The following is a 69,084-nucleotide window of genomic DNA, read 5'->3' as shown; positions in this document are numbered from 1 at the left end:
GTCCAGTTCGATTTGGCCGGTTCGATTCAGGATACAAAATTTTAAATTTTTACTTTACCTTGGGACAAAAAACGAGGCCCAAAAATTCTGAAAAAAAATTCTAGAAAACTCAGAAAAATTCGTAGAGTCCAAATATATTTTTTGTTTTACCACGTGGTCTTTAAATTAATTTTTAAAAATCATCAAATTTTTATATTTTTGAAAAATCGAACTCGATTTCTAAAACCCAAAAAATCTCAAATAATTTTCCAAAATTTAAATAAAATAAAATATTAATATTTACCCATAAAATAATAAATTTAAAAATTAGGGGTGTTACATTCTTCCCCCCTTACAGAAAATTCGTTCTCGAATTTTATACAAGGCAGAATAAAGTACAGAATTACACATTGAATAGATAAGGGTACTCGCTACGCATGTCCCGCTCTGACTCCCAGGTGCACTCTTCCACTGACTGGCTCCTCCACAAAACCTTAACCATAGGGATCTGTTTTGATCTTAACTGTCTCACTTGGTAGTCCACAATGGCTACAGGTTGCTCCTTAAACGTCAGGTTTTCTTTCAGCTCTACTACATCCGACTGTAGCACATGAGAAGGATTAGGTATGTATTTTCTGAGCATGGAGATGTGAAATACAGGATGAACATAAGAAAGGTTGAGTGGTAACTCCAACCGGTAGGCAACTACTCTAACTCTATCAGTAACCTCAAAAGGTCCAATATACCGAGGTGCCAACTTGCCATTCTTTCCAAATCTCATAACTCCCTTCATCGAAGAAACCTTCAGGAATACATAGTCACCTACTACAAACTCTACATCCCTCCGTCTAGGATCTGCATAACTCTTCTGCCTACTGAAAGTTGTTTTCAATCGTTCCTTGATTAAAGGAACTATCTCTGAAGTGTACTACACTAGGTCTACATCATGCACCTTCGCTTCTGCCATTTCCGTCCAACACAGAGGGGACCTACACTTTCTACCATATAGTACCTCATAGGGTGCCATCCCTATGCTAGAGTGATAACTGTTGTTGTAGGCAAACTCCACCAAAGGTAGCTGATCATCCCATTGACCTCCAAAATCCAAAACACTCATGTGAAGCATGTCTTCCAGTGTTTGGATTGTCCTTTCAGACTGTCCGTCTGTCTGAGGGTGGAAAGCGATACTAAAGTTCAACTGCGTGCCAAGTGCCTTTTGCAACTTTCTCCAAAACCAAGAAGTGAACTGGGGCCCTCTATCAGATATTATGGAGGTAGGAACCCCATGCAATCTGATTATTTCTCGAATGTAGAGCTGGGCGTACTGTGCAATAGAATATGTGGTCTTCACAGGCAAGAAATGAGCTGATTTGGTTAGGCAGTCTACAATTACCCATATCGAATCATATCCCCGCATGGTACGAGGTAACCCAGTCACAAAATCTATAGTAATCATTTCCCACTTCCATTCTGGGATAGGGAGCTCTTGCAGCTTCCCTGACGGCCTTTGATGTTCAAATTTCACCTTCTGACAAGTCAAACACTTGGACACAAAGTCTGCTATGTCTCTCTTCATGCCATTCTACCAATAACTATCTTTTATATCATGGTACATCTTAGTGGAGCCTGGGTAGATATTGTACAGTATATGGTGTGCCTCTCGCATGATTTTATTTCTGAAATTGTCCACGTCGGGCACACATATCCTAGAAACCTTGCATAAGAGCGCCATCATTGGAAAATCCAAACTCACCACCTTCACCCTGCTGTACTCCTTCTATGATCTTCATCAATTGCTGGTCTCTGTGCTGGGAAACTCTAACTCTGTCTCGCAGGTTTGGTCTCACTGAAAAATGAGCCAACAATACTCTCTCATCTGAAAGATCTAAGATCAGACCTTGATCCATCAACTCATGTGCTTCCTGAATCAACGGTCTCTTCTCAGCTGATATGTGCGCCAAGCTGCCAGAAGATTTTCTGCTCAAAGCATCTGCTACAACATTGGCCTTCCCAGGGTGGTACTGGATGGTACAATCATAGTCCTTCAGAAGCTCCATCCATCTCCTCTGTCTTAAGTTTAAATCCCTCTGTTGGAAGATATACTTCAAACTCTTGTGGTCGGTGTATATCTGGCACACTTCACCATACAGGTAGTGTCTCTAGATTTTTAGTGCAAAGACTACAGCCGCCATTTCCAAATCATGGGTGGGGTAGTTTTGCTCATGCCTCTTTAGCTGTCTTGAAGCATGAGCCACTACTTTTCTATTCTGCATCAAAACACACTCTAAACCAACTCTGGAGGCATCACAGTACATGGTATATCCTTCGCTGCTCATCGGTAGTGTCAACACAGGGGCGGTGGTTAGACACTCCTTAAGCTTCTGGAAACTCTCCTCACAATCATCTGTCCAAATGAATGGAACATTCTTCCAAGTCAACTTAGTTAGGGGAGCTGCTATCCTGGAAAAATCCTGCACAAAATGCCTATAGTACCCAGTTAGGCCCAGAAAACTTCGTACCTCAGTGACTGTTGTAGGCCTAAGCCAATCAGTTATAGCCTTAATTTTCTTGGGATCCACTTGAATGCCTTCACTGAAAACCATGTGTCCCAAGAATGAGATGCTTTCTAGGCAAAATTCACATTTTGAAAATTTGGCATATAGCTGGTGCTCCCTCAAAGTCTGCAACACTATCCTCAAATGCCACACGTGTTCTTCCTCGGTCCGAGAGTATACCAAAATGTCATCTATGAATACGATGACAAAATAGTCCAGGAATGGCCTGAACACCGTGTTCATCAAGTCCATGAAGGCTGCTGGTGCATTAGTGAGTCCAAAAGACATCACCAAGAACTCATAATGATCATATCTTGTCCTGAATGCTGTTTTGGACACATCCTCATTCCTGATTCTCAACTGATGGTAGCTTGCTCGTAGGTCTATCTTGGAAAAGAATCTAACTCCTTGGAGCTGATCAAACAGATCATCGATCCGAGGAAGTGGATACTTGTTCTTCATAGTCACTCTGTTCAGCTGTCTATAGTCAATGCACAACCTCAATGACCCATCTTTCTTTCTCACAAATAGAACAGGAGCGCCCCAGGGTGAAGTGCTCGGACGTATGAAACCCTTGTTCAAAAGCTCCTGTAGTTGCTCCTTTAGCTCTTTCAATTCTACTAGTGCCATCCTGTAAGGCGGCATTGATATGGGGTTTGTACCCGGCACAACATAAATGCAAAACTCTATTTCCCTTCCTAGTGGCAACCCTAAAAACTCCTCAGGGAAGACATCCATGAATTCTCTGACAACAGAAACATTTTCCATGTTAACACCTTTTACAGATGTATCTCTCACCAATGCTAAATACCCTTGACATCTACGCCTCAACATATTTCTAGCATTAATTGCTGACATCAAATTATATGGAGCCACACTCCTGTTACCATCAAAGCTAAACTCTTCCACACTAGGTATGTGGAAATACACCTTTTTGTTCCTGCAGTCTAAAGTGGCATAATGAGTTGCCAACCAATCCATTCCCAAGATTACATCTAAATCCATTACTGGTAGAGGAATCAAGTCTGCTGGGAGGATCTTTCCATCCACTACTACTAGGCTACCCAGAAAAACTATATCTACATATATGTTGTTACTAAGCGGGGTAGCATTCTAAAGTTGTAGGGTTCCTACCCAATCTCATGGCAAACACTGGGGAGACAAAGGAGTGCGTAGCACCCGGATCTATCAAAACACGAGCCTCATAGGAACATACTAGAAGAATACCTGCCACAACTGTATTGGAAGCCTGAGCATTCTGGTGGGTCAGGGTGAAAAACCGAGCTTGACCCCTACCCTGCGTTGCAGAACCCTGATATTGACTTCTACCTCCTGATCTGCCTCCTAATCCACGTTCTCCTTGTCTTCGGCCCTGTTGGCCACTGAACTGACTGCCTACCATGTTGGAAGCACCAGGATACAACTGACGAGGAACATTTGCAATAGAACCCTGTGACCCCATCTGTGGCTCGCTGAACATGGGGCATTCCCTAGCAAAGTGACCTTGTTGGCCACACCTGAAACATACTCTTGAACCCATCAGACAAGGTCCTGAATGTCCTCTTCCACACTGTGTGCAAGGTGCCAAGGAGGATCCTGAACCAGACCCAGAACTGCTGTATCCCGAACTGTGACTACTGCTGGATCCATACCCTTGTCTGAATCCTCGAGATTTGTGTCTAAAACCACTCCTCTTGTTCTTACTTTTTCCTCTGTAATTACTTTGGCCACCGCTATCCGGAGCACCCATGTGGGGAACACCTGAAGAACCCTCTGCTCTATTTTTCTTTTCTCTTCCACTGTCATCTCCGGTGTAGCTAATTTTAATCTATCGGGCTCGATCAACTACCACATCAAAAGACTGATCAGACATCATGGCCAGGTTTGCATACCTCTTGTCCAGCTCCTTTAGGAACCTTTTTACTTTCATACTTTCTGTAGCCACTGCTGTAGGGGCATATCCGCTCAGTTCCAAAAATTCTATAGCATATTCATCTACAGACCTGCCATTCTGCCTTAAGGCCTTAAAGGCCCACTGCTTTTGATCTATGAAACTTTCCGGTACAAACTGGTTAATAAACAGTTCCACAAACTAGGTCTATGACAAACCTTCCATTCGAGGTAATATGTAGTCATTTATCCATTGTCTAGGCATAGGCCCCATGACATGCTGCACACACTCAATAAGCCTCCTATCAGTCAACTGCAACTCCATCCCTGCCTGTTTGCAGGAATCCAAAAACCGATAAGCATCATCTGACACATCATAAGTATCCAACACCAATTTCTTAAAATCAATTATCTGTTTGTAAGGTTCCCCACCTGGTGCGGTGGACTGCTGCTGTTGGGGATGGTGGACCATATACTGTGCCATTATATTGATGGTTCTCTGCAAACCAGCTAGAGTAGCTGCCATTGGTTCCATGGGACCCGGGGCCACAAAAGACTGTTCCTGAATTGGTGGTGGCTGCTCCTCTACTTGAGCAGCTCTAGGCCTCCTACCCCGCCTCCTCAGGTCAGGCGTGTAACACCCCGTTTGCATAGCCTGGTAGATTTCACTGTTCTGGTGACCGGTGTTGGTCCGGAGGATTAGAACCGCACATAAGACAATTAGAGAAGCCATAAACACAAATAATTAGTAATGTTCAATTAGTTAAGTATAAACAAGAAAAACAAAACATAAGAAGTTAAACGAGCCGAGAGTCACAGCGATGGGCTTCGGGAACGACTGCGAAGTCATTTTAAACTCAAATTTTGAACCAAAAAAAGTGACGCTGCGGTCCTTAGGACCCTTATGGACACAGTGGAAAAGAGAAAATCACGAAAAAGAACTGTTAAGTCAGTCAAATAATTAGGTCAGGGAACCAAAAGAAATAGGGAATTATTTGCAAACCGGGATGAACCGGCGAGGGGCAATTTGGTCAATTGACCCCGAGTGACTCGACCTAATCACAAATAAAATCGGAGAAAAGAAAACTTCGGGATCAAGAATTAAATTAAAGAACTAATAGAAAAAAAAAGAGAAAATAGAAAAGTTAAAAAAGTGTAGGAAGATGACATCATGCATGATATCATGCATGATGCCATAAGTCATATAATTAATAAATTAATTAAATGAATTTTTAAGTCTTCCATAAGGATAAAAACAAAAGAAAAGAAAAGAAAAAAAAAGAGTAAAAAGCCTCATCTTCCTCCCATTTACGTTTCTCTCTCCCTCACCATTGTAAACCTCCATTAAAGCTTGCTTCAAGCTTTGAAACCACCATTAAACCCCAAATCCTCCCATACTTGCTTCATAAAAACTTGATTTAATCACTTGAGAGGAAGATTGGTCATCAAAGAATTGAAAAAAATTGAGAGAAAGTGAAAGTTCAAAGACACCTAACAAGGTAAGTAATGCAAACTTCAAGTTTTTAGTTTAATTAGTGTATGTATAGCATCAAGAGCACAGAAATAAACTTAAAATAAAAAAAAATATGTGTGAGGGACTAAAGTGAAATTCGGCCAGCATGTGTATAGGGGTATATTTGCATGGTTTGATAGATTTAAATACATATGTGAGCTTGTTTGAGATGAAGAAACATGTATGTATGCATGGAATTAATCAAATGCAATAATTTAGTGTGGTTAGGGTTTGGAGGCCTAGGGTTTTGAGGCAAATTTTGGAGAAATGCATAAATGATGACTTTGACCTAATGTTAGATGAAAAATGATCAAAAATGACCAAAAGAGATGTGTGGAAATTGTGAGAATGGAAGTTAAATTCGTAGGGCAAATGGTCATGCTGCTGGCAGCATGACCAAGCCAACTTTGAAGGACCAAAACGGAAATTTTACAAGTCCAATTGATATGCCACCAATTGAGGATGAAAATAGACATAAAATAGCACAGTTTTCATTAAGGAACCATGGCCAAAAACTGACCAAAACTTAGTGAACCAATTGACCAAAGTGAAATGAGAGCAGTCACATCGACAAACTGACCAAATGAACAGTAATTGTTCATTTGGTCATAACTCGAGCTAGGAAGGTCAAAATGACCTGAAATTTTACCAGTAATTAGATAAGATATAGATCTAAAACTTTCATGAAGAAAACCAACCCAAATTATGCCATTAACCTAATCAAATGATTGAGCAAAGCTGAGTTACTGAACCTGCAAAACTGCAAATTTCCATTTGAGCAGTAAAGTTCCAATGGCTATAACTCTCTCTAGAAAACTCCGATTTAGGCGACTCTTGAATCGATGGAAACCTAAGACGTAGTAGAACATTTTGTATGAAGGAAATTAGACCAAATTATGGACTTAACTTGATCAAATTATTGAACGAAGTTGGATCAAAAATCTGTCAGAACCTAAATTGCAGCATGAACAGTGCACGTGAACAGTAATTGTATTTTGGCTATAACTTGAACTACAAAACTCCAATTGGGGTGATCCAAAAATGAGAATACACTTAAGACAATAAGGAACATTTTCTATGAAGGAAGTTTTGCCAAATTCCAACAGTAAAAGGGCCAATGAAACAGTGCAACTTAGGACTCCAAAATCGAAAATTGGCAATTTTGCCTAAAAGACCTAAGTTTTGAGAAAATGACCAAAACCAACAAGTTTAGTGACCAAAATGTGGTATGTGGGTGAATTTGGAATTCCCATACCTATTAAGCCTTAGAAAGTCAACAATTTGACTTGAATAGTGCAGTGAATAGTAACTCGAAACACAAAAATTTCGAGAACGTCGAATTTAACACGTTAGAACTAGGTGAATGTGAAGCTAAATTTATTTTAGATTTGTGTTAAGTTCTAGTACTAAAACATTTTAAAATTGTGTGTTTCAGTTGAAAAGAATATCGGGAAGGAACCCGAGGAACCGAGTCGAGGCTAAGGGACGACTCACTTGAGGTTTGTGCACAACATCTCCATGCTTTAAAATTCATTGATAAAGTGAACGAAATATGTATTTTACTTGTGCTTTGGAATTGTTGAAAGTTTAATTGTGACATTATTTATGATGTTTTGATTTAAACTGTGAAAGTTATTGTGTATATTTGAAATGACAATGTTTAGCAAATTGTTAAGATAAGTTTTGAAACCACAGTGTCATGACCATATATTTGAACACCTCACTAGCACGACTAGTGGGGGTAATTAGTTTCGAATTTTGATTCCTTCTCTGGAGAAGTGTTGAGGTGTGCCAGTAGAAGAGGATGTGAATGGATATCCATATATTTGAGCTAGCTAGCCTTGTGATGTGATTTCTCTTTAGCCTCTGGCTATTGAGATTCTATTTGTTTCGAATGGCATGATTTAACTGTGGGTTTTATGAAATGTGTTTTGATACTTCGAAATGAACGTGGTTTGCATTAAAATCTCATAATTCATGTTTTGTGTTTAATGCTCATGTTTAGTCAAATTTTTGAATAAATGTGATTTTATTTTTGCATAAAGATTATTTTAGTATGTTGTGCACCACTGAGTCATAGTACTCAGCGATAGCTTTTATTGCTGTCGCAGATACAGAGACTAGAGGAGCAGCAGACTGAGCTGCTAAAGATTGAGGATCATTCAGCCTAAAGTCTTCGGGTATAATTTATACCCTAATTGTAAATATTTCTTTTGATGTATATATTGCACATAAATGTATGGACATGTAAAAATGGGTCTTGAGCAGTTGTATAAAATTTGTATAAAGTTGTAATATATATTGTAAATTGAAATTCTCTTAATGTAAATTTTGTAATTATCTATTTAAATTGTTTTGTTTCTAATGAAATATGAATGGAACTATTTTATTTAATTTGAATGAAATGGATTGTTAGTATTTTGATGATCATTGGATACTGGATTTGAAATTGAAAGTTGATAAATGTGTTGAGAAATTGTTTGAGATTGAGTTTGAAATTGAAGCAGTTGTTGAGAAAATTTTTAGAAGTGCTTTTTACAGGTATTTGAAGAACTGTTTTCTCAAAATACAGAGGGAACTCTGTCAAAATTTTTATAAAATTTGCAGAAAAATAAAATGGGCTAAAATTTCCGATTAGCTTTCAACTTAATTACATGTTTAAAATACTTACTAGAAATGCTCACCACTTATTAAAAATAAGAAAATTATTTTAAAATCACTTGTAGGGTACTTAATGAGTTATCGGTAGGTGAAGTTCGGTAGTTCATTAGGTATTCTACGGGATCATGTGATGCCTTACAGAGGGGTAAGGTGTGACAAGGCGCCTCATCCTGTGCCAACACCTCGTCAAGCACATCTGGTTCTGGTGCAGTGGCAGCTCTCCTGCTTCTTCGCATTTTCCTGAAATTCAGCAGCATTAGCCCACAAAATTTCAAAACTGCATATTACACAGCTCTATAGACTCATATTTACGCATAATATATGAAGCAGAAACTAGAAGCAAAGATAACAATGCAAGACGAATGTGGACCCTATTTTCTGCATGTGACTCATATTAGACTCTTCCCAACACTTTAGACAAATATTCCCTATGAATCTGGAGCCTAAGCTTTGATACCACATTTGTCACGACCCAACCTATGGGCCGGACCGACACTAGGACCTAGGCCAGCCTAAAGCCCCCGAGGCCCGTAGTAAGCCTAACTATTCCTCAACCCAACTCTAAGGCCCATTTGGGCCCAATTTCAAGAATTCAACCGGATAGAGTCCGGCCATAAAATGGACCTTTTAAAGGGCAAATTTTGACTTTCCTGACCTGTAAACACAATATATAATCAATTGGGGAGCTCAACTCACCCTCCACGTACTCATAATAACATAAAGTCAAATGGGAGTTCGGCTCCCTCATTCAGTCCAACATACATGCATAAAATAAGTTTACAGGTCCAACATGGTAAATTATATTACAGACCCAAATCAAATAAATATTTCTAACACATGCGGAAATTCTAGGAGTTAACAGAATTATACAAACATTAATAAACGACTTGCGAAGAAGAAAAGCAGGTTAACCACGACAATAATCCTCCTGTAGTCTGGAAAAATAATGAACAGGAGTGAGCGTTCGACTCAGAGAGTAAAATATCAATTTTAACCATAATCTCTATAGCTATCTAAAGCTAATGCACCCTGTAGAGTGAAATGCAACATCATCAATATTTTCACATCATAACAGCAAAAAGGTAATCTGGAGCACTCACACACCCGATAAGGTCAAACAATACATATATGGGAGCTGATCCCCTATACAGCCCTCTTAATCCAACTTGTGCCAGCGAAGAACTCAAGCTGGACTTTCGCTTAATAAACCAAATCGGGGTCCCAGCGAAGAACTCAAGCCGTGTCTACCCGTCCTGTCCAGTCTACCCATCCTGTCCATAGCCAACACCATACCACACGCACGCCAACTCACGCACACTGCTCCAAATTACCACAACAACATCCATGGCACTTTAATAATTATGAATGCAACATAAAACGTGCCTAGTGTTTAACTACATAAATACATATTTATAAGTAATGCATGGACATGCTTGAACATATAATAATATCGAAATTACAATTAAAATTAATATTTTACTCACAGACTTAACCGCAGTTACTGTGGCGACTGGGCGGAGGAGGAAGGCTGTCCCGGTTCACCTGATAATTTTATTACAATTATTTAATAAATTTGACTCAATACAAACTAAGAAAAAGACCAAAGATGTCCTCAGTCGTGTCGAAAATCCGGCAGAGTCTCTCCTATACCTAGGACCTACCTAACCTGCAAAAAGGCTTAAAACACACTTCCATATCTACAAACCATATATTCACAACTCAATCACATCACACAGCCCCTCCTGGGCCCATCCAAACAGTCATCAATCACAACATATAAAATTACAGTTTAGTCCTCATAATTTAACCCTCTTGCAAAAACTACCCAAATGAGTTCTAAAAATTCTAAAACTTTGCCCCACGGTCCTTACCATCATTAATAAGCTAATGCAAAAGGAATTATAATTTTCTGAGCTATCACAAATATTTTATGAATTTTTAATCCCATTCAAGCACTAGAAAATTATGAAAAAGTAAGGTTCGGGTTTATCTATGTCTATTCGGACTCCGGGGACGCGCTCGGGACGTCTGACAACGGTGGGGTAGCCAAAATCTCGACCCAATTTCAAGACTTTTTCGGTAGCCTATCTGTCTTGCCAGAAATTCACAGACTTGGGCAACCGTCTAATTTTCGTGAATTGAAGGTACCTACACGAAGCCTACAACACGGGGTTTAGTATATAATTTTTACGAAATTTTCTAAGCTCATTTAATGCTCGGAAAAATACTACGAAGTTTTGTAAGACACACCGAAAAACAGTGTTAGAAAATTTTGAAATTTATATTTCCACGAATCTCTTGACGAGTGGAGTGCTCTGGTACTCTCGATTTTCTTGTGGGGTTCATGGTTTGCGAGAAATCTAGCCCAAAAGTCGAAATGGGCTAAAACTTCCCGATAAAAATTAGGAAAATCACTTAATGGATTTTGGTGTTCTTGGTGTCTATGGAAAGCTCTCGAGGTGTAGATGGTGTTTGACACAAGACCCCGCCCAATTGGTGGCTGGATCAGTTGGATTCTGGCCGGGAAGCTGAAACGGTGCGCTGTGCGTCAGGGGTCTTCGCGCGCGCTTTCCTGGCGTTCCAGGAGGCGGCCGGTGAGGAGGGAAGGGCGAGGCGGCGCGCCGGCAAGGTAGGGAGGCTGGGGTGGTGGCTGGTCGGCGTGGGGAGGAGGGAGGAGAGAGAAAACGGGAGAGAGAGGAGAGAGAAAACGGGAGAGAGAGGAAGAAGGGTCAGGACGCGCAGGGAAGAGAAGAAAAGAAGGAGGGAGGCCGGTCCGGTTCGATTCAGCCAGTGTGATTCAGAAAACAAAATTTTGAATTTTTACTCTGCCTTGTGACCTAAAATGAGGCCTAAAAATTTCAAAAAAAATTCTAGAAAACTCAGAAAAATTCGTAGAGTCTAAATATATTTTTTCGTTTTACCACGTGGTCTTTAAATTAATTTTTAAAAATCATCAAAGTTTTATATTTTCAAAAAATCGAATCCGATTTCTAAAATCCGAAAAATCTCAAATAATTTCTTAAAATTTAAATAAAATAAAATATTAATATTTACCCATTAAATAATAAATTTAAAAATTATGGATGTTACATAAATAATCTTAATTTAGCATTTTTTAGGTGGGGAATCAGAGGAGTAGGTATTTAAACTTGGCATGCCTTTAGCTACTAGACCGGCAGGCTTAATTTGGCCAAATTTAAATGCAAGGATTCAATAGCTTTTTTGAAAGAAAAGAAAAATGGGGATCTTTTTTAGTGTTCTATTTGACTGAAATACAGCAGCTTCAGAATATGTTCTGCCTTTTTTTTTAAAATATGTTATAAGGCAATCTTAAGATTATAAAATTGCTTGGAAAAAAAAAAAAGATTATAAATAGAAAGTCAATAATGGATCCTTTTTGTTTTGGAATTTGGAATTTAAATGTTGTAAAGGCAGCACAAATTGCAATACAAACAAGATTAGCAGACTCCTCTCGGAAATGATGATTAACTTTCTTACGTTTGTTGAAAAATAAAATAAAAAAAAGGTGGTCCTTAAAGACTAAATGCAATATATATATATATGTAAAACCCAAGGAGATAGATGGTCCTTAAAATCTGCACAGAAAAAATCAAGTAGATAGATATTAAGTTTTTTTATTGGATCGATGGTCCATATCAGAGCAATTAATAAATGGATGCGCTCAGGTCATTTATGCCATGTTTTTCAGCGCAACAAATATTTGTAAATGCCCACTTGCAACTTTTTCAGATGCTCTAATCCAACATCCCGCTTGTCTTGAGGTGAGGTCCCCATTTCGTGCTTACAATTCACGTGCTTGGTAATGGTGGCTGCCAAACTCCATTCAATGTCTGATTTCAACCATCAAATATCTTTATTAAATTATTTCTTAAAATATTTGAAAAAAAAAATCCAATGCATTATTTATTTATTTTTTTATTTTAATCTATTGCATTTAAAACGGTGTCGAACTGAAATTGGATCAGAACTGCAACAAACCACTTCGAATCAAAACCGTTTCCGGCTATTGAGAACCAGAATCAATCAAAACTATAAGGCTGACTGAACTGGCGGTTGTAGACCGAAAGCGAGCGGATTCTAAAATGGCCATTGGGGTTGGTAGGGGATTTTTGTCAAACACCTAGAGGCTACTGGAAGTGGAAAAGATTGGGGCATTTGCCAAGCTGGAACAAAAAAGCAAAGCCGTTCAAACTTGTGGGCCCCTACACTCCTCCCTCTTATAATTTCTAGTTTCCTCTTTCTTCTTGGCCCAATTGGCCCGTTTACCTTTCTCTCTTCCTCTGAATCTGTTTTCCCCACCACCCCCACCTCCTCCTCCTCTTCTTCCCCCGCCAGAATCACAAGCTAAGGAGGAGAGACGAATCTCTCTCTTTCTCTCTTCTAATTATGGCGGTAGGCTCTCCTTCTCGTATATTCATATTATCCTTATATGTTTGTGTTTGATTTAAGATTGGACTAATATGAATGATTGCTTTTTTTTTTTGTTAGGTTAAAATTTGTGTTGGTTTGGTTCTCAGAGGCATGATTTATTATGATTAACTGTATAGATTTTGGTATAAAGCTTTTTCTCTTATCCCTCCCCTTTGCTATTAAATGTTAAATTTTGTTATGATTTGGGGGATTTTTTCTTGCTTTCTTTGCTATTGGTTTCCCTTTTGGGTAGATTCTTTTTAGCTCTTATATATAATTATTCATTGCTTTGATGTTTATTGCCATAATTCAATCTGTTTCCTTCAAGTCGTATCTGGTTCTTCACCATTTTTTTTTGGCAGTGTAATGTGTAGAGTTGCAAATTAGATATTTTCGTCTTTCCCCTCTTCTTGAATTTGATATTAAGAAGGCTTTTTTTCATTTTTAATTCTTTGTTGTGTTTCCATATTCTCGAAATTTGTTGAAGGAATGATGCTTTATTGGACATTTTTACCCTTCACGTAGTCATTTATTGATGAATTTAGGCCATCAAAGTTGCAATGTAATCAGATTACATTTCATATTATTTCATATTTGATTACCTTATTTGGTAACGCAATTACATAACCTAATCAATTATAGTTAAGTAAGACAACGGTCATTACTTGTTTTGATTTTTTTTTTTTATTTAGTGTCAATATTAAGACCGCTATTACTATTTGGCCACAACTGTTATTACCACTGTTACTCTTATTATGTCACCACAACCACTACTACCATTACCATTGCCATCAACATCACCATCCTTTTGTCAGCTGTCCCCATCACTTGACCACTGTTATCCCCACTTAGTTATTGTCATCTTTATCACCACCTGGCCACTACCATTACTATCACTACTTAACTATTGTCACATTTATCACCATCTGGCCACTACCATCACTACTACTTCAGTTTGCCATCACTACCACCATTTAATCATCTAACTACCGCTGTTGCCGTTACCATCGCCATTACCATCACTATCACTTGATTATTAATTACTGCAACTATTACTACTTATTATTAACATTATAAATAAATTAAATATTAAAATAAAAATTATCATTACATTATACCATTTATATTTTTATTTTGCGATCAAATAGATGACCATTACATTACATTACAATTTTGATTGCATTACATAATTGATCACATTACATTATATTAGGCTCTACCAAATGTAACCTAAATGCTTCTTGTTCTCTCTCTTTCCTTGCCTCCAGCTTTGCATTTGGGAATGCCACTTGGTTTGCTATTCACAAAATTTGGTATATATTTGCGTCCCAATCCACTTTAAATATTTTATTTTCAGGGTCATTTGGTTATCGGAATTAAATATATCCAGTCAAAATCACTTTCTTGTGAAATTAGATTTCCAAGAAAGTGATATTAGAAATCTAACATTATCATTTTTGGTTTTAATTTCAATTTTCTTTGGAATGTACAATTTTTATATTTGATTAGATTATGAGAAAGTAAAATAAAGGGTTATAGATTACCATAATACCTTTAGATGTATTTTAGGAATATATAAAAGCATATATTATACAATGAAATTTATCATAAAAGCCATGCTAACATAAAAGATAATTATTATTAAAAAAAAAGTAAAAAAAAAAATCATATTTGTTTAGAATATATGATTAAAAACTAAATTAAAATAAAAAAAAATTAGATGATGAAATCAACTATTAAAAAACAGCTAAGAGACTAGACTCTTTTGTAGCCTACTCATCATCTGTAATCTCTTGTTGGTAGGGATTTTAGAGAAGATTAATATAATTGTTTTTTTTTTCTAAATATTATTATAAATAATGGTATTAATGTCCATATGTATTATTCTATTTGCCACATCTATGAGAAAGTAACTTCCCACCCTTTGAGATGAGACATGGGATGGGAAAGTAGAGGTGGGACCCAATGATTTAGGAATTGAACTTCCCCAAGGATGCAACACTCTTGTGCAACACTGGAATTTAACATTCCTAAAAACTTTCCTGGCAGATTCCGGCTACCCTCTCAATGTGTTGATGCTCATCGGTGCAGTCCATTTCTTTTCTTCCACTAGGAGAGTTGATAACTTGTTTTTCTAATGCTTTTGACATTCTGCAGTAATATCAAACTAGAATGAATTGGAATGTTTAATCTGTTCAATTTGAAGTGAACCACTTAGATGTAGCTTTATCCCCTTGTTTTTCCTTGTTATAACTACATGACGTGTTGATAGAAAATGTTCTGTTTGTCAAATTTCCAAGTAATAGTGCAATAAGAAACCACTAAGTAGTAGTACCGTGCTTTAATCAACTCACTCTTTCTTTGCCACCAAATAATTTATTTACTTGGGTCAATTAACATGTAAAAAATCTTCTTCTATGAATCATGGTTTTGAAGATGCATGTTATAGTTGTAAACTTGTAATTGCTTTGTGAATAACTGAATACTTTGTCATCAAGCGATAAGTGTAGGTAGACAAGATTTTATTGGTGCTGAAGATCTGAGTGACTATACTCTATCTGCACACAATAGTTAATGATAAGGTTCTGAACATAAAATCTTCTATTGAAATCCCTCCAAAGAGGATTTTTTTTTACTACTTTTTCTCTTTTTTTGGAGAAAAGGGGAAGAAGGGGGTGCGCTTTTAGCCCTGATTATAGTAAACTTTATGTTCAGTATCATGGCCATGGTGATTTAGGTATTCTTTTGCAGGCCTATGATATCAATATGTACTAGTTACAATTTGATACCAGCTTGAATTCCTGTATCTAAAAAGCTAGAATTTATAAGTAAATTGATCAAATTTCATTTAATTATATGTGTGTGTGTGTGTGGCTTTAGGCATACAAAAATCCTTGGAACACTATCTGTAGCTTGTTTGGAATGCATGTTAAATTGTTTTCCATGCCAACTGCCATGTATCATTTTTTGTCTGTCTTCTTCTGAGATTACTTTATTCTCAAGTGAATTTTTATTCTTTCCAGGAAAAGGGTCAACCATTGCCAAAGTTTGGTGAATGGGATGTCAATGATCCAGCATCAGCTGAGGGATTCACAGCCATCTTCAACAAAGCTAGAAATGAGAAAAAAACTGGTGGAAAGCCTGACTCGCCGGCAACGGATAGCTCTGGTTTGAAGCCTGGCCCTGCTACACTTGGGAAGCCTCAGTCTGTAAGTTGAAAGCTTGCCCAAGCCTTGCTTTAGTTGCCTTTTACATACCTTGCCAGCATTGTGTTGCATGTATTTCTGTTTCAGACTGTCTGTCCCACTTCTTTGTGTGACGAGGTAAATAGGTTTCTTTTGCCAAACTTACTTTTTATCCTGATTTCATGTCTATTCTTTGTTTAAAAAAAAAGTACAACGCTTTTAATGTATGCCTCCTGATTTCTCTATTATTCTAATGATTAATGATTTCTAAAATTCAAAATTTGCTCTTTGCTGATCTGTTGACCCTTTTTGTATGATGATAAATTGGAATTGCTTTGATCATTTTTTGGTGATGACCTCATTTTCTGTCATTAAAGCTTTATCCCATTTGCTTGGCATATGCTACTTCAGTCCTTTTTATTCTAAGCAATATCTTGTTTTTTATAACATAAATTTTTTTGCAATAATGTATTTCCTCTGACGCTCTCAGCTTGCTGTCGTGGTCTTAGATCACTTTTTTTTTTACATATAAATAAATAAATTATGCAAATTAAAATAATTTTCCAACTTAAAAATATGGATTTTGGTAATTTTGACAAAATGCAGTGTTTCATCTATATTATCATGTATTTTAATTTTTTTAAATTTTTTATTTTATAATTTCGCCAAACCTTTTAAAATAGTAAAATTTATATACAATATAAAGTAGTAAAAATGTATGAAATTCCAAACATTTTTTTTAATATTTACATTTTTTGGAAAAATATTATTTGTGGAAAAATGAAAAGACTCCATTGTTCAAATATATGTAACCTTTCTCTACCTACCATCACTTCTCCAAACAAAGGCTTAAGGTATCTCCACAGACTGGAAAGAAGGGGAAGAAGGAAAACCATTGATCCTGTCCGCATTTGCTGCACTGAATTTTTGCCGCGACAAAAATGCCTTTGGGTGAACTCCCATGGACGCCATTTTTTATCACTTGATGCTTTGTGTATTTGCCTTTCTACAAATTCATGAGTGCAAAAACATTCTTGTTGGCTAGCATCATATGATGAAGTTGGCCATCCTTGGGCTGCTGTTTTAGCTTATAGAAAATGTGATGCCACTTTCTGTGGATTTTTTTTATTAGTCTTGTATCATATTCTTAATTGCTGGAATCAAGGAGCCTCTAGACTAGAAAGCACATGAATGAGCAACACCGAGAAGTTGATAGGCTTGTGTCTGACTATTTGAAAATGTGTTATTGGTTTGCAGAAAAAATGGTTTTGCTGTATGCAACCTGCTCAAGTAGAATAAAGAGGTGGCTCTTGTCTTGTAAGAGTAGTCATTGGAGAGTATAATTTATCTACACCTGGCCCTAGCATATAAATCCAGAAGGCGGGAGCTGTATTCAGAAGCTATGATGGGTCGTGGTGGAATATGTTTGTTGTGACTTAAGATTTGTGATGATGTGGGGTTGGGGAAGTATGTGACGATCGAACAATGTGGTTTTCTGTTTATGTAGATTACGAGGAGTTGTGGAAATTTTTTTTCGTTTTTTGGGTTCCTGTTTAGAGTGCTGTGATTTTCATTTGTATCCATTTGCCTTTATGTAATGAAGCTCTCCTTTTCTTATATGAGTTATTATGTCGCAGCTAGTTTGCCTTATAGCATGCCAATTTCCTTACACAAGGGATGCATAAGATAATACTTTTCTAACTAGTTTGCCTTATATTTACTCGATTTATTCCGAAATTTGGTTTGGTTCAGTTTTTATTTTTTTGAAATTCGATTTAATTAGTTCAGTTTGATTTTTAAAGGAGAAAAATTGGTAAAACCAAATGAATCAAATGTTCAGCCCTAATTTTCAAAGCTATAAGATTTTGAATTTGAATTTCAATGGAAGTTAATTATATGTAAAAAATCTATTAGTCGTAAATCAATCATCTCAACTAGGTAGTTGATTTTTAACATTAAAAACTTAGAGAAAACAACTTACAAAATTAAAACTTAAAAGCTCTCTTCATCATTGAAAGCTATCAAACACGAAATATATGATGCTTCTGCCTTGTAATTCAGGTGATCATTGCTCCTTTGAAGGCTAGACTCTAGATATGCGAAACTTTTGATTAAACAAACGTCGCAGAAGATAGACCTGAAGGACACTGGCCCCAATTAAGGCAGCTGATTCAAACATTGCCTTGTGCAATGCCCTCCTGCTCATTTTATCATTCACTGCAAATTCATTCACATGATAAGAAGGTTAATATACTTGCAAGGTCTTTTCTATATATCTTATAGGTTTGAAAAATAGTACCCAGTGCCTGGCGGTCAGTCTGAGCCTCCAGCCAGTGTTGTTCAAATTGAATATTATAAAGAGCTTCCTCCAACTTTGATATCTGCTCCATCAAAGGGGCTAAATGCTCTGCATAAACCACCAAAAGAATTATACCATCAGCCGGGAAAATTAGAGAAAATGAGGTAAAAAAGCAAAAACCACCAAACCGGAAAATGGGATCTCACCATCTTTTGCATGTTGATCATAAAACGTGAAGTGTCCAAGATGCACATCAAAATCGATTGTTATAAGATAAGGAGACTTGTTTGTGAAACAGAAGTGGTAAAGCCCTTTCTTGTACACCACAAACTCATACTTTTCACTGGTTTTATCATGAAATTTATGAAGTAGATCGCCTGAAGGCCCCTTTATCTGATAACTCAATTGGCCAATAGTGCAAGTAAAATCAATCAGAAGAAATAAAGAGTACAAGACATGGCCAAAAAATTATTATCTATGATCGTTACATATCTCTTCCCCATTAGATAGATGAAACATGCACAAATTTCAAGCTCTTGAATCTCCTGGTGATTACTATTGTCTTTTCAGAGGACGCAGACGCATGAATCCATACCCATTATCAAATAGATGTACCCATGAAATAGTTTTCCAGAAATATATATATATATAAGAAGGTAAAAATGGATACAGATTATGCATACATACCAGGAGATCAACACCTTGATCGGAATCAGTGAAATGCCAAGAGGAATCAGCCTCAATGACGACGAAAGAGATATGAAGAGTGTCACCTTCCGTTGCTACCTTGTGAGAGACGCATTCTTCTTTGTCTATCACGAATCTAATCCCACATGTCCTTTCCATCCTCCATAGTATCGCCGTTATTACCACTGCTAGGTATCTCAACACCCACTTCTCCATCTCCTACAAGACCAAATCTTTTTAATTTGTTGATATCTCTGATGGGTATTTACTGTATAGAAATTTTCATTTCAGATCCACAGCAAGTGATGAGAAAATACCATTTTAAGTTCTTTGAGAAATCTGAGGGGGTTTTCTTTTTTTAATAAAAAAAAAAAAAAAACTATTTTTCATTTTGAAAGTTCGTTTAAGTTCAGCATCCTGACCGGTCGGACAGATCTTACCTCTAAACGACGTCGCTTATGCGTGTCTAAGCTTATCCACCTTCAACAGGAACTTGTATCAACTGGATATATAATAGATTCCCATGTTTTCATTTTTATTTTTATTGATTGTGATTTTTAAATTATCAATGGAAAGGAAAAACATTGGTTTTATAATTTTTTTTTATTTTTTAAATGAATTATAATTTTATTTTTATTATTTAAATTAATTTTAATATTTATATAAATTTAAAATTTTTAATTTTAAAATTTATATATATTTAAAATTCTTAATCATACTTATATTTAATTTTAATTAAATATAAAATTTTATAAAAATAATAAATTAAAATAAAAATTTTAAAAATAAAAAATACAATTAATTTATAACCTTTATATATATAATATATATAAATATATAAAAATTATATAAAAATAAATTAAATTATTTGTACGAATATAAATAATGTATACACGTTAAAAAAATTAATTTTTATAAAAAGTTAAATAGTCATTTCCCATGAAAATAATATTTATTTAAAAAATATAATTTAAAATTAATAAAAGTGTACGTACACTCCTTGTTTTATAACGTTTAAAATCTGCTATATAATATTAAATTATATTTCGGAAGATCAAATAATATAGAAGTATTAAATATATGAATAAAACAATACAATAGGTTATTTAACAATCAAAATTATTAAAAAAAATCTATATTTATATATTTATATTTAATTAATTTAATTTTTACGTATTTGTTTTAGTTTTAATTACTTATAAGTATAATATTATAAATCAAAAGTAATTTATAGCTATTTTTTTATTTTTTTTTAAGTCCAACATACTTTTGTTACTTTGGTTTGAAAAAATAAATTTGTTAAACATTCAATAGAAAATTTTGCCAAAAAATTTGGCTAATTTTTAGTTAAAAAGCTGATAAACTTTTAATTCAATAGAAATTACAACTATATAGGAAATTTTATCCTCTAAATCAATTAATAATTAAATAATATATATTTTATCAAAACAAGATTAAATATTATGTACTTAAAATTACATTATTAGAATTACAATCTTATTTTAATTAGTAATCCTTTGCTATTTTCTTATTCTAAGTCAATTATTAATACGTTAAAACTCTATTTATTTTGTGAAAGATAATTTATATATAAGAAAATATTTTTTTTATAAAAATATTTTTTATTATTTGATTGTAATATTAAATTAATGATATATATTTATATTATTTAATTATAAATATTTTCATATTTTAACAAAATTATCAAAGTTTAAAAAATAAAAAAATAATTTTTTTAAAAGAGAGAGTTATTTTCCTAAAAAATGATTTAATTTTTCTTTTAACAATTCATTGACCTATTTTTCTAAGTACCCAAATACTATAAATCATAAAAAATATTTTTCATAAAATATTTTTTTATGAAACAAACATAATCTTACAATATTTAAATTACAATTCTGTTATAGTTAGCTTTTTTATATTAAAATCGCACTCATAAATTAATTTCTAATATATTGACAGTGAAAACTAAATCTTTAATATTCCTAATTTTATGAGAAATCTATTAACATTGTATAAGAAATAGTATTTAATTTTTTAATCTACAAATTTTTGACACTTGTTTATTATTTAATTATATATATTTTAATTATTTATAATTGCAGATATTACAATCTCCTAATTAATCAATCAATAGATTAATTTAAATATTTATTATGCTTTAAAAATAAATTTTAATATATGAATTCAAAAAAAAAATATATACATATATAATATATTATTTTAATATAAGATATATTTAGATATATAAAATAAAGAAAATTTATAAAATTACAAATCATATAATTTATGTCTAAAAAATTATGTGCATCCATTAATTATGTCAAACAACACCCTTAAATAATATAAATTAATACGACTGAGCTGCCTGTTTGAATTTTTTTTTTCCAGACAAATATACAAATTCCTATATCCAGAACTGCATACAGAGTATATTAAATGTGAAGAGATAGGGCACATACTGTACATAGGAGCAGCATATGCACAAGCTTTAACATCTCTCTCTTGCAACTACAATGTAAGGGAACGCTGCAAGATCTTCTGCTCCTCCAAAGCTAGCCTCTTGTGTAATCGTTGCTGATGCTCAGAAAACTCCATGAACAAATCTCTCAACTGCTTTGCAATCCTGTATTCTTCAGATCCGTAATAGACAACTTTTAAATCATTGGAAATCCCACGCTTTTCATGCTGGAAATTGTTCTACGAAAATTCAATGCAAAAGAATCAACATAGCAAGCAAAAAGAAAAGTCTAATTTTAGTACGAGCTAGAGAGAAATTACACAAATTGAACTGCTGGCACTTAGAAGCTCATGTCCTTTAATAAAGAATCAAGAGACATTTTTAAAAACTTGCCTGATATTTAGGTATCATGATTCCTGGAGGCATCACATTTGTATCCTGCCCAGACAACTTTCCAGCCACCACCCATGGCCTGCAGAGTGCAGACAGTGAATAAACTCGTTAACATTAGTTTTCCTGATAAACAAAGCTTAACCGAAAAGAAATATTATATATATTATAGTTAATTATTATAAATTTATAACTACAAATATTATAACCATATGAAAATAATTATCTATTAAAGAGTTATTGTTATCTTTGCATCTTGCAATATAATCGAGATTCGAATCAAGAATCAAAATCTTTATTTTGTGAATTGAGAATCGAATCGAATCATAAAATTTGATAAAAACTTTTAAAATTTATTAAAAATAATATATATTTTATAAATAAGTAAAAATATATATCACAATGATATATTTTGATAAATGTAAAATTATCATTTTGCTAAGGAGAAGGATGCTTTATAATAGAATAATATATTCTTATTATGTTATGTGTTTTGATGTTACAAATTATGAACTCTTGAATTGTAGACAATATTGACAATATTCATTATGCATATGCTGAAACTCCTATTTACATTTGAACAAATAATTAAATAATAAAAAAATATAAAATGTTAAAATAAAAGGTCAGAAAATATTAATATAAAATGTCATAATTTGACAACTTTAATTAGAGAAGTATATATATAACACACGTTGATAATGACTCTCAAATGAATGTGAAGAAGGAAGCATGTGTCCCAAATGCATTGCATAATCTCTCATATCATAGAGCAAATTTTAAGGCTACAAAGAGTATATGTCAAATTATGTACCTCCCTCTCTGTGACGTGATAATGTGATCGGCGCTATCCAAAAATTCACATAAGTTCTGAAGATCCTTCTCAAAGTCCAACACGACAGCTCCATTTGTGTATGTCTCTGATGATAAACTTGGAAAAACAAAAGCTCGAACTGATATTGAAGTTTGCCGGTGTATAAATTCCATAATTGTTGAAGGGGATAGGTCCTTCTCCAGATTGTCAATCAACACAACATAATGATTGTCAATCCCTCCAATATCAGTTTCTTCTGTAATTCTTTGAGTACGATTACAAATCCTTTCTATCTCTATAAACAAAGGATGATGATAGAGTGGTGGACGTTAGTCCATGTACTAGAGTGACATATAGAACAAGAAATAAATGTGTTAGCAAGCTAAAAGGTGTGTAGGAAAAAATGGAGACAAGGAATTCAAGAACTCAAGAAGCATAGAATTATGGTTCAGTTTTGATAAAGGGTTTCTTGGAAATTATAGTTTACTTACTAGTCATTTTCGGATTTCATTTATGTCAAAAAAAAAAAAAAAAAGGCTGCTCGCTGCTAGTCACTTTAAGTCTCAAGGTGATTTTGTAATTTTCCAGCTTTGCTGGAACATCTGTCCAAATGTTTCTCGAAGTCTATTTTCATTTTAGAGACTTAATTTGAAGACTACTTTTATTTTAGAGACTTGAAATTATAAATATTAATGAGTTGAAAAGCTAATTTATTTTCTTTAAGTATTCAAATAATATTAATGAAAGATTAAAAGTTACAAAGATAATAATTACGCCTTATTAATCTCGTACTAAATGCGTCCCTTGGATTGAGACTAGTTATGTGATCCAATGTGTTACAGGTTTAGGGTTAGTTTGAGTCTTCAAAAACCTACATTTGCAATGTTTATAATTTAGCTTTTAGTAAGTAGAGTCCCAGCCTTTGAAAAAAAATTCTAGCTTTAACAAGTAGCATACAAGCTTTTTTACAATGGTTAAGTTTGATAGAGTATAATGTAATATAATATAATTAATTATATAATGAAATTAAAGTTGTGATGTAATGAAATGTAACTATTATTACATTACTATATTCAATTGCAAAATAAAAATATAAATAATATAATGTAATGATAATTTTTGTTTTAATATTGAATTTATTTAGAATGTTAATAATAAGTAGTAATGGTTGAAGTAATTGCATATTGAGTGTTAGTGGTAGTTAAGTGATGGTGTTGGTGGCAATAGTGATGATCAAGTGGTGATAGCAAAGTGATGGTGGTAATGGCTAGGTGATTGTAATGGTAATGGTGGTGGTGATAGGGGCGACATGGTGGAGGTAGTAGTGGTAACTAGATACTAGTAGTGATAGTAGTATTAATAATAGATAAATAAAATTAATACAAGTATTCACAATTACATCCATTTTTATATGTAATAATCATTACTCACTTAAGTATAATTAATTATATTATGTATTATCATTCAACTACGCCAAATTTTTTTTATGTTACTAAATAACATAATCAAATATATAATGTAATTACGATTACATTACAATTTTAATTACGTCGTACCATACATTACCTAGACATAATCAAAGTTGTAATATAATAATAATTACATTGTATATTAATTACGGTATTTGCTAATACGAAAAAAAAATTTGACGTAATTAAATGACAATTATATAATATAATCAATTATACTTAAAAGTAATGTAATGATCATTACATATAAAAATGAATATAATAATAATTACTTATTTTAATTTTTTTTATTTATTATCAATATTACCAATACCACCACTATCACTACTCAGTTATCATTGTTATTACCACTACTACTTCTACCCAGTTACCACTACCACCACCACCATCACCGCTTGGCTACCGCTATCATCACTTTATTATTGTCACCTCTACTACTACCTGGCCACCATAACCACCACCACCTCATATTGCCACTACTACCACCATCATCTAAGTAATGTTATCCTAACTGCCACTATTACTATCACTCAATTATTAATCACTGCAATTATTATCGCTTATTATTAACACTATAAATAAACTAAATAATAAAATAAAAATTATTATTATATTACACTACTTATAATTTTATTTTACAATCAAATATAGAAAAATAATAATAATTATATTATATTATATTATAATTTTAATTACATTACGTTATATTATGCTCTATCAAACATAACCTCCATGGCCGGATTCAACCCATAAAGAAAGCAGAAGTGCAAAACTATTTTCTTTGAGGTGTGAAGACACCGAAGGTCAGTGAAGAGGTGACCCAAAGAAGTAATATATAAAATGACTGCCTATTTAAACACAGATATCTTCATTATTTGAATGGAAAAGACCAGGAAAAGCCTAATTATTTGAATTTAGCATTATGTTAAAAACAGAGTTTATAACATAGCAGTAAATAGCTACAGCAATACCTTTAGATGCCCATCTATTACTCGTAGATTGGCTGGCACAATTTGTTTCCTATAAACAACAGGTAAATAAAACATCAAAGAAGTCGCTAGTAAAAGTTGTTTTGGGCTTCCACAAATAAATTCCGGAACATCTTATACAAGAAACACTTGCCTGGGAAAAGCGATGTGAAAAAGTTGAATCAAGCTTCACAGGCAAGCTGGCAATATCTTCATGAGGTGTGCCACAACTAGAAGGTAAATTAGGTTCATATGCAGCACTTTCAAGTCTGTCCATAACTATCTTCGAAAACTTGGCTACCTTAGGATCAAGCTGTGTGTTAGACTGAATAACGCATATATTCTCTACTTTCTTGTTAGCCAAACATCCAAAAATTGGACCATGTTCCCAGATAACCACAAAGGTGCACATGCATCGCTCTTCTCCATTGACAAAAGAATGATCCTTGTATATCACCTGCTACAACAGCCCATTTACACAATTCACAAAAGGGAATGTCCCCACCCCTTCTCCAGGGGAAACAATGATAAATTTGCAATCCATTGCATGGGAGATTTAACCCAAACTAAAATTTTATAAAAATTCAATTTAATTAATTTTTTTACTAAATAAAAATTAAAATTTTTTAAAAATTAATTAAATTAATTTTTTTCATCAATTTTTATGTTTGTAAATTAAAATTTTTCAAAATTTAATTTAATTAATTTTATTTATTAAATCTCATATTTAAAATTAAAAAATCATTTTTTTAAAAAAATTAATAAATTTATTTAATTTTTTTTCTCATAAAAGATTTATTTCAAAAGAAGGTGAAGGAAGATAATAGAATGGAATGGAAAAGAATAAAGGGAAATTAAATTGGCATATGAGATTGACAAACTCAGAAATTTTAAATCGATATATTCTTTAGAAAGCGTTTTACGTGTAGTGTACTTACACCATCGACAACGGCGTCGTAGAAGCGGACGTCGAAGTCAGAGAAGAAGTGAGAAACGCAAACCACCGTACCCTCAGCCACTTTTCTGCACTCGCTGTCCTGCAATTGAACAGAAAGAGACCTGAACCGTTTCTTGAACTCCTCAATCTCCTCTACAGTCTTGAAGTCTTGCGGCTCGAAAACGTCGTCGTAGACATCGCAGAAGTTGTAGTACTTTACCGTCAGTTTCTCTCCGCTGAGTAGTGTACGGACGCTATACCACGCGTCGTCGGTCTTGGAACGGTACTCGACGTCGTACTCGGACGACGAATGAGGAGCGCCGGAGTCGAGGTTGGATAGTGACATCGAGAGTGGTAGGGTACTCGACGTCGCTTTCGTTTCAGTTTCCGGTCATGCAACTTCCCTCCCAATTTTGTAGAATACACCTTCTTTTCCTATTTGAAGAAAAAAATAATATTTTAGACAGCATTTAATATAAGTTTAATTTATTGTGAAAAATGAAAATTTAATAATGAAAATTTTATTAATGAAAAATTTTAATTATTTTAATTATTTTAAAAAAATGAAAATTAACAATAATTGTGTAATAATTAATTTAATTTTTTTGATAAATAATTTATTTTAAATAATATTATTAAAATTTATATAGAATTAATTAAAATATGTATTATGAATGTATAAATTTAAATATAAATATTTAATTTAATAATTAATAAATTTATTTTGAAATTTATAATAATGGCACCATTTTCTTAATAACTATAAAAAGCATTAATTTTGAGTGCTTTAAGTATATTTGTTGTTCTCCATGTGTTTTGTGTGTGAAGAAAAGAAACGATGGAGTGTTTTGTGTATGCAGAAAAGAAATGGAGCGCTTTGTGCGTGAAGGAAGTGAAGTGTGCATTATTCCGTTATGATAGAATAATTAAATTAAATCAATAAATTTTGTTTATTTTTAATAAAAATAACTTTAATTGATAATAATAAAATTTTTTATTTTTATTATTTTTTATTTCATAATTAAGGTAGTTGAATTTTTATTAATTAATGTATTAATTATAATTTTATTAATAAATTATTATTTTTATGATTTTATAATAATATTTAATTTGTAATTATTATCTTATTAATAGAAATCATATTTATTATTTTTTTAAATAAAATTTTTTTACATATATTTCATTAATATTTAGTTAAATAATTAAAAATATAAAATATATATATATATTTTTTTTCGATTAATTCAATTATAACAGATAATCGATCAAATATTTTTTATCACTTAATTTTAATTTTTCCTCAATTCGATCAATAATTTTAGAGTTAGTTAACAATTTGATTAGTTAAAAATTTAATTTGATTAAATTTTAAATCGAATTGTATCAAATTAATTAAAGAATCAAAACTTAAAATAATGAGAATCGAATGAAAACAAACAAATTAAAAAAGGCCAGTCTCAGTATGGAGGATTGCGTCTATGCTTGCAAGAGGAAATGTATTAGCAATGGTAGATGATGTTACGGATGGGTAGAGCAATGGTAGTTTAGGGTTTGATTTGGCTTATACACAGGCCTTATCATATAAACCAGACATTAAAACTTCTATGGACTTTGAGATTTTCACGTATCATCCATGATCCCTTCTTGAATCACATAAAACTCTGTTGGTTAGCAGCAGCAACAATCTTGCTCGATCTACTTTACACTTAATCACTCTATCAATTCAATTCTTGCACTGAATATCACAATTCATTGTGGTCTCGTCCAAGGTATACTAAATTATTTCACTTCAATTCAGAGGATACTTTCATGAAGTTCAATATCAATATATACATATAAGTTTAGACAAAAGAACAAAGCTTGCTAATACATTTATAGGAATCAAACGTTAAATAGAACATGAAGGGAGTAAGGCTGCTGTATAATCTTGCTATTTTCTACTCACAAAGAAATGTCTTTACCAAAAAGTCCAGTTATTCCCTTGCCAGGGTCACTTTGTTTCACAATTGACTCCCCAACTAAAACCTGCAATGCAACAAAACAGGTTAAACGTTTATGTAAACACAAGACATGCACCCATTACAAATGTTGAAACATAGATTTCTGTTACATGCTATAGAAGAAAGTATAATAGTAATAGGAAGGGGAATATTGGCAGGAAAGGAGCTAGAGTGTATAACTGATTCTGTAACAGAATTGGTAACTGCTATGTTTGACTTTAGAGAAAGTAGTTACTGAGTTGAGATATAAATTCTCAACAAGCTAATCTGTAGATCCATTCAAGAATTACCACAGAAATAATAATTCTCAATTCTCTCTCTCTCTCTCTCTCTCTCTCTCTTCTCTCTCTCTCTCTTCTCTAATTTTCTCTACTTCTTTTATAATTCAACAATTTCATATTCATTATTATGTTCATTTGTGATCACAAAGTTATAATGTTGCAAATTTGTAGTGGAATTTCTGCATGTGAGGTTTGGCAATGATTTCATTGGTTCAAATTCATATGTTGTCTATGAAACACATGAATGGGCAATGACATGCATTTTTTTTTTTGAATTTCAAATGATGGATCCATTGCTTCTACTAGCAAAAATGAGCAGAGTTAAAAGGAAAAAAAAAGCAATGAAGTTTGGTATTTATGGAGCTTACGGCTTTCACACCAGCTTCTTGTACATAAGCAATATCATCAGGAGTAAATAGCCCAGATTCCCCAACAACCTGAAAGTCCAACCAGAAAAACCCCAAATTTTATTAGCAAATGAAGGTATGCTTTTGCCCTAACCACAAGATGGTGAAATGCACAGGAATAGCACATCCACTTTAGTGAATACGAATCCAACCTCAGAAAGCCACTTACAATTATTTCTTTTTGTTGGATAATTTGACCTCGCTCTCCTTCAAGAAGCTTCCTCGTGTTACTGATATCAACCTCAAATGTTTCTGCATGCAAGCAGAAGTAAAAGAAGTAGCTGGTAAATTTTATAGTTTGTGTAGTAGCTATACATGCGTGTGGCATCCAATTCATAAACTTTGAAAAAGTTTGCAAGGGTGAGCACAGCTTCCATAACAAATGCCAATGAAGATGCAGAAAAAGTTTACCAAGATTTCGATTGTTGATACCAATTAGCTCAATCCCCTCTATTCCAAGAACACGATCCATTTCCCTCTCATCGTGCACCTATGGATAAACAGCAGAAGCAACAGTAGCAGTCACACTCCAGACAATAAGTACTTCTTTTTTTTTAAATCTTATTTCAGAGGATTTAAAAAACTTGTCATGGAGTAAGGGACAAAAGATGACAGAAGCCACAAGCTCTCCTCTTCATGACATTAGTAAAACTAAAACTCAGTATCAAAATAAACTAGCACGGTCTTTTGGATTCATTAAGGAACTTTTTTTAGTTCAATGGCAAGTGACTTTTGCAGTTATAGCTATCTTCTTTGTCCAAGTGGGCCACATGCATGCACTTACTAGGATTTACAATGCAAAAGACCAACTTGATGTGGGGTTTTGATTTGCAATGTGCAATGAAAATCACCACGAGGGGACGATTAGCCACATGCAAAGTTACCCTTGCATATGACAATTTTAGTTGAAAATTTCTCAAGCCACCTCCAATCCCACAACTAGAGCCAGCATATGCCCATGAGATCCAGAATAAGTGTAGTTTTTGCATTAAATTGGTACACAATTATAATTTTCCCAAGATGGTAATAAAAACCCAGAACTAAAATAAAGTTTATAATTATACAGAAATTGAAAAATAGCTAATAAAGTTTTTCATAAAAGCGAAGCCAGTTGTTGTAGTCAAAAGCATCCAATTTTAAAAGCATGTGTGTACCCTTAGTTGAAAGTATATATATATATATATATATATATATATATATATATATATATATATATAAAGAAAACAACAACAACAAAAACATGTCTTGTAAAAATTGATAGAGGAAAACTTAATGACAACCAAAGAAGCATCAGTCAAACCTCGACAAGTGCTGCCAAACCAAGCATTTTGCAGATCTTGACCATGTATCTGATGTCTAGATCAGGCAAAACAGCAGCAATTAAAAGAATGGCATCTGCACCTTTAATTCGGGCATAGTAGATCTGCCAGCTATCCATAACAAATTCTTTGCACAGTAGAGGGCACTGCATCATTTGATAGCATTAGAATTATGCTTTACAGCTGCCTTCAATTTAGCAAGCATGTGGAACAATTTATACATATATCATGACAAGAAAATTCAGACCTTTACTCCTGCCTTCCTTATTGCCTCCAGATTTTCAAAGCTCCCCTTAATTTATAAATACAAAAGCAAGTCAGTAGAAGTTACCAAATTGAATTTGCTATGTTATCCGCATATTCCAAAAATAAAATAAAACAAAAAGAAAAGAAAAATCAAATGCATGTACGAGAAAAGAATATCCAGATGATGGCATGTTTACCTTAAAAAACTTTTCATCAGTCAAAACACTGAGACATGCAGCGCCACCTCTCTCGTAAGCTTGGGCAATTTCAACCTATTATAAGAAACAATCAGATTCATGACGGAATAACATTTCAATCAAAAGGAAAAGAAAAGAATGATCATGACCAACACCTAGCCACACCAAATGCAAATTAAACGGCTCAGCCTCTCGTATGAAGTACCAGAATCAGATGGCTTCGTTAGGAAAGAGGCAGCATTGCAATAAAACAAATATATATATATATATATATATATATATATATATATATATATATATATATATATAGGTTGGTGGTTTGGGGGGGGGTTGGGTGGGTGGGGTTGGGGTTGGGTGTGGGGGGTGTGGGGTGAGGTGGTGGTGTGGTGGTGAGGAGCAATAATTCAAATTTAAATTTTTCCTTGTAGCCAGAAAGTTTGCGTGATGAGATGAAGGACTTGTATGTACGAGATGAAGAAATCACAAGCCATTGACTAAAGCCAGATAACATGGCAAGAATAGCACAAGCCAATCAACCAAGGAAGCAGATTAAAGAAACAGCCAAAGATGTTTCTACAAAAACGAATTTATAGGACATGTGAATAATAGGAGCACGTGAGATAAAAACTTATGCCAATTGCTGTAAGGACTACAAATTGGTTTGAGATCAAGTTCATGCAAAACTCCTAAGATGATCATACACAGCCTAACAATATGATAGAAAATGCAATTGTAGGAGAAAAAAAAAAAGACATATTTACAGGATCGAAGTCCTCTCTTAGGATTCCTCTGCTTGGAGAAGCCTTCTTCACCTCAGCAATCAACCCAGGAAGTCCAGTTTTAAGATTAGCTTCCCTGAGAGCTGCAATAAAATCTCTGGAAGGAGGAGCATTCTCAAGAGATTTCTTCAGCACAGAGAAAGGTATCCTCTTTTTCAACTGCAAGAAAATAAACAAAGAAAAATCCAACATGAGCACTAAAGGCAGCTCTCCGTTAAAGATAACTATTAAAAAAATAATAATAACAAGAAAGAACAAAATTTTCAGAAGGATTACCTGGGAGACTTCCATGTCCTTATGCCATATGATTTCCTCCAGGATGTTCCTGGGGTTACCGCCCTCGTTTTGTACATGAAACTCAAAGGGTCCGACGTAGTGCAAAGGCGGCCCCGTCGGCGGCCTCCTCCTAATTCTAATCCCCTGGCTAGCAGCCAATTCGTTTTGGAGCATACCTACTTCCCACTCCTTCACTTGGAGGGCATTTGCCTCCTCCTCCCTCACGGCCAACACCGTAGCCGAACCTACCTTGTTGTCTGGCTACAAAATACAATAAAAAAAAATTTTCAATATTTAACACAGAAATTGAGCAAAGCAATGAAACAAATGTCCGTAAGTTAACCTGTTGAACTCGAACAGAGAAACGATTGAGCATATGGAGGTTCATCGGGCGTCTGATTGAGAAGCTTGGCCTGTGGAAAAGAGGAGTAGTCCTGGGGGACACTCTAGGTGAAACTAATCGTTCCATCCTACGATAGGAATTTCGCAGCAAAAGCCCAAACGCAATGCAGGTGTTTTTGAAGGTGGAAGCAGGCAGAGGATGGCCGGTGTGGCTCTGTTAATGCACAACGGCTTATCGTTGCAGCTGGAAGCCACAATTGTCAGTGTCACGAACTGGTACACATGGTTCACATGGATTATAGGGTTAATCGAAACATTTTTGGAAATTTATTACCTGTATTTTAATAAAATTAATTATTTAATATTTATATTTTAAAAAATATATTACTTAATTTTAATTTTTTTATTAATTAATTTAACATTAATTAAATTATTATTTAATCTCATTATTTTAATAAAATTAATTAACAAGCCACTATATTTTAAAAAATACATAATTAATTTATATAATTTAATTTATTAATTTTTTAATAACTCTTAATTTTTTATATTAAATTCATTCAAATTCTCTCCTATTTATTTTCCTTTTACTCGCTCTCATTTTCCTCTTTTCTTTTTTTTTTCTTTATATCAACACTTTTCTCTTTTATTTTTTGTTATATTTTTCTTTTTTTTAATGAAAAATGATCCAAATTGTAAACACAAAAAGATTAATTAATTTTTCTAAATTTTCAAAAAATTCAAATTGAAAAATTGAACCGAACTGAGTTAATTTGATTCAATCGATTCGATTTTATTTTACATTATAAAAATTTTGATTATTTCGGTTCGGTTTGATTTTGAAGAAAAAAAAATTAGTTAAATCGAACCAAACTGAATAGTAATTTGTATATTCAAATCGAACCAAATCAAATCGAATCGATTTTTAAATTGATTTATTTTTATGAAAAATTTATGAATTATATTTAATTTTATATATATTAATTGTTTAATTTCATTGATTAATGGTTATTATGTTTAAACCAAAGTCAAAATTAGATCAAATAACTTGAAAATCAAGTATAAATTAAAAAATCAATCAAAAATCAAAACCGATTGGTTTAAATTGAACATAACTGAAATAGAGCGGTTAGGTTCGATTCGATTTTTCATCCATTTCAATTATGTTCGGTTTCTAAAATTTAAAATTCGATTTTTATAATTTAATTCGGTTCAGTTCGGTTCGAACCGAATGCTCACCCCTATCGTGAATGGTTGGCTGTATAAATTTTATGTTCACTGACCTTGAATTGATAAGAAATTTAACATATGATATTTAAATTTTATAAAATTATAAAATTTTTTTATTAACTAAAATTATAAATTTATATTAAACTCATTTTTAATTTATTTTAAAATTTAAGGTGTGTTTTTTTCATTACAATTTAAGGCTTGATATTTGTGTCCTTAATATTTAAGTAATAAAATGCCTAACCAATAGATATGGCTTGAAATTATGTACAATATAATGACATTTTAATTAAGTTTTTTAAAAAATAATTTAAGTAATTAATTTTAATAAAATATAATGATATAATAATATTTCATCTTTTTAATAATATAACATTATTTTGAGTTAGACCCAAGCTGCCTATAATACACTTTTATAATCAGAGATACGTATGCTCTATATTTGCCTCAATAGAGGATCCTGTGTATCAGAAATATCTTTGTTATGATATTAGGTGCGACAGTCCCGTTATTATATGTGTAATGTACAAAAGGACACAGCCAGAGAGTACCTATGGAGAGGGAAGAGGCATAGCATGAGTATATTATACATATGGTAAGGGCTCCCGGCTTATTTTGGTATCAGAGCCTTATTATGTCTGTATAATACATACTTCAACGGTGAGTAAGGAGAAACTTCCAACCCCTAATTGTATCAAACTATTTCTCTATTTTCTACCATCTTTTTCATTAACTGGTATATCGACTAGAAACTAGTAACCGCTTAACTCCTTCATAGAAGGTAGAGCAACTTCTATACACAACGCTACGTACCAAACATGGCTTGCCAAACACCTACCCCTGCTACTGAGACTGCTCTACAGTCCCCTTCTCCCTCTGAGATAGTAAACCTCACCTCATTTTTGTCATTCTCTTCACGTCTGAGAAGAACATTGTCTTCCCGGATTGATAATCTCATTGAGATAGCCACTCTACCAGAATACGCACAAATTGGAGAACCACTCCTACCCCTTCTCAGTCCCTACAATATTTATAGATGATCTGGATCTTTAACCAAATCTATCAGATCACTCATCTCTTCTAGAAGATCCTTATCTAAGGAGTATGTTTAAGCTTCTCAAATGGATCAGTGCTCTCTCCAGAGTTCATCAGCTAAACAACACGTGACCTTAGAAATCCCACCTCAATTAATTCCAAGATGGAGACAGGAAGGATTTTCTGATATTCACTTTGGAGCCGTTAGACTTATCCTCAGTCTACATGGGAGGCGTGGACTTCCAGTCACAGCTAGAGTGTCACTTCTTGACACTAGATTCTTATAATATGAACATGCAGTAATTGGAACATGTCTTACCATCTTGCATGCTGGGAGCGTGGTATTGACGTTCTTTCCAAATTATAATCTTTCGCTAAGAGATCCACATCTTAGCACTGCTTTAAAGGTCTAAATTCAACTTACAGGCACAGCACAAGTAACATCATCCATTATGACTACTTTACACCACTAGATCATCTATAAGCTGCAGGATTATGCAGTAGATCTATCACATCCATCCGTCTCCAATGATGCTTTGCTCCTTCTGGCTAATACTGAGACTACCCCGACTATAGTCCAGATACCTAGGCAACTACCTAGAAGTGAGATTGAGTAGCTCATTCCGAAGGAATGGCTAACTAATTATGAAAAGCTTCATTCGACCTCTCAGCCAATCCAGATTACAGAATCTTCCTTTAGAAGAAATGCTGATGGCACGGTGCAGACTACTTTCCAATTGCCTCGGCACTCCACAGAATCCTTACTTGTGTTTTAGTCCATGATGATCCAACCATTAGAAAAGAAGCAAGAAGATTTTCCCATCGGAGCAGTAACCCCGGACAACCATTATATCTATCCCCAGAAGATAGATGGTCACTGTCCCTGGGATCTCCCAGGATCTGGAATGTGTGATGAAGATTGTGATTGTTGCGACAACTACTGGGAAAATGAATACGATCATCCCTTGTCTGATAAAAATTGGAAGAAGCTTACCAAGAAGACCAAGAAGGCCTCTTGCAAACCATAACAAGTTCCTAGAAGAGATTATCCGGATAACAGTCCATGGATTGGCATCCATGAAGAAACCAAGCAGAAGAAACCTCTTCCCATTTATAAACTTGCTCTAGAGATCATCAGAAGAGAAGAAAGGAGACAATCTCTTCCTCCTCCTCCTGAACCAACATTTTTTCCTCCCCCTGCACTACCCTTGGTGCAACCTTGTATGATGCTCTCTCCTGCCTCTTATGAAGCAAATTTTCCTCCATTGGCTCAATAGATGGACCAGCAAACCAAAATCTCTACCATACCTTTCATTCATTCAACTAAGGTTGATACTGAAGGTCAGATAATCCTGATCACTCAAGCTGAAGAAGTCCTGAATTGGCAGACAAAGAATGCAGCTGTCCAGAATAAGAAGTTGCAATGACTTGACTCCAAGATTGATCGGGTCCTTACGAGGACTCAACATATTGATCAAAAGGTTGATTCTTTCACTGCATTCCCTCATAACATGTATAAAGATTTACAAGGGAAGATTACATAGCTTGATAAGGGCTTAAAATCTTTGATCCAACAACGGAGATTTGGGATGGAGTTCAACCAGAAGGAAGCTGAAATTAGAAGGCTAAAGAACCAGTTAGCCTAGGTTGAAGCAGACCTACGCAAACCAACAGAAGCCCCTATTTCTTATAGCCCATTTTCCACACAAATGTCTCATAACCCTTTCCTCCCTATTCCTAAACCTACTTACTCCCCTTTCGGCCCTTTCAACTATTAATATGAATGAACTCCAGCCACATACAACCCATCTCCCTTATTTAGACCAACTCTAATGCCTACCAGATATAAACCAAGAAGCCCATCTTCTTCGGAAGAATCTCATCCTCCAAAAAGAAAGAATGATAAAGGTAAGGATAAAATGTATCCTGATCAATGCTACATTTGTGACAATCGGGGCCACTATGCAAAGAACTGCCCCAAGAATCCTAACAAGGCTGTTAAACTCCTACAGCACATCCAGCAAGCTTCTCATGTTTCCTTAGAAAATGATGATATCAAATCTTTGTTCTCTGAACAAGATGAACCAGATGAAGAAACTGTTTTCGCTCTTGGAACAGATACTGATTTTCACCAAGATTACTCTCTGTCTTTGGAAGATTCAGAATCTGATACTGAGGTCCATTATCCTTCTTACTTGGCCCAACATATCCAATCCTCTTATCCAGCTCACAACCCAAACACTATCCCAATCCCACTAGTACCACTTCACATCCTTCCTACTAAGTATGATCGGCCCATCAGTGTTATTGGCTTTCTCGATACTGGAGCTCATAAAAGCATGATGAACCCAGCCATTTTACCTCCATAATACTGGGTCCCTCATATAGAATATTTTAAGGCAGCAGATGGAAATGTCTTCAAGACCAGTCTCATTACTAAACAACCCATTGGGATACAATTCTTGCCCACCTGTGTTCTTTGGACTAAGGTCATCGGGTCAGACCTTCCTGATAAAGACTTGCTAATCGGTTTTGACTTATACCAGCAAGCAAAACATTTAAAGATCCTTCCAACAGGAGTAAAATACAAGAGGAGTTTTCAACCATTCACCTCTGTCCCAAGGTTGTACTCTTTGACTAATGCCTCAGTTGAATTTCAAGAACATAAGGAATTTCTCCTAAGGTGCTGTGCCAACTTCCATCATCACCACCCTTTGTAGAAGAATCCAGAGTTTTTTTTCAATCTCCTATTCAAGCTCAATGAAGATGCAAATCCAACCAAAGCATCACACCTGGGATGAATCCAACAGACTTAAGTTTTTCTGAAATAATATTGTGAAGTTTTCTTTCATGGCTTTCTAAACTTTCTCTCTTTCTCCTGAAAACCTTAGAATGTGTATTATACTTTTATGATCAGAGATACATATGCTCTACACTATAAGATAAGCCGGGAGCCCTTACCATATGTATAATATACTCATGTTATGCCTCTTCCCTCTCCATAGGTACTCTCTGGCTGTGCCCTTTTGTACATTACACATATGATAATGGGACCATCGCACCTAATATCATAACAAAGATATTTCTGATACACAGGATCCTCTATTGAGGCAAATGTAGAGCATACGTATCTCTGATCATAAAAGTATAATACACATTCTAAGGTTTTCAGGAGAAAGAGAGAAAGTTTAGAAAGCCATGGAAGAAAACTTCATAATATTATTTCAGAAAAACTTAAGTCTGATTACAACTGAAGAGAGCAACTCCTTATATAGAGGCTCTGGGATTACAGGCAACTGGTTAGATACTGGTTACCAACACTCTAAAGCAGACAAAGGAATAAAGCAAAATAAAGCACACTTATTACATGATTGATCAACAGATTTTAATTTTAACTTTTATCATGGCATTGTTGATAGATTAAATGTGTCATAGTCAGAATCATTTGAGTCATCAACTCCAAAAAAGTCCTTTGGCCACTGTCGGTGTACAGGTAATGGTGGGTCAGCACTCTCAATGGCTTCTCGTGCCTCGATGTCCATTGGATCCTGAGAATCTTGCTAGATTGGATGAGTCCAATCTATAGGTTCATTGGTGAGAGACCGGATGGGTCCAAGAGACGTATAATTCACATGGGGAAGGATCAGAGGCTGATAGCCATTAATTTAGCAGAGATGCTCTGCCAGTTGTCTCCTTAGTGGTCCCATAGTATCCTTTTTAGTAATAGATCCTTCGTAGGTCCTCCATTCATACTCAGTGTTTTGGGTCCAAAGGAGTCCATCAGGCCTCCTAGAGAAAGGCCTATGCATGATAAACATGACTCTGATGTTGGGCTGAGTCTCGATGGGCCTATTTTGAATCCCATGAGTATCTATGAGATATTTCAGACTATATTGCCATGCTGAATTGGGATTGAACCATTCCAGGAACCTAAACAGGAGAGTCCTGTTTGTTCTGTCCAGAGTATGTTGGTACAAGGCCATGAGAGGGAATTCTATTCTTGTGGAATATAGAGTCACCATGCACCAGAGGAGCCATAATTCCTCAAGGATGAGATCCCTGTCAGGATGAATACTGAAACATGTGAGGAAGGGATTATTGGGAATGAAGATGGATGAGGAGGGGAGAAGTCCCCTTAAGGTATTCCTGATGCTCAGATAATGGAACAGGTGGTCTTTTGTGAACTGTGCTATTTTTTGAATAGGCTGATTAGGAGAACAGCCAGGTGGAAAACTGTCTGGAGTTGGAAACTAGGAGTGTGTGGAGAAGATGATGATGCCATGAAGATCAGAGGGAATGTGAGATGAGACTTTATGAGGTGAAGTTCCTTGGGCCTGGATAGCAGGTCTGGAATTAAGTTATGCTTTCCCTTAATGTGTAGGACTGTGAATTTATACTTAGCAAACCAGTCCTTTAACCTCAGAAGCTGTGATTTAGGGAGAGACTTATTCTTGAAGTCTAGGATCTTCGGGAAGGATGAGCTGTCCATAACCACAGTAAAGTGGTGGCCAATGAGGTGAAATTTGAATCTCTTTATTCCGTTTTTGATAGCCAATATCTCTTTGTACACTGAATGGTAGTGCTTTTATGGTTCTGGGAACTCGCCACTAGCATATCCGCAGATATGCTTTTCTCCTTAGATTTCTTTAATAAGAACAGCACCCCAGTGGGTGTCACTAGAATCAGTCTGAAGGGTTCGGTGTCCCATGCTAGGAATCTTTAGAGGTGGCAGGTTTAAAGCCACTTCTTTTAGTGCCTTGACTGCTTCTATTTGTTCCTTCTTCCAAGGTGGTGTAGTCATCCTAAGCATCTTTGACAGTTGGCTGGTATGAGTGGTAACATGTGGAATAAATTTCTTGATATAGTTGATAATACCAAGGAACTATTGTATCTGTTTTACTGATAAGTCTCTGTCAGGAAACTTTAACAATTCTTCTGCAATGTGAGGTCCTGGTTAGTATTTCCCGTCTTTGAACTTCATTCCAAGGAAGTCAATATCAGTTTGGGCCAAAGAGCTTTTCTTTTCAGACAGCATGATCCCATGGGAATCCACTAAGGTCTGGAAAGTGGATAAGATTTCCTTATGGGCTGTGACATCTTTTGAGAATAGAAGGATGTCATCTATAAAAATGAGAGCACTGTGAAGTATGGACTCGAATATCTTTGTCATGGCCTTTTGGAAAACAGATGGGGCTGTGTTGAGGCCAAATGGGAGAACAGTTCACTGGTATTGGGATGTAGAGATACAGAAAGCTATTTTGGGCCTGTCTGAGGGGTTAATGCCCAATTGCCAAAATTCGGCCTTGAGGTCAAATTTTGAAAAGATATGGGCCTCATAGAGTTGGGTGAACAAGGCTTCAAGTTTTGGTAAAGGGAACTTGTCATCCTGAAGGAAATGGTTGAGAGGTTTGTAGTCAATGACAAGTCTCTTTTTCCCCCTTAATCTTTCAGATCTCTTTTCCACATAAAAAGCCTAGCAAGCCCATTAAGAGGATGTGGGTTCTATGAGACCCTGTTGGAGTAGCTGCTTGCATTCTTCTTGGGCCAAGGCTAAGTCTGTTGGATTCATCCCCGAGTGTGATGCTTTGGTTGGATTTGCATCTTCATTGAGCTTGAATGGGAAATTGACAAAAAACTCCGGATTCTTCCACAAAGGGTGGTGATGATGGAACTGTGCATGAGAGTTAGCACAACACCTTAGGAGAAATTCCTTATGTTCTTGAAATTCAACTGAGGCATCAGTCAAAGAGTACAACCTTGGGACAGAGGTGAATGGTTGAAAACTCCTCTTGTATTTTAATACTATTGGAATGATCTTTAGATGTTTCGCTTGCTAGTATAAGTCAAAACCGATTAGCAAGTCTTTATCAGGAAGGTCTGACCCGATGACCTTAGTCCAAAGAACACAAATGGGGAAGAATTGTATCCCAATGGGTTGTTTAGTAATAAGAATGGTCTTGAAGACATTTCCATCTGATGCCTGAAAATATTTTGTATGAGGGATCTAGTATTCTGGAGGTAAAATGGCTGGGTTCATCATGCTTTTATGGGCTCCAGTATCGAGAAAGCCAATAACACTAGTGGGCCGATCATACTTGGTAGAAGGATGTGAATTGGTACTAGTGGGATTGGGATAGTGTCTGGGTTGTGAGCTGGATAAGAGGATTGGATATGTTGGGCCAGGCAAGAAGGATAATGGACCTCAGTATCAGATTTTGAATATTCCGAAGACAGAGAGTAATCTTGGTGAAAATCAGTATCTGTTCCAAGGGTGAAAACAGTTTCTTCATTTGGTTCATCTTGTTCAGAGAACAAAGATTCGATATCATCATTTTCTAAGGAAACATTAGAAGCTTGCTGGATGTGCTGTAGGAGTTTAACAGCCTTGTTAGGATTCTTGGGGTAGTTCTTTGCATAGTGGCCCCGATTGCCACAAATGTAGCATCGATCAGATTTCTTTGTGCCCGTTCTTCTTTTTCGAAAATATCTAACTGGCTTCTTTCCTTTTCGCTGTTTGAAAGGGAGTTTAGATCCTAAAGAACCAGAATACTTCTTGTAGTGTCCTCCCTTCTTAGTTCTGCACTCACAATTCTTTTCCTTGCATTTGATAGCAAGGTGGGACTTCTGGCAAACATTTTTCAAGGCCTTACTATTATCAATAATATCCTTGAATAACTTCTGCTGCTCACACATCTTGTCTAGGCAGGCCAAAGTCATCTGATGGATCTCTCCAATGGTGATGGCATTCATTGCTCTTCTGGTAGCAGCAATGCTTCTATGGAGTTCTGGTTGGAGAGCCTCTAGGAGAGAGGCAAAGTATGTATGCTTGAGATTGACATCATTATACCCATTCAACAGGTAGTAACGCTGAGCCATGCGCTGGTAATGTTTCTCAATATCTGTACTTTTCAGAGAACAGCAAAAATGGTGTTGACAAGCCTGTATAGTATTTAGATGGTAAAATTGGGCTTTATGATATTCTCCAATGGAGGCAAACAAGTCTTGTAATGTACCAACCGTTCGAGATATGAATTCTCTAAGAACAGTATGTGTAACACCCTAGGCAAATCCCACATCGACAAAACACGGGAGAGATGCTGGGTTTATAAGATGGAGGTTCCTAACCACTATTGATGCGTTTTAAAACCGTGAGGGCTTCGGCTCAGAGTGGACAATATCACTAGTGGGCCGGGCCGTTACATTATCAAATGTAACGGCTCGGCCCACTATCAAATGTAACGGCCCGGCCCACTAGTGATATTGTCCGCTCTGAGCCGAAGCCCTCACGGTTTTAAAACGCGTCAATAGTGGTTAGGAACCTCCATCTTATAAACCCAGCATCTCTCCCGTGTTTTGTCGATGTGGGATTTGCCTAGAGTGTTACAATCCACCCCCCTTATGGGACTCAGCATCCTCGCTGAGGTTTGCCCCACCATCGTTCAAGGTTGCACGCGGAGCGGCTCTGATACCACAAATGTAACGGCCCGGCCCACTAGTGATATTGTCCGCTCTGAGCCGAAGCCCTCACGGTTTTAAAACGCGTCAATAGTGGTTAGGAACCTCCATCTTATAAACCCAGCATCTCTCCTGTGTTTTGCCAATGTGGGATTTGCCTAGGGTGTTACAATCCACCCCCCTTTTGGGACTCAGCATCCTCGCTGAAGTTTGCCCCACCATCGCTCAAGGTTGCACGCGGAGCGGCTCTGATACCAAAAATGTAACGGCCCGGCCCACTAGTGATATTGTCCGCTCTGAGCCGAAGCCCTCACGGTTTTAAAATGCGTCAATAGTGGTTAGGAACCTCCATCTTATAAACCCAGCATCTCTCCCGTGTTTTGTCGATGTGGGATTTGCCTAAAGTGTTACAATCCACCCCCCTTATGGGACTCAGCGTCCTCGCTGAGGTTTGCCCCACCATCATTCAAGGTTGCACGCAGAGCGGCTCTGATACCACAAATGTAACGGCCCGGCCCACTAGTAATATTGTCCGCTCTGAGCCGAAGCCCTCACGGTTTTAAAACGCGTCACTAGGGGTTACAAACCACCAACTTATAAACCCAGCATCTTTCCCGTGTTTTGCCGATGTGGGATTTGCCTAGGGTGTTACAGTATGAGAATCAGCACCATCTCGAAGCATTTGAACATCAAGCCAAGCCTTGAACTCTACAAGACGATCTCTCCACTTTGATGGAGGGACATCATATATTGTAAACCATGGGCCTCAGCTGGGCCTGGATTGCTATTGGGCTCCTGGGAGATTGAAATCCAGGATTGGATCATCCTCAGAAGTTTCTACATGCGGATCTTGGGCTTGAGGAGGCCCAGTAGTAGGACCTGTAGTGCCACTGGTAGAATCTTGATGGAGCAGAAACATGAAAAACACAAGTTTAGATCATTGAAATTCAAAATTTTTCATCTAGGGTCACATGCATCATGCAAGATTCATTTTTATCTATTTGATTTCAATGATAAACAACATATTAAAACTCTTTTAATATATTTTTGGATCTATATTTGTCATTTAAGATTTTAGAATTAATCAGATTAATTATTAGAACCCTATATTAGATCAAGAATAAGTGCACTAAACTTTTGATGCACTGTAGTGTGTTTGGCACCTTTGGGATGCGTTTTTAGGATACCAGATGTTGTCCCTCTAGCTTGTCCACACCAAGATTACCTATGGCAGCCCTTGAACAGCTTCTAAAGCTTTTTCTATGAATTAGAAAATCAAGTTTTGCCTTTTGAGAGATTACAGATGTAAATAGGACACTGGAAACGATTTCTAGTATTTTTAATTCAAGAGATTGTTTGCTAATCTTTTTGAATTGATGAGAAAAGAAGAAGAAGAGAAGAGAATGGCAGCCAAGGGTGGCGGCACAAAGAGAATGAGCAGCTTTTTATGTTTGTTCTTTCATCCTTACACTTATATAGCTTGGTCACCACTTAAAACCCTTACCACATGTCACATTCTGATTGGCTCTAGGTTTAATTGACCCAATCACATTGTGCCAAGTGTCAAACCTATATTTAATCTTAATTTTAATCATCTTACATGATTAAAAGACATTTGGCAAGCTTATGTGTAATGTCATGTGTCACCATCTCATGGTGCCACATATCACCCTGTGAAATGACAAAAATACCCCTGTGTCTTAATTTTGAGTTCTCAACCCAAAATAATTATTTCTCTTCTTCTAATCAATTTATATCAAATATAAATAAATTAATTAATCTCTATTAATTAATTTCTTATTAATTAAATTCATATTTAAACACTTTAAATATAAATTTAACTTATACTATACATCCAATAACCTAGATTTGGTTTCAAGCCATGCTAGGAACTTTGCAATCTAATTACAAACCAAACCTATTTAATTAATTAATTAAACTCTTTAATTAATTAATTAAATCATATTTAATTTGGTGATTACTTGTGTATGTGTGTGACTTACTAGGCTCATCACTAATTGGCAATGAGACATGATATTAACTCTTAATATCATCAAAACTCTTTCTTACCATAAATGATTTCTCTAAATCATTTTATGCACCTCATAGACCATGGTTAACACCTAGCATAGCATGCCATGACCACCCAATTAGTAATAATGTTTACCTTAAATGAACCTATAATCATATGTTACCATGTACTAGAATCTCTCCGTTACAAAATCTCAACTCAAGCTGGAGTCATGGTTTATGTCAAACCCCATTTGCTATGAATATTATGTTCTCTTTTAATTCCAGTTCTTGATTAAAAGATTTTCTCATCAGAAACTCTTTTCTGATTAAATCTATCTGGTCTGGCCAGGAACTTGAAACATCAAGAACAATTAAATGAACATAGGATTTTATCCCTATTTACTTAGAGGAACATATTCCATCTTGATCAACACCTACTTCCATATATAACTAGTAGGAGCCAACACATGCCCATATACCCATACACAGTACAAGTATGAAAGTAGTATCAAACTCAAACCACCTATATACAAGATAACAGTGCTATCTCAGGTCTAAAGATTATATGCACTGATATGATTTATAACAATACATTGACGAGAGTAAACTCCATGTGCTTGTCATAAATGTTACTGGTTCGACCTACTTATCATGTATAAGTGCCTATCATGTTTGTTATATGGCATGAGACTCACCATTCCATCTTATTTACATCTCATATAAATAACTTAGGAACAAACATGATTACAATCTTTCTGGATAAGTCATGTCCTTATTGTGAAGTATTCTGATTGTGAACCTATTTATGATACTTTGTGCTAGAAATACTATTACTCATATTCTTAACAACTTAAGAATAGAATTTCTAACAAAATATCAATGGACCTTTTCTATTACACATAAATATATTATGTAAACGAAAAAGTGAAAATGCCTTTTATTAATAAAACATGTACAAGATACATACTAAATGATATGCTGTAGGGCATACTACTAACAAATCCGTGGTTGGTGAAGGACCTGTTTGAGATGAGGCTGGTGGTGGATCAACCATGAGCAACGTCGTAACGTCCATTTGTCCATCCTCACTATCATCACTGGATAATTCTTCTAAAGAGTCATCTTCTAGCTCAGAATGTATTGATATCATATGCTGAGGAGGAGTATCAGGATACATTTTATCCTTACCTTTATCATTCTTTCTTTTCGGAGGATGAGATTCTTCCGAAGAAGATGGGCTGCTTGGTTCATATCTAGCAGGTATTGGAGTTGGTCGAAAGAAGGGAGATGGGTTGTATGTGGCTGGAGTTGGTTCATATGAATAATTGAAAGGGCTGAAAGGGGAGTAAGCAGGTTCAGGAATAGGGAGGAAAGGTTTATGAGACATTTGTGTGGAAAATGGGCTATAAGAAACAGGGGTTTCTGTTGATTTGCTCAGGTCTGCTTCAACCTAGGCTAACCGATTCTTTAGCCTTCTAATTTCAGCTTCCTTCTGGTTGAACTCCATCCCCAATCTCCATTGTTGGATCAAAGATATTAAGTCCTTGTCAAGCTGTGTAATCTTCCCTTGTAAATCTTTATACATGTTATGAGCGAATGCAGTGAAAGAATCGACCTTTTGATCAATATGTTGAGTCCTTGTAAGGACCTGATCAATCTTGGAGTCAATTCATTGCAACGTCTTGTTCTGGACAGCTGCATTCTTTGTCTGCCAATTCATGACTTCTTCAGCTTGAGTGATCGGGATTATCTGACCTTCAGTATCAACCTTAGTTGAATGAATGAAAGGTCTAGTAGAGATTTTGGTTTGCTGGTCCATCTATTGAGCCAGTGCAGGAAAATCTACTTCATAAGAGGCAGGAGAGAACATCATACAAGGTTGCACCAAGGGTAGTGCAGGGGGAGGAGAAAATGTTGGTTCAGGAGGAGGAGGAGGAGATTGTCTCCTTTCTTCTCTTTTGGTGATCTCTAGAGCAAGTTCATAAATGGGAAGAGGTTTCTTCTGCTTGGTTTCTTCATGGATGCCAATCCATGGACTGTAATCCGGATAATCTCTTTTAGGAACTTGTTGTGGTCTGCAAGAGGCCTTCTTGGTCTTCTTAGTAAGCTTCTTCCAATTTGTATCAGACAAGGGATGATCGTATTCATTTTCTCAATAGTTGTAGCAACAATCACAATCTTCATCACACATTCCAGATCTTGGGAGATCCCAGGGACAGTGACCATTTATCTTCTGGGGATAGATATAATGGTTGTCCGGAGTTACCGCTCCGATGGAAAAATCTTCTTGCTCCTTTTCTAATGGTTGGATCATCATGGTCTGAAACACATGTAAGGATCCTATAGAGTGCCGAGGCAATTGGAAAGTAGTCTGCACCGTGCCATCAGCATTTCTTCTAAAGGAAGATTCTGTAATCTAGATTGACTGAGAGGTCGAATGAAGCCTTTCATAATTAGTTAGCCATTCCTTCGGAATGAGCTGCTCAAGCTCACTTCTAGGCAGTTGCCTAGGTATCTGGACTATAGTCGGGCTAGTCTCAGTATCAGCCAGGACAAGCAAAGCATCATTGGAGACGGATGACTGTGATAGATCTACTGCATGATCCTGCAGCCTATAGATGATCTGATAGTGTAAAGCAGCCATCATGGATGATGTTACTTGTGATGCGCCTGTAAGTTGAATTTGGACCTTTAGAGCAGTGCTAAGATGTAGATCTCTTAGCGAAAAATTATAATTTAGAAAGAACGTCAATATCACGCTCCCAGCATGCAAGGTGGTAAGACATGTTCCAATTACTGTATGTTCATATTGTAAGAATCTAGTGTCAATAAGTGACACTCTAGCTGTGATTGGAAGTCCACGCCTCCCATGTAGACTGAGGATAAGTCTAATAGCTCCAAAATGAAGATAAGAAAATCCTTCTTGTCTCCATCTTGGAATTAATTGAGGTGGGATTTCTAAAGTCACATACTGTTCAGTTGATGAACTCTGGAGAGAGCATTGATCCATTCTAGAAGCTTAAACATACTCCTTAGATAAGGATCTTCTAGAAGAGATGAGAGATCTGATAGATCTGGTTAAAGATCCAGATCGTCTATAAATATTGTAGGGACTGAGAACGGGTAGGAGTGATTCTCCAATTTGTGCATCTTCTGGTAGAGTGGCTATCTCAATGAGATTATCAATCCAGGAAGACAATGTTATTCTCAGAGGTGAAGAGAATGACAAAGATGAGGTGAGGTTTTCTATCTCAGAGGGAGAAGGGGACTGTAGAGCAGTCTCAGTAGCAGCGTTAGGTGTTTGACAAGCCATGTTTGGTACGTAGCGTTGTGTCTAGAAGTTGTTCTACCTTCTATGAAGGAGTTAAGCGGTTACTAGTTTCCAGCCGATATACCAGTTAATGAAAAAGATGGCAGAAAATAGAGAAATAGTTTAATACAATCAGGGGTTGGAAGTTTCTCCTTACTCACCGTTGAAGTATATATTATACGGACATAATCAGGCTCTGATACCAAGATAAGCCGGGAGCCCTTACCATATATATAATATACTCATGCTATGCCTATACTCCACATTCCTCTATTAATATGATATAATACGGTAAGATGTTGAATTTAGCTTTTTATACTTAATGAAAAAATTTAATTTCATTATTTTTTAATTTTTTATCCAAATTAATTAAAAAGTTTTATTTTTAATTTAATTTAATCTAAAAATTAAAATTTATAAATTATATTTCCTAATTTTTCCTAATTTTTTGATTTAAATAAAAAATTAAGAAATTTAATCTCTTAATTTTAAAATTAAATTTCCTGATTTAAATTTAAAAATTAAAAAGTTTAATTTTTTGAATTTCTTATTTTTGAATTAAATTGAAACTTTTGAATTAGATTGAACAAAAAGTTAAAAATGAATTAAATTTAACTTTCCCAAGGGTGTAATTGACCTTTAAGACTGATATAAATATATATAGAATGTCACTAATTCAATCATACATGTGTTGAAAAAATATTTAATGATTAAAATATCAATGGTTTAATTCTCAATGTACTACATTCTCAAAAATAATTGAAGCACTTAGGATATGTGATGCAGCTAAGGAATTCAACAAAACTCAATAGTAAAATACTCAAAAAGCCTAGAATATCAATCACACTCATCGTCAGTAAAGGGGAAAGCGGATATGATAATTGAGTATTTAGAATATAAATAGCTAATCTGTTGTTCAATCAAATTGTTGGCAAACAAAATTCTCTCAAGTTTAGTTACAAGGAAAAACAATATCTGCATATCCTCTCCTTCCACTTGACAAGCTCCTGGCCTGAACTTCCCATATTTTGGCTTTAACTCCTAAGAAAGAGCACACTGGATGCGAACTCAGCCACACCTGGTCACTCAGTGAGCTAAAGATTTGAAACACAACCACGAATCAATGTGCTAACAAACCGAACATTCATTTAAAAAGGTTTCTGAACCCATCAAATATTTTTAAAGCTCTCAATTCACCACTCCTAATATCCCTGAGTCTTCTTCTTAATACCTGTAGAAGCGTTCGTAAGGCATAATAAAAAATGAACATCAGATCAATTATAGACCATCTAAAAAGAGAGATTGTGAGGCATAACTTGTTTGCATATCAGAAAACATAATGATCAATCATTAGCAAACTGAAATTTTTTGTACAGCATATCCTCATAAAGTGCAATGCAGATAGATAGTATGCTATTAAATAAGGGGACTACTACAAATGCACTCATTGCATAACTATTTTTTATCAGTGATTATGACACACCGAGATGTTACATAACAAAAAGACTCAGATAAATCTGAACAAGTGAATCACAGTACATCTCAACATTTCTGTGAAAGTAATGATATAAAGTGACATGGACTTTAAAATTGAGAAAAGTGGAAAGAGTGTTATATATGTACAATGCAAAAACCCTGCGCTAACCAAATATTTATCGCAACAATCGCACTCAAAGTACTGTCACACTGAAAAATCGAGAAAGGTAAGAGTGACATAATCTTACATTTTGAGCACGGAATAGTATTCTCCGCTCACTGTTACACAAGTCTACTGCCAGCTGTTTCAGGAACAATCTTCTGTTAAGTTGCTTTGGAGATGTTACATCCAAATCCATTGTTCCACTTGCCTACGTGCATAGAATGATGAAAACCATTTTAGACCATCCAACCCAAAAGCTCAAGATTGTAGGCAAAGAAGCCAATATGCACCATTAAGCCACATGGTATTTCATATCAAATGGACATGGGATACAAATTTTCAGAGCGCTAAAGTAGCATCACTTTCCAATGACAATAGAATGATGAAGAACTGTATTATTAGATCATATGCAACCCAGAAACTCAACATCATAGGTAAAAAGGCCAATACACTCTACTAAGCTATATTGTATATGTGGGATACCAATTTTCAGAGGTGCTATTGCCCATGGAGCTTCTTAATGCAAGATTTGCAGTACAAAAAAAAATCAACAATTAAGTGAAGGAACTTATTATTTTTGACATAGTGCCATTAGTTTACAGTGTCTGCACAGTTAAATATTAAAATTATTCCATTCTTGGGTACATGAGGAGACCACCAAGTCTGGAAGTTTAAGATTTCTAGCCAGTCCCAAACCCTGACACCCTCCCCAAACAATCTCCCTACCCTCTTTTCCTTCTTTCCTGAGAAAATAAAAGGACAGCTGGGCTAAGCCCCAGTAGCAACCTTTAAGTATTCTAGTCAAGGCATGATGCTACCAAAAACCCCTCACCTGCAAGAATTTGGTGTACTTTGATATGCTCAACTCACAACTATCCAATATGAACTGTAATGTCGGTTCCTCAATTTCAGGGTATCTTAAATCCTTCTTCATGCCTGTCTTATTTGATGCTGCTGCAGCCATCTGGAGCCACCAAAAAAAAAAAAAAACACTTTAGATATATCACCAAATTAGAAAACAATTTCATAATGAAGAAAATAAAACCACAAACCTCTTCGAACTGTCTGCTCATACTTGGAGGGCTGACTGCTAAAAAGCTGTACGCCATTAATTCCACTGGCCAACCAGTGATTCGCAAAGGAAAACACTGAGATCTGCTAATTGAACAGAAATATATAGTGATGTACTAATTCTCTACAATTTTCAGCACGTGTGAAAATGATGAAAGAAATGAAAAGGACGTGTAGAATGAGGAAGCATGAAGCTAAACTCTTGTCTGATTTTCGAATTTCAATTGAAATAAAGTTCTGGGACCTCAGAGAACAAATTGCGAATGCTAAGATATAAAAGACTGAAATTAGGAAAATAGTACAACGACAAGTAACAAAAATAAAGCAAAAGGCGAAAAATAGAGATTGAAGCTGATTCAAATGGCTATACTCACGCTGATAAACCATGCTTCCTTAGAGCTTCTAACTTCTCCTTGTAACATTTGTCAGATTTCTTCAAAGACAATGACAGCTCTACTGAATCACTAGGGTTGGTGCCCTCCCTTGGAACAAATCCATATGATAGCAACAGCTCTCCATTAGATTTCTTGCCATATGATATGAAAACCTGCATCAAGTGGCATCCATATTAGTTGCCTGGTTTATTTGCTGTGTCTTTCTGTTTTCTTTTTTTTTTTTTAACATTTACATTTTGCATATTTGCAAGGGGGTATCAAATATTGGCACTTAGGATCAATGAATGTTGAAGTTGTATGATCTAATTTGGTAACCTTGAGCAGCATTCCACTTTTGAGAGAGGACAGGCTGCCAGTGGAAAACCGATTGCCTTTTTTTCTCTTCTTTCAAGCCATTACCGTTGGTGAGTGGTGACCATACACTTCTACAGATAAAATATTCAGCTTTTCAAATCCAGAATTCTTTTTCTAGCAAACATTTACTTCCCGTAAGAATTCTTAATATTTTAATAGATTCACAAAAAAATAATAAGAAATATATATATTTTCACTGTCCTCCTTTCTGATATAGTCACTTTGGAGGTATTTTTCAACTCCAAGTGACTCTGATGACCAATTTTCCAGCACTACTACTAGTAAACATTGGCTTCAATTTTTCAATGGAAAATTTGGTTTACCTGCTCACCTGGCTCGTACTGTTGATCTGTTGTAAAGACAACTCCCTTAGATGATTTATCATAATCCAAAAAGGTCTCAACCTGGATCAGCCAAATGGAAGGGTACCTATTAAAAATTGCATCTTGTACCTAAACAGCACAAACTTCTAAGGAAAATTTTCTGCAGAGATGCTAGTCAACATACCTCACAATTATGATTAAGCATATCTGCCCAGGGAACCAAGGCAACTCTTCCATCCATTGAGGGTAAGCGAACCTATATATAAGAGTAAAATCAATTCTAACACAGAACACTATTGGAATTCTCGTATAAAGCCTTCAAAATTTGCTTGTTTTAATTACTATCCAAAATCTCAAACGTAATTGTAGGAAGTCCTGAATAATTGTCACTTCATTTCCTTGTAGCAACATATGAAGTATGCGTATGCCTATAGATTTCCATTAACATCAATATAACTAGCAGGTTGCATGAGTAATCAAAGCAAAGAAAACAAGCTTTCCTTGTTTAGCAATTAAGGTTAGAACAGAGAAGAGAAACAGAATCAAAATTCTCAGAATTTCAATGCTGATTTTCTTTATGAAACAAACTGGTGATGACTTCTATTACATAACAATGACAAATTTTCTATATTCAATTGCCATCAGGTAATGAGTTTATAAAAACAATGTTGAAAAGGTTTAATTACCAAGCGAGAGAAGAGAATGCCAAATGACCACTTGAAAGTCTCCATATTGAATACCTGTAACTCATATATAATCCAAAGTCAAACAAGACTGGGTTTACAGCAATTGTACTGTCTATAGCATTCATGAAAACCATGGTACAAATTACAGATGCTCTTACATCACATCAAATGTAGAAGGTGGACAAGTTAATTATGAAACCAAGGTGTTCAGAAGAAGACCAAGAATGCCCAGCATGGTGATCAGATCAAAAGAACAACATTTTATGGCTAAGAAAATGAAGGAAAGAGCATCTTAAGGAAATACATATAAAAAGAACTAGCAAGCCTAATTATGTGACCGTGGAAGTATAGATACAAATTCCTCTTCATTTTGTAGAAAAAGCAATTCAAGACTAAGTACCTCTTCAGGAAATAGGTCAGGATACTTGGAAAAAATCCTAAGTCTTAAATCATCATATCTGCAAAGGACATCGGAACGAACATTCAAAGTGAATCATTAAATAGAACATTCAACATGATATGTTGCTGAAATATGAATATAGAGCAAGTCAGGCATATCAATCAAAAGAAAGCTCAAATATATACTGCAGAGATGCTATGAAATAAAAATTTCATACGTTCCGATAACATTGGTAATCCTTTCAATTGCACGCTCCCTGATCTGCGAAGCTTCCAAGTACCTATCTAGTTCAGCTCGAGTCCTGAAATGATATAGAGATGCTGTAGGGGAAGAAACTGAGACTAGACCCTTTCTGTATAGAAGAAAAACTCTAATGTGAATAAGTATCACAGAACAAGAAGTTACCAGTACAAAAGTGAATATGGTTGTCGGGGAAGCGCTGAGATGTAATTGCTCCATCTTGAAGATTGCTGAAGACTTGCTTCACTAATGAGGTAGGTCGCAAGTAAAGGCCAATCTGGTACAGAGTACTTTTGCAACACTTCACCAGCCTCTGGGCAGCTCCATTCCTAGCATTTTCAAAACCATGGCAATAATCCCACACATTTCACAGACACAAAACCCATATCTATGAACATCACAATTTTTTCACCAAACACATCAAAATCAATCAAACACATCTCCAATCTCATAAACCCATAAACGGTTACAAGACAAAAGCGAATAATTACCCAATTCTATCAATGAAACTTACTGAATCAGCAGTGATAACAAGCGAGGGAGGCACAAAGAGCAACTTCTCACGCTTCCTAATATTCTTCAAAGCAACCAAACCTCTCTCTCCCACTTCCACTTTTTGTATGGCCATTTTCTGGGGAGGTAGGCCAGAGTCAGACAACCATCTCTGGAGGGCCTCCGCGTTCTCCAAAGAATCGATGTCGCAGCCCCACGGCACCTTCTGGGCCACCGACGCCGCTTTCGCGGTGGCGCTGTCACTTGTTGAAACTGATGATGAGCAGTGAACTGTTGGGTATTTTTTGCGTACAAAACTAGGTGACTGAGTGACTCTGCAAGGCTTGTGGACTGTAGAGAATGCAGGGAAAAGCGTTGTCTGGAAAATTCTAGAAGCTTCAGCCATGGATGTGCACAGAAAGAAAGAGTGAGTAGAGGAGGAAGAAAGACCTTATCCTTCGAAATGTGAAAGAGACTAACTGATGGGCTCTCCGGCTTTCGGTAGTTTGCATTGCTGTTAAACGGCGCCGACTTGCCTCAAACTAAAACGTTGACGTTTTGTCCCGATAATGGATAAGTCGCGCCAACAAAAAATGGAAGGGTCAGTAAACGCCTAAACGGCGCGAAGACGATGACCTAAACGGTGTCGTTCGTCTTCTCTTGTCTAGTTGTCTTGTAACGTAGACAGCACCTTGATGGAATGATTCCACTCGTGTTAAAACGGCGTCGTGTATCTGCATTCGGCTTCTTGAAATCTCAGTACAGTCAACAGTGGCACTGAAAAAAAAAAGATTGAGAAGATTTTGAAAGATGATAGCCAACTCCAGCCTCATCTCCTCCAACTTCTCTTCTCTTCCTCTCAAAAATCCAAGACCGAGAGCTCATCTCCAGGCTCAAACTCCTAATCCCAGACTCTTATCTTTACGTCCCAGCAGAGGAACGGCTTTGAAAATTTCCAATTTTCTTAAGCCCCACACCTGTAAGACCTCAAGTTTCCCATTTCAGAAGAAGGGTCTGCTTCAAGTGTGCCATAGTGTCTTGGACTCTAAGGATTCAGAGAAAGAACCAATTTTGGAGAGTGAAACTAATGATGAGAAAGAGGGGCGAGATTGGACAACCTCCATCTTACTTTTTGTGTTGTGGGGTGCTCTTATGTACTACGTTTTTAATCTCGCTCCTAACCAGACCCCGGTATTTGGCTACTAATGTTGTTGGATGTAATTTCCTCTTTTCTTTTTCTTTTAGATTATTTTTTCAATGTGTTGTGTTCGCTTCTTCTTCTTCGCAGTCGACAGACGAGTATTTTTTGAGAAAACTCCTAAATTTGAAGGGAGATGATGGTTTTGAGATGAATCAAGTACTTGTGTCTTTATGGTACATCATGGGTTTGTGGCCTTTGGTGTTCAGCATGCTTCTACTCCCAACCGGCAGAAGGTAAATTGACGTTCCTTATCCTTATTTGTTGTGTAATTTTATGATTTTATGATCTCCAGCAAGTACTTCTCTTCTATTTTGTATTAATTACTAAGTTCAGGTTTTTTTTTACATGGATTATCTTTGCCCTGCACTGTTGTTGCTGGGACTTGCAGAGGGACTAACCATATGATTCACTTCTGTTGCATTTTTATTTATAAAGGCCTTATGGAGGGTGGATTGTTATTTTTCAAATTATGCAGTTGGTGATTATAATAGATTATGCATGTGATGATGGCAGTAAAGCTACGCATTGTGGCATGAAATTTTAGACTTTGTGCCATGCATACCACAATGGACAACGGTTACATCAAGAGGGATTTGCAACCCGCTGTTTGAATTTTTTATATTATTCCAATTAGAGTGCTTAATTAATATATCTAATTCATGTATTTGCAGCTCAAAAAGCAAAATACCAGTTTGGCCATTCCTGGTACTTTCATGCTTTGGTGGTGCATATGGTCTTCTTCCCTATTTTGTTCTTTGGAGACCACCACCACCGCCTGTCGAAGAAAGTGAGCTTGGCAAATGGCCTCTTAATTTTCTGGAATCAAAGTTGACAGCTGGGGTAAATTTTGTTTCTCTCTCTTTGGTTCATATACCTTTCTTTTGATTAAAACTTGCGACAGAGTAATAGACTGCCGCCTGGGGCTTCTGAATACTCTGCAGCATTTGTATGATAGTGAACGTGTTGCTTACATGCGTGAGATTGATTATTTACTTTCTATGTACATGGCACATGATGTTTCTAACGAATATTTTATTGAACTCAGAAATACATGTATTGCACTAAAGCTGAGGATGGTTCCACTCTTTAGTTGTTTAACATGGTCAAACCCTTTATGGTTCTAAACTGTAAACACCTTAGATTGTTCTCTTAAGTATGGGACATGACTGGAGGATAAACTGATGAATGTGGACTACAGTTTTTAAAATTGAGGCAATGAGTGAGAAATGAATTACGTTCATTACAAATGTTGTGTTTGGGGAAGGAAAAAAGAAGAGAGGGACAGAAAATGTGCTGAGAGTTCATAAATGTTTTATTTGAAATATGGGCCTTATAGTTCTTTTTTTTTCCCCCTTTTTTCCTTCCCTTCCCAAACACGGCATAAGGTTCCAATCAGTTTCCTGTCAAACTGACTGGAGTGGATTTATGTTTAAATTGGTCAAATGGGTCCTTTCTCTATCAGATATCAGCTGTAAAATTAGTTAAGATTTAGTTGGTAGGTTAAGCAAGAAGTTTCAAAATCTCTTCATTGATATTTCCATAAAGAAAGATGAAAAGGCTTCATGTTCTTTTCTACTCCATCAAGTCCCTTCTTAAATAATGTCAGTAATTTAAGTTTTGATCTGGATTTGTTTATCTATTTCGAATGGAAAAGTAACTTCTTTATGCATAGATAACACTTGCTGCAGGACTAGGCCTATTCCTTTATGCAGGCTTGGCAAATGGTGATGTCTGGAAAGAGTTCTACCAGTACTTCAGAGAAAGCAAATTTGTAAGTGCTTGCCAAATGTCGTTGTTTTTATTTGTGCATGCGTGTATGTCTTCATCAAAATTTAACAAGGTGCAGAGTAGAGAATTGAACCCAGTTACATTTAATATACATATTTTTTATTTTAATATGATATGTCTTATGGAAACTTGTTATATATGCCTACCTGGTTCTTGATTTGCACTGCAGATTCACATCATGTCCCTTGATTTCACTCTATTATCCGCATTTGCCCCTTTCTGGGTTTACAATGATATGACTGCCAGGAAATGGTGAGATTTTGCAATCAATAATGCCTTCCTTATTTGCTTGAATTTGAAATCCTCTTAAGGAAGAGTTTAAGATTCATAACACTTGGATGATTGTCCTGTTTTTACAGGTTTGATAAAGGTTCTTGGCTTCTTCCTATCTCACTTGTTCCACTCTTGGGTCCTGCATTATATCTGGTTCTACGGCCATCACTATCAGAAATGCCTGTTTCACTGGGTTCAACTTCATCAGAACAGAAGTAGTATATGAACTCTCCTTTATCTCCTCACCACAGAACGGGGCAAATTTTAGCAACATCAACAAGATTGAATGATTCAAGTTTGAAGAAACATTATTCCTGTGCACTTACAGAAATATTTAAATTTTCAAGTGGGAAGTCGCATCACTTCGCAAATGCAATCAATCGTGAGCAAAGATACATCTTCACGTAAAGGTTTTGTCTTCACACTTGTTTTGTCTTTCCCACTTCTTGTACTCAGTTAAAGATGCCAGACAAGTAATTTGGGGAAAAGAAACCACGTATAGTCATTTATCTGTTCTAAATTATAATTTTTATCAGTGAACTTGACGTTTGTTACTTTAGTTCCCCTACCTTTTACGATTTCCCAACTCTTTATGTGAAGTTAAAGAAAACAACAAAACAAAGAAAGAGAGAAAAGCTAGGCAATTATAAAAGAGATTATTGCATAATAGGAGTTGTACTCCCTTAACTGAGTATAGCGGAGAGTATACAGCTAATTGAGCAAGGTGCTTTATTAACAGAGTTCACTATAAAACATTAGCATACGCGATCTTAATAAGGAGCAAAATATGTTTCTCTAATCATTTGGGTTTAAGGTTTTCATGTTCAAAGGGTAATCACACCACGCCACAATCTAAGGTCACAGGCAGTGTAATAAAATCTCCAGCAAAGAGCGTTTGTACCAGTTCTCTGAGAAAAGTTTGGTTTCTGGAGAGCAAAGCCTGGAGTAGTAGATACTTGAAGAAGTCAAAAACATAGCACAAGACAAAAAAAAAAAACAAAAAAAAAAACAAAACAAAACAAAACATCACTTCAGTCATAGAGCTTTTGGAGCTCCTCTTTAAATTTGGACTTCAGTTGTTCCCTCTTTATCTTGAGAGCAGCAGTAACCAAGCCAGATTCAGGTGTCCATGGATCTGGCAACAGCTTGATCTTTTCAGGAATTTCAAATTTGTCCAATTTTGCAGCTTTCCCCACCTGCAGGCAAAGAATGCTTTCAGATATGCAGTGCAGAATCTATTCATTTTTAAGTCTTGCTACTAACAGGCTTGCCCAACATATTTCAACCTACATAAGAATCTTTTAACTTTGCACGTCACCCAAGGAAATGATCAAGATGTATGCTAACACAGAGAAATGCACAAATAAATGAAGTTTTCAGATAATGCCAACAAATGGACGCTCCCATCCCAGAATTTAGATCAGGCAACATTTAGTAAATGGAGTGTGACAAAGCAAGTAGAATTGAAGCCATATAATTACTGGGGGAACACAGAGCAGTGGTCACAAAAACAAAAGAAATCTAACCGATGGAAAAACCCGAGCAGCCGCAAGTGGATTTTTGTATATGCATGCAATAATAGTAATAGCCCTTAAATATGTCTTCAGCAGTTCTAACTAATCAATACTGTTTTCCTATAACCTTCCAGTAGACAAGCAAAAAACAGACTAACCTTGGACAGTGACTGTCGAACCTCAGCAATAGTTTCATCTTTGTTACAGAGCTCTGCAAAGTTCCGGTACTTGATGCCAACTTGCTGGCTCCATTTCTCAAGGGCTTGATGTGATGGAACAACTAGAGCTACACAATAGTTTTTGAAGGAATCTGCATATACCATGATATTATCCACATAGTTGCTTGACATCAACGCTGCCTCAACCTGCAATTATGGTGTCAAAACATGGAAAGAAGAAAATTACAGAATAAGTTTAAAACATTCAACAACAAAATATTTAATTACCTTTCCAAGAGAGATGTACTCTCCATGTTGAAGTTTGACAATATCCTTCTTCCTATCAACAATTTCAAGGCATCCGTCAGGGTGAAAACGTCCAATATCACCAGTATAAAACCAGCACATGCCTTTTTCATCAACCTGTACCATGTAATAGGAACTGAGATCCATATTTCCAAGGCTATGAGATCAAGCCTCTGATGTTCAAATTTCAGCATACATCCAAAGTACATGCACATCACATGCAAGCAAAACACGTCCATGATGCACCAAAAAAAAGTTTACCTTGTAGACCTCATCAGTCTTTTCTTGGTTGTTGAAGTAACCACTAGTTACGCAGAATCCTCCAATTACAATTTCTCCTTGGGGCATTGGCTTGTCGGATATCCTATACCCACCTTCTTCCCAAGAAACAAGCTGCAACACCAAAATGAAGAAATTCTCTTGAACCAATTTTCTAAATCTCAAATGTTACATTGCACCTTACATCTACTACCATCAAATTTCACCAAAATTTAACAGTATTATGTCTTACACAGTGAATTTCCAAAACATTATAATTTCCACAAAATCCAGCTTTTTGATTTCTATTGTTCACTGGAAATATTTGCCCAGTACAGAGCTAGTACAAGTTGAAATCTGGTGCTATACAGTTCAAATAACCATCTTTACATAGAAAGTCTGGTTCTGGATTGAGAAACAGAATCAAATTTTTTAATGTGTAGAGAATGGCAGACCTTAATATAGCAACAAGGAAGAGGAGGTCCAACACGGCCCACAGAAGTATCATCCCACTCAGAAAAAGCAGCCCCAGCACATGTTTCTGTCAAGCCATAACCCTGAACTATGCGAGCCCTGAAGATGAACATTGCATACACACAATAAGCCTAAATTGTTAATACTTCACTCAAGAAATGAGTGAAAATGTTCTTTCTTTAATATATTGGTATCTGAAGATGAGTGATTCTTTATGTTAAAATTTAAGAATGACAAGTAGAAGGATGAAAGGGAAGGTAGGGAAGAGAAGAGAAAATAAAATAACTAAAAGACTACATCTTTATTATTACTTCTCCTAAAGCAAATTATATATATATACACACACACACACACACAATAAATATTGACTTTCCATAACACTTTACCCCATGCAAATGTTGATGAATCGTTGTGATTCCCCAGATAAAGGAGCTCCACCACATAACATAAATCGTATGGATCCTCCAAGTACATCACGTATTGATTTGAAGACAATAAAATCCCACAACATTCTCTCCAGTCCCCAAGCACCAAACCAGCTTCCTTCTATGGCTGCCAATCGTCGCTTATATACACTGTTGAAAAGCTTCTTTGTAATTCCACCTTTCTCCTCAACCTGGAGTGCACAATAATAGTCAGGGAAGAAGGAGCTCAGTATTTACCTACACAATTTATAATCAAAGAATAAAGGAACTCAGTTATTACCGGACATACTCAACAGACACAAATACACCAATTGATATACTGCAAAATTTTATAGAAGGTAGAGAGTAGCATTGATATTGTTCACACCTTTTTTAGAACTCCATCCCGAACACGATCTAGTATAGTGGGAACTGCTGCCATGAGAGTGGGCTTCAACACAGAAGTATCACCTTTGGTTCCTTTCTTAATTTTATTAGCCGTGTCTGTTAAAGTCAATGCAGAACCATAGCCAATTGCACAACCTGCAGTTAACATTATAGACTGGACAACCACAGAAATGCAATGATTATCTTTCAAAAGTGTCATAGAAAATAAGAATGCAGCTGTGAAGGTACCTCAGCAGCAAGTTCGAGAACATGAGCTAGGGGCAAGAATGCCAAATAAACATCATTGCTACCCAATTTTGGAATCAATGTCATGACAGCTGCAGCAGTGGCTACAATGTTGCTATGAGCAATCATGACTCCCTATTGTGTTAACTACATGTTAGAGCACAGCAAAGCGTACAATTTTGGAGATGAATGAACTCTAATTTCAATCATGCAGGAAAAAAAAAATTAATGAAAAGAACTGGTTAATTTCTTTCATAGTAGTTGTCCATGTATCAACATGTAGAATCTACGTTGTAGACATATCAATTTTCAATTAGCCTTTAGACTCTTAAGAAACTTTAATGCAAAGCTAAGATCTTTTTGTGTAAGATGATTCAAGAGTGCATTCGATTTGGACATATGAGAGAGAGAGAGAGAGAGAGAGAGAGATCTTTCAATTCATCTCCATTCCAATAAGGTCAATTGACATGATTTAAATGCAAGGATTTGGATTTTCCATTTGTTAGAATATGCAGTAAACAACAAATTCAAAAGTTAAGAAGAGAAAGAAGAAGAAATTAAACCTTTGGTAGGCCTGTGCTACCACTTGTATACATGATAAGAGCAATTTCATTCTTGGAAGGTAGGTTTGGAGGAAGAGGACTGTTTTTGCCCAGTTTCTCAACTTCGGAAAAAGATGAAACTGTCCAGTGGCTCGTACTTCCAGAGATACTAGAATCATCTGCAGTTGCACTTCCATCATCTTCAAAGTAAATCACATTCTTGATAGTTGTTATTTTTGTGCTTATAGCAGCCAACTTTTTCAATTGCTTGGAATCACAAATCAGGGTTGATACTTGTGTCTGTCAACATTGTGAAAATCCGACTGAGGATGTCAATAATCTAGCAAATCATGATTTTCATTCTGGAAATTAGCCTCAAATCTCAATGCTAATATAATCTAATAAAGCAAGCACAAGAGATCCCCTACCTCGTTAAGTGAATGGATCAGAGCATCCTCACCAAGAGATGCATAAATAGTAACAACAGTAATATTCTGCCGCATGCATCCCTGAATTCCAGAAACAACTAATTTACAATCGTTAGCACTTAGCATAGCCATAATGTTTAGTACAGAAGAAGAGAAGCAAATGAAGAAAATGTAAGTATGAAAAAACAAATACCTGGAAGGCAATGAACCACTCTGCTCGAGTTTCAGAAAAAATTGCAGCACGAGTATCTTCATTATGACCTAACCTAATAAGCCCGGAAGCAAAGTTGCAAGCACGATCAAAAACTTGTCCAAAAGTTTGCCATTCATAATCCCCTAAGTGTAGTTTCTCAAACTTCCTACCATCACTAGCTGTGATAAATTCCTTGCTAATTAGCTTCCTTGTTCCAAGAAATCGACCTCGTGAATACTTTTTGCAAGATTGCTCAAAAAGAGCTGCCATGGTATTTGCCCCTTCCCAAGGGACTTCAATCAAATGAGGCATTCGACCATTGCGAATTGCATAACCTGCCTCACCACCAACTTCTACAGGAACTCCTCTTTGCTTCACCTTTTTCTTCCCCATGAACACAATGGAAAGCAATACAGGTAAAACAATGGCAATAACAGTAGCACCCACAATGCCATATGTTCCATAGCCTTTCCCTACTGACAAGAGATCGCTAGAGCCTAATTTTTCCACAGCTGGTGAGCTCGAAAAGGTTGCCTCAGAATCCGCCATTGTATATATGAATGCTTACACGATGATCTATAAAATTACTTTCCAAAACGTACCAATAATTGGCCACAAGAATCACCTGCGAAATCATCCATCTTTCAGCTAAGGCAAGTAGAACAAAATAGAGATGTATTCTAAACCATTGGTTAGTGTCTTCATTTCTTGTTGTAAAAAAAAATCTAAACACAAGATCAAATTACACTGTAATAACCTTAACTCCAAGTCCCTTCAGCCAAAAAAAAAAAGTTGTAGAAACCAATAACTCAAAACTATAATATTATAGAATTAACCAAAAAAGCATCCTTAATTTACTCATACATGCATGAAATTTGATATCAACTTCATAAAATTTGAAAAATAAACCAAAAAAAAAATTCAAAGATCAAGTAGGCATCACTCACTTTCCCAGATGAAAGAGTCTGCACAAGATCAGGCAAAGAAACAACAGCTATATCAACCTGAAAACGACTGAGAAGGCGCTGAAAGATATGTATAGTTCTGAATCAAAGCATAAAATGAACTTATGCTGTGGCTTTACCTTTGGAAGCAAAATCAAAAGCCAACAAGCAGCTTGCAATGAAAGTTCGAGAGAGATAATCTCGTATTGTCTTTATGCACATGCCTCTCTTTATACATATACTGTATCTGGGGGTACAATCTGCTGCCAAAAATAATAATAATTTTATTTGGGAATATTTGTACAAAGTACCGCTTAAGATTGCAATCGTCCGCTTTTGAGCGGGGAACCAGGGGCAGTTTCGGTACTAAAGAAACGCTTCTGACAAGCTGGCATTAGAATTATGTTCCGCATGGCGAAGGATGAGAGGAGAAGAGTCGCGTTTTAACAAAGCATTTAAGTCACGTGCGTCATGAGTGACCTATGTACTGTGGGAGGGAACAAAATTGGTAAATGGAACAAGTGGGGCACGCACCTCGACAATGAGAAATCAATGGGACTTTGGATGGGATTAAAGATGGACCTAGACGACGTCATTTTAATAAATAAACATCGAACAGAGTGGACGCTGCGTTATCACGGAAGAGAGAAGTGACACCTCTCTGACAAGTGGAAGATTGCGGGAGTGGCGGGGGATGGAGGCGTAGCCCTCTTACAAAGAGACATGGACCATACCCAGTTATCATGTTAAAAATATAGCAATCACTTAGTAGAATTAAATTCAAATTTCTATTTCAGAGTAAAGTTCAAATTACCGACATAGTGGAATATTTCTTTTTATAATGCAAGAGATTAAGGATTGCAAGTCTGCTTGAAGTTTTCAGTGTATCATAAGAGAAACAAGATTAGAGGCCCTGCGAAAGTAAAAGTTAGCAGGTTGGTTGGTCTGGTTAAAGTAAATTTAATTTAGAAAATTCCAAAGCAAAAGGTAGTAAACCAGTGATTGTTCACACAGCTCATGCATTATATAAGGTAATTGATTCTCTCTGCCAAAACTTGCCTTTGGCTCGAAGACAAGAAAATATGTTAAGGGATACATCAACAGATGGCAGATAATATTAATAGGGCACCATACGATTTTATTCACATTTTCACCAACAATAAGAAACCATTGCAGTCGTGTACATTAGAAATCAAAATAGTAAAAGGCCTTTCGATAAATCATACTCACTCCCCACCCCCCAAAAAAGCACAAGTAGTCATGAATTGCTTTTAACACTTCCTTCAACGCGTGTGAGTGCATCTGTTAGCACATCAATTGTCCAATCCTTCAGATCTTGCTGCAGATAAGAAGTGAAAAAGCAACAAAAATAAACATCAGTATTCTGTATGATAAAAAATCAACAACAGAAAAGCATTCTGTTCTATTCTTTTGCCGAACAACTAAAATGCAGCTGCTCAGAGTTTGGATATATATTCACTCAAGTTCCTGAAGCTTGTGATGCAAGGAGAAGTGAACCTCAGGGCATTGAAACGGCAAAATGACACTTAGTAATTCCAAAAGAAAGCATGTTAAAGCAGTCACTACAACTAACTGTCAGGGTAGGACATTTACATTTAGGGCAAGAAACAAGAGTGAGATTGCTACATCCTATTAATAATCCTCAAAGGTTGCTTCAAGGCAGATCCGATCACCTAATTACATCTCTTCAAAGGCCAGAACAGAGACACCGTAGGTTTTGCATAACTCAAAGGAAAAAAGATTGAGGCAAGTTGAACATGAAAAACATGGGAATGGTTACCATTTGCATACTATCAACAAACTAGATTGCCTTCTTCAATTATTGTATTCTGGTGTCTAATAAAAAAGACAGTGACTTGATATAACTATTGCAAACAAAATGAGTCAAAATTCCAAGTTTAAAAAGATGGGGTACTGTTATGTTGGTTTAAGCGGGGAAGAGGTAAGAGAAAGAAATGGAATTTCAAGAAAAATGAGTGTACAAAATGGGAAATAAAAAAATAGAAAACAAAAAAAAAACACTCCCCTTCAAAAAGCTTACATGCATATGCAATATGAAAGTTGCCATTAATCTTAACTACTGATGTAGCATCACACATAACAATATTTAATGCAATATATGCCAATATTCAGATTCCACATAGAACTAAGGAAACCAAACTCTGTGACAAACTTAAATTTAACATAGTAAACAGTAAAAAAAATCACAGAAAACAGACTAGTTGAGCAATATGTCTTTGTTTAGGCAACTAGAATAAATATGCATTCTCCTACTCCTACATAGTGAGCACACTTGACATCCTGATCAATGGCAGATCTAAACCTTTAATGTTGTGTTGGGGGGTGGGTGGTGTGGGTGGTGGTGGGGAGGGGCCCAAATTAAAATTCATTAATTAATAATAATAAATTTTAAAAAATGATGAGAAGTTATTCATCCTTACTCATAATGATGTGAGTTTCATTCTCCATTATTAAAGGAGAAATTATTCTTTCGAGTGATGGTGTAGGATTTTTTATAATTTGCCAAAATTTAAAATAAGATAAATTTATTAAAATATGTGGCACATGTTCAATATTGGCACCTTCTATTTTCAGGTAAAGAAAATTACTAAAAGAAATAAAATTTTGCTTTTTTCTTAGTAGCCAAAGAGTTTGTTTTGGGTTTGATTAGGTTTCTGCATTACCATCAATTTATGTTTGGAATTTGAGGTTATTTGTTTGCTTTTAATGGTCTCTTAGGTCCTAGTATCCGACTTTCGGGATTAAAAAAATTGTGATTTACCAAATAAAAGCTTCGGTGCTTATTATTCTAAGAGTCTATTTGGCATTACAATTGAAGCTGTTATAGAGAAAAGCACCACATTTTAATATGTTAGTTAGAGGCTATTAAAAATTAATTTAAAGTTAAATTTAATATATTTTAGACATTAGAACTCCAAAACAAACAGCTTTTTTAAACTTTTTTTTTTTCAACATTTAAAATGTTATTGTTCCAAAAAAGCAGCTTTTTGGCCTCCCAATCACAATCCCAAAAGGATCCTATGTATGGCAAGTTAGCTAAAGAAGGGATTCTTATTGGATTGCATTTTGGTAAGTTTGTAGGTTGCTTTTCATACAATTAATGTGGAATTTTGGATCTTACATGTTCCTTTGTTATCATTTTTTTCAAGTTATGACTCACGATGATGACATTTTAGTTTGCTGTTATGGGGACATTGTAGTACGATTAGGCATACCAATATTTGACTATTCTATTTGTAATTCAATTTTGATGCACATCTATTGTATCAATATAAAAATTGATAAAATACAAACTTATAAGAGTTTGTCAAAATGTATGGTTATGTTTATAATACTGAAATGTCTTGCCTCCCCCACATTGAGATTTATGTTTAAGAAAGCTATATTAATATTTTGGTGCTTTTATATTGCTTAAAGTTTGTCAAAATTTCTTCACTTATTTGGACTTCCACAGTTCGACTCTTCCTAATAGACAACTAATAGGTGCTTTGTTTTATTAATAATAGGAGTTATTGTTCACAATCTCCAGAATAAAAAGGAAAATCATTAGAGGAGACTTCAAGATAGAATGAAGAGGGTGATCAAGATCACTCCACTTGATTTACATGCCAACATATGGTCCTTGCATAATGAAGTGAGCGACCTGGTCACTGGAGGATGCAAGATTTTCGCTTTGCATGTTTGATATTCTCTTATTACTATATATCTACTTGCTTATCTTATAAAGATGTTAATAGCTTTTAATAAAATCTCAAAAAAAAAAAATATTCAGTTATAAAAAAAATGAAGTATAATAAATGAAAACTGTCTCACCATGCGCAATGGTTCTCCAGTTCTTATTCGTGCATTTGGACGAGCGAGCTTGGATTCAAAAGGTGTCCTTGGCCTGACCTCCCGAATTTTCTCCCATTCCTCACGTGTAAGCATCCTAACTGTGCCTTGACCAGAAGGAGCATTCTTTATTTTGCGCTCAATCATTTCTTGGGATTTTGAATCATCATACTGCAGTTACACAAATTAAGTCACGCAAATCAATAGGTAGAATATAAAACTCTGAAAACTATATGGCAAGAAAGAAGAAATCATTTTCAGTGCACATTACATAGCAATTTTTGAGTAATTTTCACCCTTGCTTTGTGTAAGGGGGCAAACCAAACAAAATCAACATGAAAATAACGTAGATTATTGTCTAAAGACATAGAATTCAAACCTCTATACAGAAGTTCCAGTAGTGACCACGTTTAATTGCAGTCTGATTTTTCAAATTCAATTTTTTTTTTCCCCTATAGGAAACACATAGTCATGGGATAGGAGAAGGATACTAGATTCTACAAGTCATATCCCTGCTAGTGTTTATGCAAATTCATATGAAGTTTTAGGTCTTTAAACGCGACTTATTGTGCATTATAATAGACTGCCAAACCTGAATCCTATAGAAGCATGCCATGCCAGTTTTATTTTGTGCATAACACAATAAAATTGTAGCTAAGTAAAATTGTAGTATTAAACTACCATCTAATAAAGGGAGGAGGGAGTGACAGACAGACAAAGGAGAAATGAAGCCAATAAGAAGCATGCATGATTTAAAGCCAAGAAGGGTAATACCATCATGAGGAGCTTTGCAACAAGGGCAGTACCAACAACAGTGAGAATCATTGGCATAGTTGCTGTGTCAAGGAAAGATTTTGATTCAGGAACCTCCACAAACAACTCGTCCTTCTTGGGATTCTTCTTTTTCCTCGTCTTCTGCAACTCTGTAATCCTTCTCTTCAAGGTTTCCGAGGGGCCATCACGACGCAGACTATGCAACCCTCTACGACACAGGAAAAGTGTCTCTCTAGCCCCATACATGATGAGTTCAAAGAAAAAGCTCTAAGTTCTCTTCAGCTCGAAAATTATTCTGATATTGATAGAGTAATTTTGACAAACAATAGGTGTGCAGCAACACGAGAAAGCCTAAAAGCCACACCTTAGCCCCACTCCCACCCCCACCCACACCACTTTATGGAAAATGGAAGAAATTTAACCAGCGAATACGGTTTGTCAATCGCTCAGCGATAGTATTGGCTTTCAAGTTTAACCAGAGTCCTTTATGGCACCGCAGATCTGGGCTTGCAGGTGGCAGCCGAGCTTCCCAGAACCAGAGGCCACAGTGGCGGTCGGACTTCATGCTGAAACCACACATAGGAAATTGAGTAAATAATTTAAAATATTTTTTTATTTTTATTTTTATTTTTAAAGTTTTTTTTAGTACCGTTTAATTTTGCGAATTATTTTTTAAAAATAATATTTGATTATTTAATAAAATAATATTATAATTATTTTCTCCTTAACTAACTTATATATTTATAAATATTTTTATTTTCAAAATTAAACTTTATGAAAAATTCATTCTACAAGATAAATAGTGAAATTGAACAAAATTGACTCTCAGAAAATAATAATAATAATTAATATTTAATTATTAATATTTAAAATTACATTTTATAAAATCAAAAGAATAATTTCATATTGTAAGCGCTTTTTTCTGAAGCATAACTATGGAGTTATCAATCGTACTATTTTATTACGATTTTATTTTATATTAAAGAAAATAAATCAAAATTACTTTTTATAATACGCAAAAGAAAAAATATTGAAGAAAGTTATCATAATAAAAAAATATTAATAAATATATATATGTATATATATTTTTTACTTTCTATAATATTAATTCATCGCTTATAAAAATAAAATAAAAACAGAGATGATCATATCGCTTTTAATTATTATTTTCTCTTCTTATAATTTATTTTATTTTATATACCTTTTTCTTTATTGAAATTTAAAGAGAAAATAAAGTTTTTTATTAAATATTAAAAGTAATTAAATTAAAGACCTAACTTTTGTAAATAAATAAATAAATAATTCTTTACATGTATTATTAATTTTGACTATTTTTTTAATTTTGATCAAATTTTAATATTTAGTGTTTATTTTAGTCAAATTTTAAAAAATAAAAATTTAAGGATTAATGTGATGAATAATATGATTAAAATATTATTATTTTAGATTGCGTAGCTAATGTGACTAATGATATAACAACTAATTTAGATATTATTATTGTTGTGATAAATATATTATTATTTTATATATTTCTAATGATGGTCGCATAAAGTTTGATAATAAAACAAAAGTTGAATTTTTTTTTAATTTTAGTCAATTTTATTTGATTTTTATCAATTTTACTTAATTTTGTTTTGAAGTGAGAGAGAGATAGAGAGAGAGCTAGGCGGAGGGTGGGACAATAGATTTATAATTTATGTTGCTAAGCCACGTCAAAAACAATGTTCTACTCGACTACAATATATAAAATGATGATATTTTATCCGAATCATCCATCACATCAGCCCTCAAATCCCCTAATTTTGAAATTGAGCCAAAATTAACATTAAACTTTAAAATTAAGTTAAAATTAATGTCACAGCCTGATTTTTGAACCAGACCGATACTAAGACTTGAGTCAATATAAAGCTTTCAAGGCCAGTAGTAAGTCTCATTATTTCCAAACCTATAATCAGGATAAAAATTAAGGTCTAACATGCAGACAGAAATGAAATTAAACGTTATAAATTTACTTGGGCCAATTCCACTCAATTTTTATCAGGAAATCAAAATTAAAGGAGTCCAACTCAACCATGATACCCATCATGAATAAACTGTTTAATATCATAAAATTTTCATTAATTAATACAATATATATATATATATATATATATATATATATATATATATACCCAAACCAACGAAGCTCTAGTTATTAAACAGATAAAGAAATAAATAAATGGGCACAATAAACTATTAAACTAAGAAGCACAACCTGCAGAGGAAAATATAGATTAGACTAAAAGAAATAAACTCGCTTTTTCTGCTACCTGAGAAAAAATATTTGAACAGAAATGAGTGTTTAACTTAGAAAGTTTAGATATTAATTATAAATGCAATTTCTATAATCACATACAACTATCGTTATCCTATCATGAAATGTAAATCCATCACATATAAAATATAATTCACTCAATATTCACACAAGAAGTTAATTTGGAGCTACTCACAAACCCAGTGTATCACATCAATAAATATATATGAGACCTGATCCCCTATACAGCTCTCTTAATTTCAATATCTGCCAGCGAGGTCAACTCAATAAGGTTTTTT

The 69,084-nt window shown here is 35.3% G+C and overlaps 8 protein-coding genes across 13 annotated transcripts; 2 read left to right on the top strand and 6 right to left on the bottom strand.

Moving 5' to 3' along the window:
* Nucleotides 1-12,678: 12,678 nt before the first annotated feature.
* Nucleotides 12,679-17,831, top strand: LOC110641516 (protein NOI4). 2 transcript variants are annotated; one of them, XM_021793255.2, is made up of 4 exons: nucleotides 12,679-13,011; nucleotides 14,298-14,342; nucleotides 16,053-16,238; nucleotides 17,472-17,831. In XM_021793255.2, exons 1-4 carry the CDS (start codon nucleotides 13,006-13,008, stop codon nucleotides 17,511-17,513), a joined length of 279 nt encoding a protein of 92 aa, XP_021648947.1. In that variant the 5' UTR covers nucleotides 12,679-13,005; the 3' UTR covers nucleotides 17,514-17,831. The 2 variants fall into 2 exon arrangements, with proteins under 2 accessions (XP_021648947.1, XP_021648948.1); XM_021793256.2 differs by lacking the exon at nucleotides 14,298-14,342 and having other exon boundaries at nucleotides 12,694-13,011.
* Nucleotides 17,832-18,124: 293 nt separating this feature from the next.
* Nucleotides 18,125-19,568, bottom strand: LOC110641501 (transmembrane emp24 domain-containing protein p24beta2). Its single transcript, XM_021793234.2, has 4 exons — nucleotides 19,201-19,568; nucleotides 18,720-18,906; nucleotides 18,514-18,621; nucleotides 18,125-18,431 (listed from the first exon to the last, which is right to left on the bottom strand). The coding sequence occupies exons 1-4, from the start codon at nucleotides 19,414-19,416 to the stop codon at nucleotides 18,298-18,300; spliced, it is 645 nt and encodes a 214-aa protein (XP_021648926.2). The 5' UTR covers nucleotides 19,417-19,568; the 3' UTR covers nucleotides 18,125-18,297.
* LOC131169806 (uncharacterized) lies at nucleotides 19,284-26,696 on the bottom strand. Its single transcript, XM_058129167.1, has 7 exons — nucleotides 26,241-26,696; nucleotides 25,457-25,759; nucleotides 25,306-25,354; nucleotides 22,866-23,160; nucleotides 22,055-22,133; nucleotides 21,663-21,900; nucleotides 19,284-19,419 (listed from the first exon to the last, which is right to left on the bottom strand). The coding sequence occupies exons 1-6, from the start codon at nucleotides 26,583-26,585 to the stop codon at nucleotides 21,712-21,714; spliced, it is 1,260 nt and encodes a 419-aa protein (XP_057985150.1). The 5' UTR covers nucleotides 26,586-26,696; the 3' UTR covers nucleotides 19,284-19,419; nucleotides 21,663-21,711.
* Nucleotides 26,697-27,991: 1,295 nt separating this feature from the next.
* LOC110641517 (indole-3-glycerol phosphate synthase, chloroplastic) lies at nucleotides 27,992-32,374 on the bottom strand. Of its 2 annotated transcripts, none has more exons than XM_021793257.2 (10): nucleotides 32,088-32,374; nucleotides 31,745-32,005; nucleotides 31,451-31,627; nucleotides 30,690-30,764; nucleotides 30,494-30,538; nucleotides 30,228-30,392; nucleotides 29,339-29,417; nucleotides 29,097-29,179; nucleotides 28,889-28,957; nucleotides 27,992-28,264 (listed from the first exon to the last, which is right to left on the bottom strand). In XM_021793257.2, exons 1-10 carry the CDS (start codon nucleotides 32,211-32,213, stop codon nucleotides 28,181-28,183), a joined length of 1,164 nt encoding a protein of 387 aa, XP_021648949.1. In that variant the 5' UTR covers nucleotides 32,214-32,374; the 3' UTR covers nucleotides 27,992-28,180. The 2 variants fall into 2 exon arrangements, with proteins under 2 accessions (XP_021648949.1, XP_021648950.1); XM_021793258.2 differs by having other exon boundaries at nucleotides 31,745-32,001; nucleotides 32,088-32,364.
* Nucleotides 32,375-48,002: 15,628 nt separating this feature from the next.
* LOC110641505 (ribulose-1,5 bisphosphate carboxylase/oxygenase large subunit N-methyltransferase, chloroplastic) lies at nucleotides 48,003-53,296 on the bottom strand. The gene is made up of 12 exons (XM_058129166.1): nucleotides 52,752-53,296; nucleotides 52,403-52,566; nucleotides 52,215-52,298; nucleotides 51,998-52,055; nucleotides 51,598-51,651; nucleotides 51,096-51,167; nucleotides 50,912-50,992; nucleotides 50,214-50,386; nucleotides 49,821-49,923; nucleotides 49,601-49,732; nucleotides 48,854-48,976; nucleotides 48,003-48,360 (listed from the first exon to the last, which is right to left on the bottom strand). Exons 1-12 carry the CDS (start codon nucleotides 53,133-53,135, stop codon nucleotides 48,274-48,276), a joined length of 1,515 nt encoding a protein of 504 aa, XP_057985149.1. The 5' UTR covers nucleotides 53,136-53,296; the 3' UTR covers nucleotides 48,003-48,273.
* Nucleotides 53,297-53,444: 148 nt separating this feature from the next.
* On the top strand, nucleotides 53,445-56,550 carry LOC110641510 (uncharacterized). The gene is made up of 6 exons (XM_021793247.2): nucleotides 53,445-53,920; nucleotides 54,018-54,163; nucleotides 54,602-54,770; nucleotides 55,603-55,701; nucleotides 55,888-55,970; nucleotides 56,078-56,550. The coding sequence occupies exons 1-6, from the start codon at nucleotides 53,540-53,542 to the stop codon at nucleotides 56,208-56,210; spliced, it is 1,011 nt and encodes a 336-aa protein (XP_021648939.2). The 5' UTR covers nucleotides 53,445-53,539; the 3' UTR covers nucleotides 56,211-56,550.
* A 147-nt stretch (nucleotides 56,551-56,697) lies between these two features.
* LOC110641509 (long chain acyl-CoA synthetase 8) lies at nucleotides 56,698-62,148 on the bottom strand. 4 transcript variants are annotated; one of them, XM_021793245.2, is made up of 13 exons: nucleotides 61,849-62,147; nucleotides 60,902-61,526; nucleotides 60,709-60,789; nucleotides 60,302-60,580; nucleotides 59,742-59,873; nucleotides 59,494-59,667; nucleotides 59,088-59,317; nucleotides 58,683-58,800; nucleotides 58,231-58,362; nucleotides 57,952-58,086; nucleotides 57,664-57,870; nucleotides 57,022-57,187; nucleotides 56,698-56,931 (listed from the first exon to the last, which is right to left on the bottom strand). In XM_021793245.2, the coding sequence occupies exons 2-12, from the start codon at nucleotides 61,448-61,450 to the stop codon at nucleotides 57,023-57,025; spliced, it is 2,202 nt and encodes a 733-aa protein (XP_021648937.2). In that variant the 5' UTR covers nucleotides 61,451-61,526; nucleotides 61,849-62,147; the 3' UTR covers nucleotides 56,698-56,931; nucleotide 57,022. The 4 variants fall into 4 exon arrangements, with proteins under 4 accessions (XP_021648937.2, XP_021648935.2, XP_021648936.2 ...); XM_021793243.2 differs by having other exon boundaries at nucleotides 56,698-57,187; nucleotides 61,849-61,915; nucleotides 61,986-62,140; XM_021793244.2 differs by having other exon boundaries at nucleotides 56,698-57,187; nucleotides 61,849-61,905; nucleotides 61,986-62,140.
* An 809-nt stretch (nucleotides 62,149-62,957) lies between these two features.
* LOC110641511 (uncharacterized) lies at nucleotides 62,958-67,066 on the bottom strand. The gene is made up of 3 exons (XM_021793248.2): nucleotides 66,493-67,066; nucleotides 65,701-65,889; nucleotides 62,958-63,184 (listed from the first exon to the last, which is right to left on the bottom strand). Exons 1-3 carry the CDS (start codon nucleotides 66,736-66,738, stop codon nucleotides 63,104-63,106), a joined length of 516 nt encoding a protein of 171 aa, XP_021648940.1. The 5' UTR covers nucleotides 66,739-67,066; the 3' UTR covers nucleotides 62,958-63,103.
* Between the last annotated feature and the right edge of the window lie 2,018 nt (nucleotides 67,067-69,084).

The sequence above is a fragment of the Hevea brasiliensis genome, chromosome 10 (genome assembly GCF_030052815.1).
Source record: "Hevea brasiliensis isolate MT/VB/25A 57/8 chromosome 10, ASM3005281v1, whole genome shotgun sequence".
Lineage (NCBI taxonomy): Eukaryota > Viridiplantae > Streptophyta > Magnoliopsida > Malpighiales > Euphorbiaceae > Hevea > Hevea brasiliensis.
The sequence above is the reverse complement of the archived record's forward strand: the minus strand, read 5'-3'. Positions and strand labels throughout refer to the sequence as shown.

What these genes read in the sequence shown, in the direction of transcription:
- LOC110641510 (XM_021793247.2), top strand. Translation starts at nt 53,540, where the DNA reads ATGATAGCCAACTCCAGCCTCATCTCCTCCAACTTCTCTTCTCTTCCT. An exon ending in TCGCTCCTAACCAGACCCCG is followed by an intron (nt 53,921 to 54,017) that starts GTATTTGGCTAC and finishes TCTTCTTCGCAG; the next exon opens with TCGACAGACGAGTATTTTTT. An exon ending in GATATGACTGCCAGGAAATG is followed by an intron (nt 55,971 to 56,077) that starts GTGAGATTTTGC and finishes CTGTTTTTACAG; the next exon opens with GTTTGATAAAGGTTCTTGGC.
- LOC110641511 (XM_021793248.2), bottom strand. Translation starts at nt 66,738, where the DNA reads ATGTATGGGGCTAGAGAGACACTTTTCCTGTGTCGTAGAGGGTTGCAT. An exon ending in TTGCAAAGCTCCTCATGATG is followed by an intron (nt 65,890 to 66,492) that starts GTATTACCCTTC and finishes GTGTAACTGCAG; the next exon opens with TATGATGATTCAAAATCCCA. An exon ending in CTGGAGAACCATTGCGCATG is followed by an intron (nt 63,185 to 65,700) that starts GTGAGACAGTTT and finishes TCTTATCTGCAG; the next exon opens with CAAGATCTGAAGGATTGGAC.
- LOC110641516 (XM_021793255.2), top strand. An exon ending in TTTGCTATTCACAAAATTTG is followed by an intron (nt 14,343 to 16,052) that starts GTATATATTTGC and finishes TATTCTTTCCAG; the next exon opens with GAAAAGGGTCAACCATTGCC. An exon ending in CACTTGGGAAGCCTCAGTCT is followed by an intron (nt 16,239 to 17,471) that starts GTAAGTTGAAAG and finishes ATTGGTTTGCAG; the next exon opens with AAAAAATGGTTTTGCTGTAT.
- LOC110641509 (XM_021793245.2), bottom strand. Translation starts at nt 61,450, where the DNA reads ATGGCGGATTCTGAGGCAACCTTTTCGAGCTCACCAGCTGTGGAAAAA. An exon ending in TTCATCAACATTTGCATGGG is followed by an intron (nt 58,801 to 59,087) that starts GTAAAGTGTTAT and finishes GTTCATCTTCAG; the next exon opens with GGCTCGCATAGTTCAGGGTT. An exon ending in TTCGACAGTCACTGTCCAAG is followed by an intron (nt 57,188 to 57,663) that starts GTTAGTCTGTTT and finishes CTTTGCCTGCAG; the next exon opens with GTGGGGAAAGCTGCAAAATT.
- LOC110641501 (XM_021793234.2), bottom strand. Translation starts at nt 19,416, where the DNA reads ATGGAGAAGTGGGTGTTGAGATACCTAGCAGTGGTAATAACGGCGATA. An exon ending in ATCAAGGTGTTGATCTCCTG is followed by an intron (nt 18,907 to 19,200) that starts GTATGTATGCAT and finishes TTGAGTTATCAG; the next exon opens with ATAAAGGGGCCTTCAGGCGA. An exon ending in GACTGACCGCCAGGCACTGG is followed by an intron (nt 18,432 to 18,513) that starts GTACTATTTTTC and finishes ATGAATTTGCAG; the next exon opens with TGAATGATAAAATGAGCAGG.
- LOC110641517 (XM_021793257.2), bottom strand. Translation starts at nt 32,213, where the DNA reads ATGGAACGATTAGTTTCACCTAGAGTGTCCCCCAGGACTACTCCTCTT. An exon ending in TAAGGAAGGCAGGAGTAAAG is followed by an intron (nt 30,393 to 30,493) that starts GTCTGAATTTTC and finishes CAAATGATGCAG; the next exon opens with TGCCCTCTACTGTGCAAAGA. An exon ending in GTTTGGCAGCACTTGTCGAG is followed by an intron (nt 29,418 to 30,227) that starts GTTTGACTGATG and finishes GTTTATCCATAG; the next exon opens with GTGCACGATGAGAGGGAAAT.
- LOC131169806 (XM_058129167.1), bottom strand. Translation starts at nt 26,585, where the DNA reads ATGTCACTATCCAACCTCGACTCCGGCGCTCCTCATTCGTCGTCCGAG. An exon ending in ATCACGTCACAGAGAGGGAG is followed by an intron (nt 22,134 to 22,865) that starts GTACATAATTTG and finishes TGCACTCTGCAG; the next exon opens with GCCATGGGTGGTGGCTGGAA. An exon ending in TCATGATACCTAAATATCAG is followed by an intron (nt 21,901 to 22,054) that starts GCAAGTTTTTAA and finishes GAATTTTCGTAG; the next exon opens with AACAATTTCCAGCATGAAAA.
- LOC110641505 (XM_058129166.1), bottom strand. Translation starts at nt 53,135, where the DNA reads ATGGCTGAAGCTTCTAGAATTTTCCAGACAACGCTTTTCCCTGCATTC. An exon ending in AGGAAGCATGGTTTATCAGC is followed by an intron (nt 49,924 to 50,213) that starts GTGAGTATAGCC and finishes TTCAATTAGCAG; the next exon opens with ATCTCAGTGTTTTCCTTTGC. An exon ending in AGTACACCAAATTCTTGCAG is followed by an intron (nt 48,977 to 49,600) that starts GTGAGGGGTTTT and finishes CTATGCACGTAG; the next exon opens with GCAAGTGGAACAATGGATTT.